This window comes from Tinamus guttatus, unplaced genomic scaffold (assembly GCF_059628265.1).
Source record: "Tinamus guttatus ecotype Peru unplaced genomic scaffold, ASM5962826v1 Tinamus_guttatus_pri_ptg000077l, whole genome shotgun sequence".
NCBI classification, from domain to species: domain Eukaryota; kingdom Metazoa; phylum Chordata; class Aves; order Tinamiformes; family Tinamidae; genus Tinamus; species Tinamus guttatus.
In genome coordinates this window covers 717931-790019 of record NW_028288611.1, presented here as the reverse complement: position 1 = coordinate 790019, position 72089 = coordinate 717931, and the positions used below count along the sequence as shown (strand labels likewise).

The following is a 72089-nucleotide window of genomic DNA, read 5'->3' as shown; positions in this document are numbered from 1 at the left end:
CTATGTATTGCATTATAGAGACCAGGAGCTATGACAAAAACTCAGTTTTTCACATTAGACATTTTCTAGCAGAAGACGATATTGACATTACACTCTCAGTAAAAATGGAATTCTCTGTGCCCACATCTCTATAGTGGGGAGATGTGATGTATTCAAGAAACCCACACAGAATTCATATCGTACACACACAGCAAAAGTTTCAGTGATTAATTTAGATTTAAAAAAAAAAAACACAATGTACAATAGTAATGTAGTAGTATATTATTAGCTCAAATGGTAGACATGAGTCATATATATATAAAACACTTTTTTTTTTTTTTCTGGAGCATGACAAACAACCCCCCTCCAAGCTACAACAAAAAGATTTACATATTTTCTCCTGAATATTGGCCTTCTTCCTGCTTTAATTGTGACTCTCAGAAAGTCAGCCCAAAGAATACAAGCAATTGTGAAGTTTTTTAATAGTAAATTGATTATTTTTTTTAACACCAGAAACTGACAAGATCTTCATTGCAACAATGCTGTGCTGTGGCAGGGGGCTCAACAGAAAATTTTGTTGGAGCCTTGTGAGTGTAGGGGTATGGAGATCTATACTGGCTTTCCCAACAGGGCTGAAAGGACAGGCCTTGCCTTGCCTTGCTCCCTGCAGTGGAGAAGACACTCCCAGGATGTGGTCATTTTTACAGTATTAAACTGTTCTTTCTGGCATGCTTATCATGGACTCACAGTGCCAGCAATGCTATCTTTTTAACCTTTTATGAAATGCATAAAGGCATGAAATGTATTTAACTGCCTAGGACCTAAAAAGGAGAGGAAGAGTTTCCTCTTCATTGGACCATCACACTGTTGCAACAAAAAAAACCTCTGCATTTCAGACAGAAAAGGTAAGTTGGGTTTGCGTATATATATGTTTCATTGTGCATTTATTTTTCATTGTTTTTCAGTGTCCAGTGTCAATATAATCAAAGTCTACTATCTTACAACTCAGTCAAGCAAACACTTCATTTTATGACATAATTTTTGATTAAACATCAAAAAAAAAAACAGTAGTGTTGGTAATATGCTCTGATTGATCCCTACTTTTTATGTCAGAACAGAATGGAACTTCTTGCGTCCACTTGAGCAATTCACGCAATTGCCTCTGCCCTTCCCTTCTGCAAACTAGATTATGTGTTAATCATCTGGCATCTCCCTTTGTACAAAGTTACCTCATCATTGCATTGCAATGAGAAGGACTTGACCCTGAAAGATGTAAGGCAATTTTTCTAAATAAAATGGCTACATGCTACACACCAACCTGTTCAGTATGCCCATTTTCTCAGTTTTTGAGAACTAGCAAATTCAAAGAATAGTTTTTTTTTTTCACAGAACTTTGGAATTTCAACTTAAAATTAATATTAAGTGTGGCACCTGGACAAAAATGAACTTTGCTTAAAATCTGATGAAAATTGATGAAATCAACTTTGCTTACATTTTTTGTTTCTTTTAGAAGAAATTATTGTTGAGAAAGCTAGAATATTGATCCATTAGAAAAACAATTTTATGATTTGAGTTGTTAATATAAATTTCATCCAATTCGACAGACTCAGCTTTGATATTCTTTTTAGTTCCAAGAATATCAAAAGAATATTTTAACACATTGCCTTTCCTCAGCAATTTGGCCTTAGCAAATCAGCATTTGTTTCAACAGTTGCAATCCTGATAGACATCGGCCAGTGCCACATTGCAGTCTGCAGTCTTGATGAATAACTTCCCTTTCTCCTTCATCTATCTTGTTTGTCACCAAATAATCATCAAATTAGCAAGCTGTGTTGCAAATGGAAGGTAAATACTAGTAGTACAATCACCACCATGGGCACTGTCATTCTGATAAGAAAACAGCTCCCATTTGTTATTCGTTGACTACATTCAGCTGACTTTTTTCCTCCTTACTTTAATGTTTATAAGTAAGACAAAGTTTGCAGAGGTGATAACATTTTCAGACTAACCGATGACAGATTTTTTTTTTTTTAAGTACCAAAACAAGAGAAGCTTTCTGGGAACAGTGATCCTTCCTCAGGACTTAAAAGTTTAACAAAATTCCTCTCTTTTGAAAAATTAGCTTCCTATCTTTGTGTTTAATTTGATCTAGGTCCACGGAAAACTCTCATGTATTGAAATAGATGTGCTAAAACCCGAAGAATTTTTTACATCACAAAGCAGTTAAAAGCTAGTGTCCTAATCAATTTTATGTTTGATTACAACTTGTTTGTTGATGATTTAGAATTTGCTTCTGTGAAAACAAATAAAACACAACAGAAAATGTTGTTTTTCCAATGCTTATCTGAAAATCATCAGTTCATCCATTCAATATTCCAGGCTCTTTACAACCCCCAAATGAGATTTGTAAGTCACTGCTAACTTTTAAAAATTTCTGCTTCTGTGAAAATTCTTTGGCTGTGATGCTTCATGATTACACTCTAAAATACAGTCCTTTTTTCACACTCGCACTCTAAAATACTGCCCTTTCAGGCAGAAGCACAGTTCCTCCCTCTACAAAGCACCATCATCTCTCATGACAAGAAACCCACTTTCTTGGATGTCGATTCCTATCCCTGTTCCGAGTAAATTTCTTGGCTTTGCATTGGACCAGATTTATGGATCAAAGGAAGCTGGCAGAATAGATACCTTCCAGTAAGCCTTCTGTTTTTGTCTTCATGCTGAAATCATAGGAAGTGACTCATCCTTTATGTACAGCCCACAAACAAAATATGTTTTACAGATGCAATTGTCTAACATTGCCTGAAGACAAAGCCATAGGGAAGACTTGCCGTAAGAAAGAAAATGCCAGGGGCTAAAACTGGGTCTGCACAACTTGGCAGTGCTGGTCTTGTGGCTGTCTAATAGACTAATTAGTCTCAATAATATTGAAGACGACTATAGTCTGCAGTGAGATTATTACTGCTCTGAAGGTGAGCAATATGCAAAGCTTTGTTTGGAATATATGCATTTCTTCTTATTATGTTACCAAAACAATAATTTAACATTTACAGCAATGGCTACTAGAATGATGTGGGAAGTGACAAACCTGTGGCATGAAGATTTAAGAGTTTGGTTTAGTTTAGTGCTTAAAGGTTGAAAAGGAATCTGAATAGGTTTTTTAATTTGGAAGGCAACTACCAGAAAGGGAGTGCTGGTTGAAAAAGTATAAAGTGTAAGCATACAGCCTATCGTCCAATCAGTTTGAAAATTGGATAGAAAAATAATCTGTATTTCACAAATGAGCCATTCTGGACTTGCTTTCAAAACACAACAAGGGCTGCAAGGAATTGACTTTTTCCTGCTAGCAAAGTTTGTAAGTGGGATTAAATGGCAGGATAGAAGGGATCATGTTGAAAATTAAAACTTGGGATTTGTATATTTGTTAAATTCTTGTGTCTGTAGCAGAAACTTGAAAGAAGATTGGATTTCCATATGTGCTTTTTGCACTGTATTTTAAATACTTTAATCCTGCCAGCTGTTTACCCGCAGGGGCCAGGGACATTTACATTTTCCCTCAGTGCATAATTTGGCTTTGGGGGAATCGGAGTAGGCTGGGTTACTTTCTTTTGAAGCATCAGACAATGGTCACAGAAAGGAGTAAGATACTGGGCAGAATCCACAATTATTTTTTGATATTGAAAAACCTCTTCTGGCTCCGTTCATTTGTTTATGAAGAAACTCATTGATTGTCAGGTTTGGATTCAGATAGATTCCTCTCCCCAGAGTCAGTGTGGTGTCAGGGTCCTTTTTGTTTTCTGCCTTTCTGTGTGGCATCAGGCAGTGATTATTTCCTAAGATTCTCTAGGCATTTTCTCTTAATAAATGCCCAACTATTGCTAAGGCCATGGTTAGGACATTGGTGACATCTTCAATTATATTTCCCAATTACTGTAGGATATTAGTTTTTGTTTTCATATTGAATGTTTGGGGTTAGTTATAGAGTGACAGGAACTTTTATATAGGATTTTCGAGGTTTGATGAGTAAGTAAGTGCATGCCTTCATACTCAGGACTATCACAGCAGATATTTTTGTAGTCAGTTGTGGAACACCTACTCGTTGCTCAAATGATTCCAGATCCATGCAAAGATCTACATTCCTTAGTCTTTTAAGATACCAAATAATTGTTGACTCTAATATTTTTAATTGACTTTGGGAAAGTATGCAATGAGTAATGTGTCTGAATTCCAAATACATTATTGAATCTCAGAGCAAGCACTCAAGTCCAGGTAAGAAGTCATTTGACTGGAAGTATTAGTCATGTAGAGGTCTACTCTAATAGAGTGGAAATACAGCAAAATTTCCTGTGGGAAGCAGACTGAAGTCCCATGGGCTCTGTGACTGACGATACTTAGAATATAAAGGAACATTAAATGAAGGAAGGAGATTGTTTTATATTTCCTTCACCTGAACATACTGAGAATATGCAGGTTACAGAAGAGACTCAAGGACTCAAGGAGTGCATGTTTTTAAAGAAGGCGGCACTCCTGCATTTACATGAAATCTCCTAGGCTCTGTTTAGCTGTTTCATCAGCTAGAAGACTAAGTTTTATCTTCTGAAGATGCAGGAATATAATAATCACTTCAGCTAAGTATCCATTTCAACTCTATCACGTAGGCGAGTTTGCAGTGACAGAACTGCTGAAGATGTGATGTTACAGTCATAGCTTTCTAGACAGATGGCACAAAGAGCATCACATCACTGCAGCTCACTCATTGCTATTTTTGGTGTGGTTCAGGAAGCAGTGTAAAAAATTGGACAGACTACAGTAGGGTCTTTGCTCAGTTTTGTAAGATGTCACTCGCCACGTCACATCTTCAGTTTTGACACTTGGCGACTATAGGCCACTTATTTATTGCTTCCAGATGTAAGAAGTCAACCACCAGTTCTACAAGTAGATTTATGATGAGTGAGCTATATTTGGAGGAAGAACCATAATTCCTACTAAGCGAGTTCGGTCTATGTGTTCATTTGCACCTTGATGGAGCTGCAGTATACACAGTAATAGGGACTTCTGCTCTTCCTACAACAGAAGAATTTATGGAAAGAGATAAAAGTGCTTTTCTCATTTATTATGAGCTCCCTGACAACCATACTGACTGTCAGGCCAAAAAGAGATTTCTTATTCAGGAAAGGCTCAGTATTCCAAAACCACCACCAATCAATCTGGTGGAGGCAACATGCTATCCACTCCCTAAACAGAATTGTAGAGATGCCTTAAAAACAAACAAACAAAAAACTGAAACAACCTATTTCCCCCCAAACATATATATAATAGATATTTATTTTCTATGGAGTAATGCAAAATAATGTTACTTACGACTCAGCTGAGGATACAATAGGATGGGATGTAGAGAGAGAACCTAGCACTAGTTACTAGTATGCAGACAACAAACCAGTTGGGTACCCCCCAGGCAAACATTTGAATGTAATCTTATTTAATTAAGCAGCATTTCAACCTTAATTTAGCTAGATGGTAAGCATCTCTTCCTATCCCTCGATAGGCACCAACAGCAAATACATAAACACCCACTCAAAGGAGACAAAATTGTTGCTTCCTCTACAGTAGCTGTTTTATAAAATATATTTTGCAACAAAACTGTATCTGTTATGCATATGCACAGTCAGAACACTTAATCCAGAGCTGCTGGATGGTCTTCATTTGAGCACCAGGTACTGCCACCGCTTTTCTTTACACATGTGCAAAAGGATAGCTCAAAGGCCTTTAATTTCCTTCATTTATTAATCTGTTAAAAGCTCTGTAATAGCAGGGCACTGAATACACATATACATTTAAAAACAGTTAGTTTGTGGAAATAAGTCAAAGCAGAGAAAACATATCATGTGTTATTCTACTCTTGAATGTGACTTCAGTGGCACGAGGTAATTGCTTAGTGTCTGCCTGAAGATTAAAGTACCACTTTATCAAAATAAGCATACATCCTAGACTTGTCCCGCAGGGAGCAGTGTTTCATTTATGCATAAGCAGGTGGCATAGTGCATACTCCAAAGACGGGAGTATTTCCAAAAAAAGCTGCAGAACCTTTTATGAAGTGTGTCTTTTATCTGATTGGCGAGAACAATCTCATTTAGCTATGATTAATGGTTAATGATGTGGAGTATTTGAGTTAGTGATACTCTCCACAGACTCTTCCAGCAGCGGGGGATCAGGTAAAGCCATGGTCTCCACTCGGCAGAGAGCTTCCACCAGGAAAACAGACTGAACCACCACAGAAACATGCAGCGGTCCAGGTTTCTGGCTGTGGGGAATGCCTGAGCCTCTCCATGTTACCAGGGAGTGGCGAAAACACAGCCTGTCTTAGGTGTGAGCAGGTGGACGACCTGCTCAGCCTGGTGGCGGAGCTAAAGGAGGAGGTAGAAAGGCTGAGGGCCATCAGGGAATGTGAAAGAGAAATAGACTGGTGGAGCTCCATTCTGCAGTCTTCCCAGGAAAGCCACCCTGAGAACCCCCCAATTCAGTCTGTAAATCCAGTACCCTCTTGCCATAGGGCAGAGGGGACAGAATTAACAGTGTTGAGGGACGATCAACAATGGAAATGGGTCCCTACTCAAGGTGGCAGGAGAACCCTTCCACAGCCCACCTCACCTCCACCTGTGACCACATCCAACAGGTACGAGGCCCTGGAACTTGGGGATCAGATAGAGGAGGCCTTGAACCAAGGCTCATCTAGGGAGCTGTATACAGAGAGGCAGTCTGGTCCACGCTGCAAGGCTGCTCCCCCTAAGGAGAAAAGGAGCACCCGGAAGAAGCGGTGGGTGATCGTCGTGGGTGCCTCCATGCTACAGGGCACGGAGGCACCGATACGTAGACCGGACCCCTCATCCAGAAAGGTCTGCTGCTTGCCAGGGGCCTGAATAAAGGATGTTACAGAAAGGCTCCCAAGACTTGTCCAGGAGTCTGACTATTACCCTCTGGTACTGTTTTATGTGGGCACAAATGATGCCATGGGGAAAATGAGGGATATCAAGCGAGATTTCAGAGCCCTAGGGATGGCCGTCAAAGGTATGGGAGCCCAGGTAGTGTTCTCCTCTATCCTGTCAACGAGGGGAATAGATTCAAGGAGGAGAAGGTGGATATGGCAGATTAACAACTGGCTGCGCCGCTGGGCTTGACAACAGGGTTTTGACTTCTATGACCATGGGACTCTGATGACCACCAGCTAGTGGGGAATGATGGGATCCATCTCAGCAAGAGGGGCACATGTCTCTTGGTCAAAAGGCTGGCCAACCTGGTTAGGAGGACTTTAAACTAGGCAAGAAGGGGGAAGGGGAGTGGCACACAGACATGGCGAACAGTACCGCGCAGCCTAGGTCAGATGGCTTCCAACGGGAGTATGCTAGTGGGGAAGTGAGGATAGGAAATGATCACAGAGGGTCCTCTTTCATCCCTCCTGGGAAACCTGCAGGCTCGGGTACTTCCCTGAAATGCCTGTACACCACTGTGCGAAGCATGAGGAATAAGCAGGATGAACTGGAGATCTGTGTGCGGTCCCAGGGTCATGATCTCATTGGAATCACAGAGACATGGTGGGATAGCTCACACGACTGGAGCGCTGCCATGGAAGGCTATGTGCTCCTTAGGAAGGACAGGCTGGGAAGGCGAGGTGGTGGAGTTGCTCTTTATGTGAGAGAGCAACTGGAATGCATGGAGCTCAACCTGGGAGTAGATGATGAGCGAGTTGAGAGCCTGTGGGTAAGGATTAGAGGGCAGGCTAATGTGGGAGACACTGTGGTGGGTGTCTGCTACAGGCCACCTGACCAGGACGAGGAGGTTGATGAGGCCTTCTATAGTCAGCTGGATGTTGCCTCTCAGTCACAGGCCCTGGTTCTCATGGGGGACTTCAGCTACCCTGACATCAACTGGAAGGACAACACAGCCAGGCACAAACAGTCCTGGAGGTTCCTGCAGAGCATCGACAATAACTTTTTGACCCAGGTTGTGGAGGAGCCAACAAGGAGAGGTGGCCTACTGGACCTCGTGCTAACAAATAGAGAGGGACTTGTAGGAGATGTGAAGGTGGCGGGTAGCCTTGGCTGCAGTGACCATGAATTGGTGGAGTTCAGGATCCCACGAGGAGGTGGCAGGGCTGTAAGTAGCCTTGCAACCATGGACTTCAGGAGGGCCAACTTTAGCCTCTTCAGAGACCTCCTCAGAAGAATCCCATGGGCTAGAGCCCTAGAAGGAAGGGGGGCCCAAGAGAGCTGGTCAGTTTTCAAGCAGCACTTCCTCCATGCCCAGCAACAGTGCATCCCTGTGTGTAAGAAGTCAGGCAGAGGGGGCAGGAGACCTGCGTGGATGAGCAGGGAGCTTGTGGCAATGCTCAAGCAGAAGGCGACGGTATATAGAATGTGGAAAAAAGGACAGGCCCCCTGGGAGAAATACAGGAACGTAGTCAGGGAATGCAGAGATGCGACAAGGAAAGCAAAGGCATGTTTGGAACGCAATCTGGCAAGGGACGTTAAAAATAACAAGAAAAACTTCTTCAAATACATTAACAGCAAAAGGAAGATCAGGGAAAACGTGGGTCCGCTGGTGAATGGGATGGGCACCCTGGTTACACAGAAAAAGCAGAGTTGCTGAATGCCTTCTTTGCTTCGGTGTTTAACAAGGGCAGCCCTTTAGAGCCCCAGGCCCTAGGGACAAGAGAAGAAGCCTGGAGAGAGGAAGACTCACCCTGGGTAGAGGAAGATTGGGTCAGAGAGCACCTAAGGAACCTCGATACCCACAAATCCATGGGCCCTGATGGGATGCACCCCAGAGTGCTGCGTGAGCTGGCGGATGTGATAGCTAAGCCGCTCTCCATCATCTTTGAAAGATCCTGTAGAATGGGGGAGGTGCCGGAGGACTGGAAGAAGGCCAATGTCACGCCAGTCTTCAAAAAAGGCAAGAAGGAGGACCCAGGCAACTACAGGCCAGTGAGCCTCACCTCCGTCCCCGGAAAAGTGATGGAACGGCTCATACTGGCTGTTGTCTCCAAGCACATGGAGGACAAGAAGGTGCTCAAGAGTAGTCAGCATGGATTCACCAAGGGGAAATCTTGCTTGACTAATCTGATAGCCTTCTATGATGGAATGACCAGCTGGATAGATGAGGGGCGAGCGGTGGATGTCATCTATCTCGACTTCACCAAGGCTTTTGACACCGTCCCTCACAACATCCTCCTGGGCAAGCTCCGGAAGTATGGGATAGACGAGTGGACAGTGAGGTGGATTAGGAATGGGCTGGATGGCAGACCTCAGAGGGTGGTGATCAGCGGTGCCGAGTCCAGTTGGAGGCCTGTAGCTAGCAGTGTCCCCCAGGGGTCAGTCCTTGGTCCAGTCCTGTTCAATTTATTCATCAATGACCTGGATGAAGGCACAGAGTGCTCCCTCAGCAAGTTTGCTGATGATACCAAACTGGGAGGAGTAGCCGATACCCCAGAGGGCTGCGCTGCCATCCAGAGGGACCTGGACAGACTGGACAACTGGGCGGTGAAAAACCTCATGCAATTCAACAAGGTCAAGTGCAAGGTTCTGCAGCTGGGGAGGAATAACCTCCAGACACCAGTACAGGTTGGGGACTGACCTTCTGGAGAGCAGCTCTGCAGAGAGGGACCTGGGTGTCATGGTGGGCGACAAGTTGACCATGAGGCAGCAGTGTGCCCTGGTGGCAAAGAAGGCCAATGGGATCCTGGGGTGCATTAAGAAGAGCGTCTCCAGCAGGTTGAGGGAGGTGATCCTGCCCCTCTACTCAGCCCTGGCGAGGCCGCATCTGGAGTATTGTGTCCAGTTCTGGGCCCCACAGTACAAGAGGGATGTGGAACTGCTGGAGAGAGTCCAGCGCAGGGCTACAAGGATGATCAGAGGCCTGGAACATCTGTCCTATGAGGAGAGGCTGAGGGAGCTGGGCCTGTTCAGCCTGGAGAAGAGAAGGCTGAGAGGGGATCTAATCAGTGTATATAGGTACCTCAAGGGAGGGAGTGCAGAGGATGGTGCTGGCCTCTTTTCAGTGGTGGCCATCGACAGAACTAGAGGTAATGGCCACAAACTGAAGCACCAAAAGTTCCACATGAACTTAAGGAAAAAAATTTTAACAGTGAGGGTGACAGAGCACTGAAACAGGCTGCCCAGAGATGTTGTGGAGTCTCCTTCTCTGGAGATCTTCAAAACCCACTTGGACGCAGTCCTGTGCCACGTGCTTTAGGTGACCCTGCATGTGCAGGGGGGTTGGACTAGATGACCTCTAGAGGTCCCTTCCAACCTTAAGCATTCTGTGATTCTATGATTCTATGATACGGGTAAGTTTTGGGAGAAAACGTACAGCCCTGCTTGCAGAATGCCTTGCTATTTTCTGAACAGAGCCAGTCAGCTGAATCAGGTGGAGAATGCTTTGAGAAGATGAAGGTCAACAAAAAGTTTTCTAATATCTGTTGTGTATGAAGCCTTTAAAAGAAGTATTTAGGTATGCAATTGACATGGAAGGCAGTAGATATTTTAAGGAGAAAATTCTGCATGTGGTTTAAGGTAAAGTGAATTTCTATTGTTTCTCAAGAAGCAGGAATAGAATATTCATAAAAGATCCTATTTCACACAAAGATAATCTAAGAAGCAAAATTTATGAGTCAAAGGCCCCCATTCACCTTCCTTATAATATTAGAAAGGGTGGACTCAAAAGTGCAGTGGATGCACAGCAATTTTTGAGACTCTAACACAGGCTTTTTCACAAAGTGCTCTAGGAAATGCTGATATTTGATCAGACTCCCCAGGTCTCAGGGAAACAGGAGGAGAGCTGATTTGGATGAACATAAAACTGCAAATCTTACCAGCATCACTGCAGGTGAAGTTTGGTGAGAACAGCTTAACACCCTGCACCAGGATCCTTCCCTAGACATGACAGAATGCTTTAGTCTCTGAACCAGGATGCTAGGCCTTTTTTTTTTTTTTTTTTTTTGCATATAGCAAAGGTAAAATCTGGCTTTGAGAGACATGGATGTGCCTGATGACACATGACAAGTGTTCCTAGATCCAGGCTTATAACTGCCCAAGAATATCTTCAAAATTGATCTAAATTTTACTGATCCCTGTTGCTGCTCTGAAATCCAGAGTTTGTAAATTCTATCCTGCAGGATGGCATTAGAAAATATATTTCTTTTTCATTCTGAGCCAAAATGTGGCAGAGATTTAAGAGGCAGCATATCCTGCCTGTGATCTGCCAAAAAAAAAGAGTCTCTAAATTAACTAGAAGTGGATGGGGAAATATTATCCCTGAGGATCTTGCCTGGAAATTAAACCTAGAGCTTTTGAAGTTCCTTGCAAAGAAAAATAAAGAGCAACAGAAAAATAAACTAAAGCAAATAACAGTCACACCAGTTACCTAAGAGATATAAGATCCAGACCAAAGTTCTGGCTCCAAATCAGACATTAGGGTCTGGGTCATTCCCATATTAGGAGAGTACCACGACCTGGTCTAGAGTTATTGCCACTTCCAGTCTTGTCTTTGAAGCAGTCCTATTCTTCGCACTATCTGGGCAAGCAAAACTGTAAGAAATCCCATAGCCTAATGTGAGGGAATTCACCTGGGATATAGGAGAAGCAGGTGCAATTCCTGCATTCCCAGAAAAGTTTCTCTCATATGCCCTTTATCAATGTACTCTAATTTCCAGCTGTTGCCTAGTTTCATGCACTCTAAGTGGTTTTGATTTGAAGTTATGTCTGGCTGCAAAACATTTCAAAACTAGGCAGCCAGGGCAGGAACTCAGATCTTTCTTTACAAATATTTCAGGTAGTCAGTCATCTCTCTCTCCTGCAATGGGACTGCTGTGTTGGAGTCCCTATGTCCTTCGTGGTCTTCTCCTGGATGTCTGCAGGAAGATAAAGGCTTAAGTGCAAACACGGGCTCTGCGATTTCTGTCTCCTGTACTTCCTAATCAGTCTGAATGCTGAAGGTAGGCACTGATGGCAAGTGAGGAAACTATTTTTGAGAGAAGTGAGTACATCAAGAGAAGTGAGTATCCCTAACACTGTCCCCTCCTTTACTGCATTCAGTGGTAGCATCTAGTTCAGAAAGCATAGGGAATCTTAAGACACAAGAAGGACTTGGATACTTATTGAACCATTCCGTTGGTCTTAAAGCAAAAGACAAAAATAAAAATAATCAAGAAAAAAAACAACCACCTCCAAACTACCCCTCTTCTCCCCATTCAAAGCAAACAGCAGTAAGAAAAGGTTTCTTCGGTAATCCTGGTAGTGGAGAGAGTTGCTTCAGCCATCTTTTTTTTAAGGGAGATGTAAAAAACCTGGAAGAAACTTGAGATAATATGACAAAGTAAAAATATATCTGTAATTCAAACTTAAGTGGTGCAAAGCAAGAAGAGACAGATCTAGAGATAGCGACTTGACAGTTTCAACATCCCTTGGTTAGAAAATATTTCAGTGTTCAGAAGATGATTATCTCTCAGACAGAAGAGTGGTATTGATGATTAAACTTCACATGTTTACCAGGAAGATGGGAGCAGCTTTGATAATTAACACTGTTTATAGCCCTATGTAAAGCGTGTACAAGTGGTTACAGTGGGTCCATGTACACAGGGCCCGTTTCTGACAGGCAGCAAGTGTGGGCAGCTGCCTGGCTCTGCGGGGCTGCCGGCTCGGAGGATTCCTGTGCATTCTCACAGCCTCCAGCCATTAGTGGTTTAGGGACTTCAAGGTGGAGATGGCTTCTATGTATTTAACAACCCTTAACGATTTTTTCCCAATTATTTGTTTAGTCTCTCTTTTGAGACATATAAATATTTAGCATTCACATCACACCTATGTCAGTAGACAAAAAGGTACTTCTAAAGCGCAGCGCGACTTGTTTCAGATGTCAACACTAGCTAAATGAATCACAGTCCATCAGCTAGGAAAGGAATCCAAGTCTACATGTGGGATATGCACATGGTAGAAAAGCAGGATTCACATCACCTAATTTTAAAGCAGATGCTGTAAGATTCAGACATGGGCCAGGACAAAGTTGTTTTTAAAATTTAGATTACACACAGGGAGGCAGGTTTCGCTCTTTCATAGCCCAGTCACTAAAAGTAATTTTGTTTATATCATAGGTCTTGCATAGCAGCCTGGTATAAAACTAGTGAAAAATGTGGGACCTAGTTATTGTGCATTTTTACTAATGTGGTTCCGTATTCCCTCTGGGACCGAATGTACCTTTCTTTCCCCAGTATTTGGTTTAATACAGATCTACTAAAGATCTAAGGATCATGAAAGCTTAAGGTAAAGCAAATGATTTTATCTCTAGTTGCAAAGTATTTAGTAATTTATTTTTCAGTATTTCAGTGAAATTTGATAAAAATTGGATTTTATATCTTTTCTTATTATTAGGTGTGTTATATATTTAAAAGCTGTACTTCAGGTTGCTGACTGGTGAAATAACTTCATATTAGAACACCAATAAAATGGAAATCTGTCACATCAGAGTGGGGAAAAAAGCACCATCAAAAGGCTAAAAATTGCATGACTCATACAATATATTAATGAATCAGTCTGCAGTTTAAAAGGTACAAAATAAATTTCATTTTTTGAGCAGTTCCCTATAATTTTGATAAAATGTCTACGTGGCAACAATGTATCACATCATCTGTTAACCAAAATGGTGAAACACCCAAGAATTGACTAGAAAAAGTGATGTAATAAGCAAAGAATTTCTTAAGGACTACTTGTAATGAACATTAAATTCAGGGTTTAAATTTCCACTATTGCTCAGTTTGATGTTTAAGTTCCCATATCTGATAAAAGCCAAAAGGCAACAATGACCAGCTTGAACTCAGTCATAGAAATTATCTCAACAGAATGAACACAGCTTTGCATGTATATTGCTGTTAGAGACAATTGAATCAGACTAAAGGACAACCGCTTTTCTTGCTATACATGCTAAGAGTTTTCTCCTGTTATTTGCATAACACAGGGAAATAGAACCACCTTCCAGTATTTATAGGCTTAATTCCTGAATAAACAATACCCTCCCAAGTTTTCTTCACTTCTCTTGACTTACTAAATATCTTGTTAAGACTAACTGTAGTTACTGTATCGGGTTTTGCAAAGACATTGTTTCACTATGATGTTTTAGGTGGGTAAATTCTGTATAACAGGAAATATCTATTTCATTTAAATATTAATGTAATCTTAGACACTAAGACCTTATATCCCTCCAAAGAAAATACATAATCATAAAATGTTGTCAAACAGAATAGTGTGGCCTGTACGACCACTATACTACAGAACAGCCCCCTCCGTGTCAGGCACTCCAAGAGGAGCACCTGAATCACCTTGCCCCTATATTCACCAATTCCCCTGAAGAACATGAACAGGTATTGAAAGCAAATTCCTTCTAAAAAAAAAGTCATTATGATTCATAATTTATATGTTATATCTGTTCACAGCAATGTCTGTAGGCTTTTTTTTTTTGAAACTGGCATCACATTTGCCACCTTCTATGATTCAGGTACAGAAGCAGTTTTAAGTAAAATATTTGAACTACAGATTATAAATTCATATTTAAATCCCTTTAGGACTCTTGCAAGACTACTGTCTTGCTTTTGTATTTATTCACAATAATTTGTTCAAAAAGGACTGGTAACATTTCTTGTGCAGGACTGTTTCAGGACATGGACCTCTCTAGGATCTTCATGGTGAATGTGAAGAACCCACACTTTAATAGAAATCCAAGTTTTAACACAATACCAAACTAATTAACATCAAATTATTTTACCTGTTGTGCTAGGTAAGGACATTTACTGCAAAAATCCTCTGATGCTGGTGATGTTGTTATACTCCAGCATTAATCAAGCCCTTAAAAAAAAGGGGGGGGGGAGAGAAGGTCAACTACTCTATAAATCTTTCTTTCCTTCTCAGACAAGGATTTTTCAAGGAGAACTCCATTACCAGGCATACCATAATTTATTTTACAACTGCCTAAAGACATTCTTATTATTAGCTTATTTCAGGCTTATTTGCACTATTTTTTCCTTTTGGAATAGCAAAATATGCTGGCATGCCCAGTAACCAAACATAATGTCAGGTAACTGTATCTCTGGCAAAACCAAACTACCTAATTTCCTAGCATGAATTTACAAGCAAAAGCTAAAATTAGTCTGAATTCGCTTTTCCCTTTCCACCTACCACATGACAAAACTTCACAGATAAGGGTAATTACATTTTCCATTTCATAATATCACTTTAACTAGTCTGATTTGTTTTAAATTATCCATCAAACTGCACAGTTAAGCACTACAGTGCTAAAAAATGGAACCAGTGCACTCAGGTTCCTGACAGTGTTTAAGATCCATTACAACATCATGATTTTAAGAAGCTCAGGGCCTCTGTTATAATATGAAATTGTTCACTGAAATTAGGAATACCACCTTCAGAATAACTTTTTATCCGGCAAATAAATTTAAAACCTCATTTTTTCACACCCAAACTATCCAAAACATATTGAAGTATATGCAGGTATGCACCTACATTTTGTAGTGAGTCCAATACTGCAAAGGGTTTCTTAGATATTTTTACATGCATTCAGCAGTAGGAGGAGGAACACTTATTTCCAACATCTTAATTTGGCTTCAGTAAGAGAAATTTAATAAATTGTCCAGATCAAGACAGGTCAGAGTAATCAGCTAAACCAGCTAAACTTTTTTTTTTTTTTTTTTTTCTCCTGAGGTGGATCATCAGTGAATTGACATAAATGAATGTATATTTAAAACGGAACACAATCATGCAAGAATATATGCAGGAAACTTGGGGAAAAGATGACAGAAAGCTGGAAATAGGTAGGTTTTTTGTTTGTTTGTTTGTTTTTTAGACAGAATGCACAATACTGGAGTGGCCAGCATCCTAAAATCTGTGCACCAGGATTTTCATATGGACAAATGCTGTTAAAAAAAGTTATATAAGTATCACCTACCTTGGAGAGCAGATACAAGAAAAAGTAGTTATATAGATGAACGGCCTATGATGCCCCAGTTTCTTCAGAGATCATTGCTGACTTGTATCTATAAAAATTTTGGAGGCTGAAGTATCTCAGACAGCATCAGTAAGACTTCAATTGCGAATACCTGGAAGGCACCAAGTGGGAAGATTGGGCAGTTTGGAATCCCACGTTTATGTTCACAAAATAATACACACGCTACTGCTGATAAGGCCACATGTTAGTCCAACAAGCTACAGTGGCTCCAAAGCCCATTCTACACCAGGCTATGGACGCAAACTTATGACCTGCAACTGTAAAAGACTTCCACCCAGATTTGAAGTGAATAGAATCATAGAATAGAATCATAGAATCATAGAATGCTTAAGGTTGGAAGGGACCTCTAGAGGTCATCTAATCCAACCCCCCTGCACACGCAGGGTCACCTAGAGCACATGGCACAGGACTGCGTCCAAGCGGGTTTGGAAGATCTCCAGAGAAGGAGACTCCACAACCTCTCTGGGCAGCCTGTTCCAGCGCTCTGTCACCCTCACTGTCAAGAAATTTTTCCTTAAGTTCCTGTGGAACTTTTGGTGCTTCAGTTTGTGGCCATTACCTCTAGTTCTGTCTGTGGTCACCACTGAAAAGAGACCAGCACCATCCTCCTCACTGCCTCCCTTGAGGTACTTATAGACACTGATCAGGTCCCCTCTCAGCCTTCTCTTCTCCAGGCTGAACAGGCCCAGCTCCCTCAGCCTCTCCTCATAGGGCAGATGTTCCAGGCCCCTGATCATCCTTGTGGCCCTACGCTGGACTCTCTCCAGCAGTTCCACATCCCTCTTATACTGTGGAGTCCAGAACTGGACACAATACTCCAGATGCGGCCTCACCAGGGCTGAAGGGCAGGATCACCTCCCTCGACCTACTGGAGACGCTCTTCTTAATGCACCCCAGGATCCCATTGGCCTTCTTGGCCACCAGGGCACACTGCTGCCTCATGGTCAACTTGTCGTCCACCATGACGCCCAGGTCCTTCTCTGCAGAGCTGCTCTCCAGAAGGTCAGTCCCCAGTCTGTACTGGTGTCTGGGGTTATTCCTTCCCAGGTGCAGAACCTTGCACTTGGCCTTGTTGAATTGCATGCGGTTTCTCAGCACCCAGTTGTCCAGTCTGTCCAGGTCCCTCTGGATGGCAGCGCAGCCCTCTGGGGTATCGGCTACTCCTCCCAGTTTGGTATCATCAGCAAACTTGCTGAGGGAGCACTCTGTGCCTTCATCCAGGTCATTGATGAATAAATTGAACAGGACTGGACCAAGGACTGACCCCTGGGGGACAATAACCTAGATCTCACTGTGACATGTAGCTTGTTAAGATACCAATGAAAGAGAATAAGCCCTTTCTAGAAACAGTATTATTAAGAACAGATTATTACATTTTATTAATAAGAACACAAGACTAGCTGAAAAAGAGATGCAGTAAATTCTGGACTTTTAGGATTGCAGTCTGGTGTGCTTTGGTGTTCCTGGAGGCTCCACTGCACAATGCAGAACTCCAAATTCAACAGAAAGATGAACTGAAATAACAGTTCTCGACTGTGGTGGGAAAGTAATGACATCGACCAACTGGTTGACTACACTAAAACTGGGTCAAAAACAATGATTTAAACAAATGTTAGCCAGCACGTGGGACAGCTGGTTAAAACTGAAACAAGAACATAGTTAAATTTGGGCAACATTAGTTTTAAGCCTTCTTTTTCCTAGAATATCGTGGATAGCATACATAGCTTTATTAGATACATGTGTTCGACCTGTTTCTTCTGTGAAAGTTATGATAAAATGCTCAGTTGCAGATGAGGAAAGGTGTACTTGGGGAAGTACATACACACAAAAACACACCCTTTGTAATTCAATTTAGTGATTATGAGTTGATGTGCCAAAATGTTAAGTAAAAGTTGAAGGCAAAAGCATTAAATCAAAAGCAATATCTATGCAAGACAAAGCATTCCAAACATAATACTGTATATCATAATAACTAATGATTTAAATGTCATATAACACGAAATTAAGTTTTGGTTATATATTCAGTTTTAAGGTTGAAATACCATCACCACCTCTCTTTTTATGTAATAGGAAACCTCAATGCAGATAAATATGTAACTAACAAGAAGAAACTAGAAATATAATTAATATGGTATAATATTTACTGATAGGCCTGATGCTATGGCAGGCAACTGATGCTCTTCTGATGTAATTTGTAAATATTTAACTAGTTTAGCTTCATTTTTGAAAAGCATCAAAAAGAAACAATTATAATCTCAGTCTTTTGGACCAAACTTCCTGTATGTTTAATGAAAAAAAAACAATGGTTTCTATTCAAGCCATGAACACCTCTGGAATAATTACAATTTTAATTTGCACAGAAAGGATCTTAAAAACCATACATTTCTCAAGAACAGTCTACATAATACTCTTAACTTTAACTTCTGTATACAATAATTTACTATTTGACTGATGACTTTTTTTCCTGTGTCTAGCAAGGTATTAGCTTCTACTGATATTGTTTGTATGTACAGGGCTGATAAGTTTAAACAAGATGTTGAAAATAATGCTCTGATGAAAGACAAATGACAATCTTTAAAGTTGCAGCTGATTTCAAACATTCCTTTTGATAGATTCCTAGTATAGCAATTTTCTAGAAGTATGAACACACCAAATCTCCTCTATATATAGGGAAGTTTGCAACAACTTCAATCGGAGACATCAAAAACATTTTAAATAGACATAACAAGATGCATCTGTAGTTTAAAGGTCAAATTTATTAGGAGATTAAGAGATGTATTATACATGGCCTATAAATACAGCACAGCTGACATTAACAGTCAGACAGATAGCCAATGCCAAACTATTTTGTAGACACCGTTGTTCTTTTGTTCTAAGAAAAGTTTGCACCATAAGACTTGGATTTAGGTTTTGGAATTCTCCTCTCTTCAACATCATAGCTCCAGCCTGGGGGGCGAGGGGAAGGAAGGGAGAACAAGACAAGAAACAAAGAGAATTCTAAACATGCACAGCATATAATACAGGGCAAATGCAACTTAAACCTTTTAACTTTAATCTTTTTTTCCTCCAGATAGGCACCCACTAGTTTATTCCTTTGTAGTTGGCAGCAGAGACTACAGAAATGCCATAAATGTGACATACGCCTGTTCTCATAATTGTCATGCTTCATATTTCATACTGCATACTTCAATTTTCATTGCTCCTGACAGATATATTAGTGAAAAAAACTTGACAGTCATCGGTGAACCTCAACAGGGAACGTTGGCTGTTTCTGTGTGCAACCCTGCGAGTTCATGGCTATATAACTCTGAAACATCACATAGACTGGATGTACAGGAGACCAATCTGAAAAGTATGGGAAAGAAAGGAGACTTTGGAAAGCAAAAAAAAAAAAAAAGAAGAAGCAGTGAGAGGACCAAAGAAAGGAAGAGCAAATTAAAAAAACCTTCAGCATTGAAAAGGAGCAAGATACTTACTTTTTTTTTTTTTTTTTTTTTAAGAACATAGAAAATTAGGAGTGAGAGAGAAGGCAATGAAAACGAGAAGACAAGTAAATTGTATGATAGTTAAGCAAGAGAAATGCTAAAAAAAAAAAAAGTCAGAAAAAAGAGGGGGTGGAGACATTAGTGTTTATGGAAATCAATATGGAGATGGGTTGCAGCTTCCAGGTGCCTGGAAATTTGCCAGGGCAGCACTCAGTATTCCAAAGTTCGGTCTCTCTAGCTGCAATATTTTACTCAAAGTTAAGGTACTGGAGTGGAAGCTAGAAGTGTATAAGAATGCGGTTTTAACTGATACTAATAAGGAGAACACATTTCCTCCTTAGTTTTAAAACAAAAACTTGATAAAACCTGAAATGTTTGACATACACCTGAATCTTTACATTTTTAAAGCATATACATATGTTTGTACACACAATGGCTGAATTCAGTAAGCTTTCTGTTATTCACAGGAAGCACTCGAGACACGTTTACGTATCAAAATGGGAGTAGTAAAATATACTAGTTGTCATGCTGCTGCACCTCAATTCTGTGTTCACAAACTCCGCAGAAACATTTTCTTCTTTTTTGTAAGTAATTTGAACCAATGTTAATTTCCAGGTTTACTTTTCTGCATAAGAAACATGGGATGGCAATTTAAAGAAAAACATGTTCTTTCCATCTGCGAGAGCGTCGATTTTCTCCTACTGTTCTGATTAAAATACAAGCTTGAATAAACAGTCAGAACAAGATCCAGAGACAGACATTGGTATCAGCAACATTCAGCACTCTAACACCTAACTTTGAGTCCCTTGACTCCCAGAATAGCATCTACAGCCCTGAGTTATCTCTTCATCTTTTTATACACTAGGTAGAGAGAAGGGAAGGGACTCCGAAGAGATTCGCAACTGCCAGCATGGTGACTTGGGCTGCCAGAGCTATCCAAAAGCCACCTAACTTACACCTAACTTTGGATTGCACGAGGCAGCCGTGTGTGATAAGGTGTCACTCTCTGGAACAGTTTGGTTGTTCATGACGGAGAGCAGGGGTCACTTTTACAGAAATACCACAATGCGGGAGGAGGTTAGTGCTGCTCGGAACTCGGGTGTACAAACTATGGGGGTATAAAGCAGATTTCACCACTTCTGGGAGAACATCCTAATCACCTCATTAAAGGCTACTGTGGAGTAAAAAAAAACCCTACATCCTTGTCATTAAAGTTGTGGTGGTTTTAAACAACTGCATCAGTGATTTCAGAAAGCAGGAAAAAAAAAAAAAAAAAAAAAAACTAGGTTTCAGACTAAACTTTTCATTTATTGCAGTTACAAGTATTACCTTCTTGCTTTGGCTTCACACCATTCTCCTGTTACTGTATTCAGTACTACTATAGGAGATACCTCAGCGGGGACAGGAAGATAGAGAACTTGCCTGAGGTTCCTGAAGGGCTTGGGTGAGAGAGATTTGCTGAGTCTGAAATCATTCCAAAATAGCTGCAGTACCCCAAATTTGCAGAAGCTAAACTTGAGGTTCTTCTTAAGGAACTTTGTTAATGAAAACTTGGATGGCTCATATGCAAAGGACAGAGAAGTGAATACTGTGTTCCTAGACTTAGGTCTGTTACACTAGTACCTCAGTTTAGAAGCCAAGTTCCACTGTAAATGTACATTTAAGCTTCTCATTTCTTTCTAAAAGCAGAATGAAATATTGTAAAATGTATGCATCCAGCTATATCTGATACTGAAGCCACTAATACAAGAGCAGTATGCAGAAAATACTATGCACATTTCATACATAGTTAGGTCTAACTCACACCACAACCTAATGAAGACTAAAGCCCATGCTGAGCTGGTAGACACTTAATTTTAGCTTTTCTAATTGTCATCCACAGGTGTTGTGATAGTCCTTCCTTAACCAGTATTGAGGTGCTCATGCCAAGGCTTAGCGGGGAAAGAAAATAAATAAATAAATAAATCAAACTACCAGGCCCCTGGGGCCCTCCATCTGGAATGCTCTCAAAGATAAAGTGTTCACACTACCTTTTCTTCCAGACCTGAGCAGGTCTCCGTTCTCATTAAAAACACAGATAGTATTGCAGAAGTATTACAGAAATAATGCTAGGAGGTAGCAGCACTTTTCCAGGAGGTAGAAGGTCTAGATTCAATGCCTTCCTCACCCTCAGAAATACAACCTCCTCCCTCCCTTCCCCCAAATTTTACACTTCCTCAAGCAGAGCACTAATGGTCTAATATTTTGTGAAGCAGAGCAGAAATTCTTTATCAAGATTGTCTATAGAAAACTGAACCCCTCACACTTAATACGTACCATTTTTTTCAGCAAAGACAATGGCATCTTCTTTAGCAGAGAAAGTAAGAACCATGTTGGATAAAGGATCAGCTCTGCAAGAAATCAGACGACAAATTTTAAGCAAATTTGAAACATGAAATTCTTAACCATATCCATATCTCAAGTGCTACTCAAATGCGGTATTAAACAATTTATTTTAGTATAATTATTGAAAAGCATCATTCTCAAATTTCTGCCATGCAAAATCCTTTTTTTTTTTTTTTAATTATTGCAAGGATTAACACTTACTTTGTGCAGACAATCTTTTGCTCTTTGAGTCTGTTGAATCAATTCCCTCCCAGCTCCCTCCAGAAACCAATGCCTTACATTTTTTATTCAACACATAAGTCTAATTGTTACCTGCGGAGGCAACGTAAGTGCTCTGCAATAATCTTTTTAAATATGAAAGCTATGTACAGTGCGAGGAACCTTTTTTGAGACTGAAATGTTAAAGGTAATTCAAGCCAGAAGAGAGTATTATATCAAGGAAAGCAGAATAGGAATTAATCGGGAATTGAAAAGTACATGAACAAATTCAGAACCCCAACCTAGCTGAAGTCATATGACCTCCATAATTTATTCAAGCACAGCAATCAAATATCAGGCCTCAACTTAAAACAAAGTCAAGGAACTCAAGCTGCTACCTAACTGATTATATAGAGGTTATTTTTAGATCATCAGCTATTTCTCAAAACACAAGCAAAAAGCTATTTGAAATATAAAATCTCAGTAAAAATCAAAATACCTAATTTGATGTTATAAAAACTCGATTTGTTGCTATAAAAACAACAAAACTTATGAAAACAAGAATGGTTCTATAAATTCACCTACAAAATTATTACGGAAATTAAATAAGAAATCTGCTGTAGCTGCAAAAGTGTTTCCATAATACTTCCCTGAGACAACACTGGGAGCCTGGGAGACGACTGACAAGACAAGCTCAAACTGCAGCAACTGAAGGGGCTGCCGTGCAACTGTTCTCTTGCTTTGAAGCCATAAGGATAGATGAAGAGAAAAAAGCAATCAAAGATACATTGAACTCTTTACAATGAAGGACAAAGCCTGTGATGGGAAGTGGGGAGGAGGGGACGAGGGGGAATTGAGCTTCCAGCAAAGACAACAGTGTAATTTTATCTGATGCACACATGGAACAAATGGAGTTCTCTATCCAATATATTCCCCACTAAAATAAGAACAGGATAAAGGCAGAATTTACACTTGCACAAGCCACTAAGATAAGCTTTCTTAAAGAAATCTAAAAATTTAGCTTACAAGGGTGGTAAGAATCAGTAACTATGAATTAGTCTGTGATCAGTGGAGAATTAAGCAACCAAAATCCTGCAGTACTGTGACAGTTTTTGCTTACTGCTCCCTTCTTCCATGTTGGGGTGGGAAAATGATGCTACTTAATAGGAATACTACCAGGAAGCAGAGGTGTGTCCATCCGAGATGTAGCAAATGATTTGTGCCTGTACTGTAGGAGTTTGGTGAAAAACTTTCCAGGACACAAGTGGTTTGGAAATGAGGACTGAACAGAAATGATTTGTTTTATTTTCATGTAGGATCATCTTTCGTCCAATTTAATACAGCTTCTTGATTTCTTTCCATAAATGAGCTATTCATATGTTTCCATTTCTGATAATCCGCGAGCAAACTGTGGAGCTCAGAATGAGAGAGCATGATGTCCTGAGAGCCTTTAGCAATGATAGTGCTGCAGAATTTCCTATCTTCTAAGATCTCTATCAATTATTACAGAGATTCTACATTTTGTTCTCATATGAGATTCTACAGAATGCAAGCCATATGTTTCCCATGTTTCTTTGTTTACAACTTTGTATTAAAAGAAATATTCAATAACTATCCATGGGCAATCCTGCAATGACAGCTTCAGAAAATGTCATGGGGTCATTTCATTTGGCTCTCCAAACAGGTAATTCCCAAGAGAAAAAAAATCCAAGAAGTGGTGATAAAAATACAGTGGAAAAAGCAAATGAGACTGTAACATGATAGAAAGATAGCAAAGACATACGGGTAAGGATTTTAAGTAAATTGGAACACAGAGGAAAAGAGCTAATTAATTAATCCCACTACACTATTCAAAAGTAAATGGAAATACTTCTACCAGCAGAAGAATCTTTGCAGAAGTTAGATCTGAAAAGAAGACATTTTTTCTTAGATATTTCTGGATGTTGAACAGTAATTTTAAAATACCCGAATGTCCACTAATAGTCCTTGGGAGAGTTCCTTAAAAAACAAACAAACATAAACCAGTTTACAAAACCCTTGACCCAGTGGTGTCAGCTCACAATACGGCACTCACTTCTGGCCTATTTTGGAGCTTGTTTACATGGGAAATATCCCTTCCCCTATACCCAAATAAAACTGTATTCAGAGTGAGTCATTCAAAATAGCTTTTCCATTTTAAATTCACAGAATAAGCTTACTCCACAATAATTTAACAGATGAACTAGCACAGCTCATTTTTCTAGGTGGTTTATTTGGAATAAATGGATACAATTGTTAAGAGAGGTTGAAAGCCATTATTTTGACTGAGACCACACAAAACCCCACCCAGAAAATAGTTTGTTTGGGGAAGATAAAGTCAGCTGAAAAGCAAAGGGAGTATTAAAAGAAAAGTTAAATTCAACCTGGACTAAAGAAGGTGTTATTGACACCTGCTACAATATCATAATCTGGTCAGAGGTATAAATAGACCATACTTGAATGGCTAGACACTTTGGGATGGAGGGAAAGGGATCTTGTAGGACAACAGTTTATCACCCAACCATATAGCAATTGTAAAACAACCGTGCTAAATGTAGTGGTTGCTTTCAGTAGTGGAATCACCAAATCTTAAGTAATTGAAATTTTGTCTTCTGAAACAGTAGTTTAAATATGCTTAAGATGAAAAGGTTAGAAACCTGTGGACCTGGTTAAGAGGTAGCCAATAATACATAGTTTTCAAGTTGTAAAACAGGCATTTTAATGTAATTAATATTTTAATACAATTGTTATCTTAATTGTCAGTCAATTTTTTTCTCTAATGTACCGATAACTGAAATAACTGTAAAATAATTGTAATACAAATACAACAGAGATGTTATAGGTCATGAGTATCCTCAGTTCATTTTAGTGGGAAACCAACCTAACAGGAAGACTTGATTTCAGAGTTGAATAGTATTTCAGTAATTCAATAATATTTACTTATTTTAAAAATTATTAATACCATGTCTGAATTTAGAATATTAAATCTAAAAATACTTTCTCAGAGCATATTATATATACTTACATCTCTAAACCATAACCTAATTAGCTAGGGCTAGTATTTTTCTAGATTTTCTGGATTTGGACATGTTTAAGATTTTTTTACATTTATTAATTATAAAGAGAATTAATTATTGAAGCACCAAGACAAACAGTGTAATGATTTCAAAGATTTTAAAAAATAGTTATGGTTCTTTATTTTAGCTTCATAAAGTTTCATTCAGAATTTTCAGAAGCTAGATAATCACTATTTTATGTTTAACCTAATGAAAAACATGCAACTGGTCATTAAAAAGGATTTACTGCTTCAAATAACTAATGACCTTCTTTCCCTGCTGCTGACATACAATATCACCACAAATGGAATAGTTGCATTTTTTTTTCATTCTGTTAACGCTTGTTTTCAGATTATTCCAGATGATTTTTTGAGCTAAAATCTGTTTTTAATCATAATAGGTCATTAATCATGTGAGCAACTTGCAGCTACCAACTGTAGGTACATTAAAAGACAAGCAGATTGACAGGTAGAAAGGTTTTAAAGTTAAGTTCACACAACTGTAAGAAACAAATACAGGAGGAAAATATATCCAAATTCAGTAACTACTCACGTAGATGCCCAACCCATTAAAGGGTTCTCCCAGTGCTCCCTGTTATCAAATTCCATCTTCCACTTCTTTGTGTTGTTAACTCCTGCCTGCATTGCATTACGTGCTGGGACAAAAATGTGAACTTTTCTGGTTTTGATGTGCTCATCTGGAACACCAGTTAAAGTAGTGATATCCTAGGAAAGATACAATTAATTTTGTTAAAAATGATTCACATAAAAGGCTTGTCAAATAACAGTGTTTATTGTTTTTACTCTGTTTTGTCATTTTTTCTTTAATTACAATAACAAAAATTCACAAGATAACCATTATGAGAGCAGTTTTATAAAACTGAAGCTGACACAGGTTGGAGTTTCCATCACCCTGCTTCCTTGGACTGAATTAGATTTTGTATAGACCGGTTATCTGAACGTGCACCCCATCCTGCACAACTCCTAGTGCCAGGGAAGGGACAGGACGTCTCTCCAACCCTCAGACCACAGCCATGAAGTCACCACTGCTCCAACTCCAGACCAGCAAAGCAGACGTGGAAATGTAACATATACTCTTCCTCACCCCACCTCCTTTGAGGAAAAAATAGAGCTCAGACTGACAAAAATGGTTGTTTTATGTTAATATTGAGAGCCTAAGCCTCATATAAATGGTACTGCTCCCTAAAACCACATCTAGCTCACTGTGTGCTTCAGTGAAGGACTTTTGCTTGTGGTTGGCATGAAGGAAGAGGCAGGCAGTTGGTTACCTTTTCCACAATGAAACTGGTCAAGATGGTAGAACAGGTACTAGAATTCAGCTCTCTTACTTCTCTAACCAATAGGTTATTACATAAAATTGATCTCTCTTCTTTAAATGGCAAGGTTAAGAGTGTCACACTATAGATCTATTTTTCAGAGTCACTTCTCAGCACTACTCACTAATGCTCGGGATCAAGAAAAGAAAAAAAAAAATCAGATATTTCAGATCTCTTCAGATAACTTACAAGTTCCCCATCTCAGAGATCTCAGAGTGCAGAACTACACACACACACACACATATATATATATTTAAGCACTCAGATTCAACATATGCAGATTAGGAGCTATCTGATACAGCACTGCTAATCCTGCCAAGACCAGGGGCTCTAATGTTAAGCACAGAAACATCCAGGCCTACAATTTCTCAAGCCCCTTTTTCAGTTTGAGCCCACATTTGAGCCCACCAGAGAGGTTGTGGAGTCTCCTTCTCTGGAGATCTTCAAAACCCGCTTGGACACAGTCCTGTGCCACGTGCTCTAGGTGACCCTGCGTGTGCAGGGAGGTTGGACTAGATGACCTCTAGAGGTCCCTTCCAACCTTAAGCATTCTATGATTCTATGATTTCTTAAAAAGTCACAGTAGTGATATGACACTTTTGATAGGGAAGGTTTTTTTCAAGCTTTCACACCATTTGATACCAATAACATTATTGGGTAATTTTGTGAAGCAGAAGATTTGGGAGATTCCAACTTGCAAAGAAAACAGTTTATAAAATCTTATAAATTTGGTAGGACGATGGCCTCCTACTAAGGCTTCAGTTGTGCGTTCTCAACAAATAAACTGAACAGAAGATAAAACTGAAGTATCATAAAAACAATCAAAAAATATTAGCTGATTTTAACAAGGAGTAAGATGGAGAAAAACCTCACTAGAATTGATATGAAAAATTATTCTCACAAGCATTGATATAATTAAAGTGAACTTTATCTTTAAAAACTAAACAGCAATTACATAAAATTAACCTGTCAGTTCATCCTAGTACAGTAAAGAGAGTGAACTCAAACATCAAATACTTCCTCTAAGGATACTAAACTGCTCCTGACACGCACTTAAAAGAGCAGTGGTAGCTCCTGGGTCTTTCCCCTTCCCAGGAAAAACCATAACCTGGTAGAAGTCCAAAACGTGTAGCAGAACGTCAGGCACATGGAGCTCATCTCGCTAGCGGGGGCGGGACTTGAATGAAAAGGCAAACAAGTTTAAATAAAACACTGTGGGTTTACGTATCGGTAGATACTAACATCACAGCATTTTGTTTTGTGGCCAACTTAAGAGCTCTTGATGCTGTCACTAGATCATCCCCTGACATGAGAAGTGTCTCATTTTTCATTTCACTTCAGAAAAAAAACTTTGAGAGATCAATCACTTAAAACTGCACCAAGGAGCAAGTTTAAAGTATTTGTCTTGCATTTACAACACACACATACACAGAAAATTTTGAATTTCTAAAAGTTGCACTCAGACTACCTACAAGAAACTGTCAAAACATCTTTAGAATTTAATTATAAATGTTTCATTAGGACCATATATATTTTTCTTAGCATAAGTCTGGGCAGGACATGAAAAAGAAACATTACCAATTACCAAAACATAGCAACACATACACAAAAACCATCTTGACAGACTGGCATTTATAACTGCTTCAGTTTAAAGCACAGTTTTAGAAAGAAATAGCTTAAAGTTTTCTTATTTGAACTCACTAACTACTATGTTTAACAGGGTTTTTTTTTTCCACGTATGGTAAAGGACACATTTCTGGGCACTCGACTGGCTCCGAATCAAAGTTATTTTACTAATAATATGAGATTCATCCCATAAAAATCTTTCAAGGTGAAAACTCAAACCTGCCTACTTTTAGGACTTAAAATAACTACTCAGGGCTGCTAGCTCTTCATCCTTTGACTCATTACAGCTAAAGTTTCCATGCCTTCTTGGAATCTAGCTATTGTTTATTGATATCTTCCCCAGTTTAAAGCTGGCAATTGAACAGACAGTTGTTAGGACAATGAGCTTCTGGATTCTGGAGCCCAAGTTGTCCTGACACAAAATCACTGTTTTTGCTTGCAGTAGACATGTACGGTACTGTAGCATAGCTGAGCTGTTGCCAAAGATATGGAATAAAAAGGCTTGGCATCTATCACATACTTGACACCTAAAGAGCACAGAAGCTCTAAAATTCCTATTCCCTGTAGGCGCACTGTTAGTCTAGACAAACTGATTTCTCACACTTTTAAAATGCATTACAACACTCTATTGTGATCATTTCATCCACACAGTTCCAGCTAGTGACAGAAGAACCTATCCTTTAAGCGACACTTCAATGGGCTAAAGCTCCTGCTCCAAGATTCCATTAAAACAACATAATACTTGAAAAGAGCTGTGCTGCACTGGGTTGAACTCTCTACTGTGTCTTCAGTGCTTTGTTCTGAGTTCATTGAAGCTACCTGTGAACCAGCTTTCCAAAACAAAGATGTTTTTGACAGCAACTTTCACATTGCCATCTTTAATGCTCCTTACTGAGTTTTGCTCTATTAGCATATTAAAATATTAGTGAAGTTCTCAGCATCAAAAATTCTAAGTAATTAGCTGTATCACACACTGTATTAAAAGACTTGGTTTGAACTGCATAGATTTACTTTGCTAAAAATTAAGAACACCTCACTTTTAATGCAGATTGTCGTCTAAAACTGCATTCTGACATTGTTTTTTAATACATATATAGTTTTTTTTTTAATAGTAATTTCTGAGCTTTTAAAATAACAATTTAAGAGGCATTTTAGTTCCTGGAATAAGTTGAGAGACAAAAATGACACTCTTACTTTTTTTAAACAGCAGAAACCACATCACATTGCTTAAAAATCAAGAGGAGTTTGTCTTTATTATAACTTACGCTATTTAAGAACACTTGCCACGGTAGAAAGCCTGGTAAATATATTCTTGAAAGAGCAATAGAAGCTGCTAAAAGTGCTGTATAGCAGAAAGAAACACTGGCTCACAGATACAGCATTAACGAAAGCAACATTCAGTGTAACGGTGACTTCAGAAGGAAACGAAAATTTCATTAGGTACACCACTAGCAGCACAAATTCCAAAGGAAACACCAAGATGAATTCTGTAATGCCAGGGAGAGCAACCAAGGCATTTAAAATATCTTTGTAAACAAGGAGTTTTCAACAGATGAGTCAGGTGTGCCTAAAGATGTCACGCTTCTATTATGACATTTCTTTCCATGCATAGACAAACACTGTCCATAAATGCTATTGACTATCTACTGTTTAAACCCCTCCTCCATTTTTTTTAATAAAGGAAACAGGGAACAAGCAATGGGAAGTTAATGTCAAAACACAGAAAAACCTCCCAGCAAGCTTTCAGCAACCACCCAGGATTTAGAGCCTTGCTAGGCGCTCTCTTTTCAATACCAGAATTTCACACATTTCAATGACCATTATGACTTCAAAGAATCAAATTTTCATCATTGTCCGTCATCTACCGGTTGATTTGTGTATAAGGGAGTTCTTCTGCATGCACTCAAGACAAAGGGCTCCTTACTTTCGTGGCTATATATCAAGTTTAAAAGTTCTGTTTGAGACAGTTGTGTCTGTGGTAAATTAGGGCAACACTGAAGGAGTGCAGCTGCTCTGCAGAAACCTCCTTTTTGGCATCATTTCACTTAAATAAAAACTGAATAATTAGCTTCTGCCTTTATTAAACCACAAAAATGCCATTGGCCTTAGTAATTACTTCCGGTTGCCCCACCTACTTAACCTCAGTAGTTTACGCTTGTTAGAAAGGAAGAAAAGTAGAAGCTTTCAGTACTTTATAGGAGTTTACAGCAGTTTGCTTCCCTCCCTGCTCCCAGCATGTTTTAGCTGACAAAGTGTATAATTTTTTTGCTATAAATTCATGTTGCAATACATTTTGTAGAGAAATGCTGTGCTGAGAATCTGCATTGTGCTGGGAATCTGCACTGTGCTGAGAATCTGCACCACCTGCGCCCTGCTGATAATGTACTGGGGAGTGTTAGTGAATTGTCCTTGGCCGGCTGGGAATGGGGAGCTATGTGGGAAAGAGTAGTTAGCTGTCTCTGGTAAACAACCTTGCAGAGCTGGGAAAGAGCCTATGCGGCCGGGACATAGCAACCTCCCTAGCAACCAATCGTAGCTAACCTGGATATCCCTCAGATGCTTGTAGGTATAAATATATGTGCACTTCCGCTAATAAACGGAGCAAGATCTAAACTCATATTGGGATCGTGTCTTGTAATCCGGCTCGGCTCCCGTAACGGCCTGTGCAGTTGTCCTGCACCTGGTTCCAACAACATTTTCTTTAAGAGCTGTTATATCAAAGCACAGAACAGGACATTGAACATCTTGCCTAAAACCCACAAAATAGCTGCTGCAAAAGCAGCTTTTTATTTAATGTGCTCAACTGCTCAGACTGTAAGTGAGGATGAGAACATTTACATTTCTATACTTCACTATGGTATTTTTGAAACAAATGCAAGAGAACAAAATCTACTATGCAAAGTATAAATGGAAAAATGGAGCAGAATGAGCTAAACATGGTCAGACAACATTTATCTAACAGCTACAGACATAACAAGGCAGGGGGAAAGAAAGCATATTTGCCCTTAGGAAATTTCATATCACATAGGATACAGTTTTCATTTAGGCTTCACAATGTCTTTGCATTATCACAGTAATCTGTGAACAACATGTGTTACCCATAATGTGTTCTCCCATCTAACCAGGCTGCACAGAGATTTTATTAAAAGTTGAGAAAAGCAATGGAAGAACGTATTTAAAAAAAAACAGAAAACCAAACACTGTAAACATGAAACAGGATACAATAATGATTAAAAGAAAGGTTCCACTTAAAGAAAACCTCTTTACACGGGTGGCTTTGCTGAAAACCCCAGAGAAACTGCAAAGAATTTACACGGGTGGCTTTGCTGAAAACCCCAGAGAAACTGCAAAGAATATGTGAAAGAATGGGTCTATGATAAAAGCAGAAACTGTCACAGGGGCTGCAATTAACCAAAGTACTTGATAACACTTCCCAGTCTCCTGATGGCCGCTATGCCAAAGTAGGTGTCAGCATCCTATAAACCTCTTGACAAAGCCAACGTTTGCTAGTGCTGTCAGCTTCAGCAAACTCCTTACTAGTTTGGATTTCACAGCTTAGGGGGTCCTACCTTAACAGCCACCATGGCAAAAAGGTCTCTGTAGGCACAAAACCTCCTGGAGAATCTCCCTGTCATTCCATTGCACTTGGCTTTCCCAATATTTTGCGTGCCCAGTATTATGTTGGGCTGGTTGAGAGAACCACTGCAAAAATTATAGCATAAATGTCCTCCACACCCCTTAGCCAGCAGCGCTTGGGTCTGTACCCAGAGAACCCTGTGAAGGAGTGATGGGGCGCAGATTCAAAAAGCTGCTGAGTAGTGCTTTTGTTAAATTGCAATACTAAAAATACCAACAAAATCTAAGATTTTGCTCCTATCAGTGCCCTGACCAACCCCAAAGCAGGGAACCCTTTTTGTGACAAATCATAACACATGACAAACATATCAAAAAGCACCTATTACTCAGCTTGTATTCTTGATGGACAAGTCTTCATTTATCTGCACCTAGGCAAAGAAACAGGAAAACGACCGAAATAGTTTGACTCCTCTTAGAATAATAGAGTTATGGCAACACTTTACTGCCTTAAGCAGCAGTCACTGCAGGCACTATTTCTTTGCTTTATGCCCATTTGAATTCCCCCAAGATCTCCTTTTAAAGTCCAAATGCTATTCAGGTAGGTTCCTGAACATCAAAACTGTTTGCTTCGTCATCTAGAGCCTTGGGATGGGAGAGGATCTAATTATTTTAAACATGTGGTAGCTTCTCATCGTTTCGTGGGAGAGCTCACTTACCACTTCATGCTGAAAAGACCCAAGGGAGCCAGCACGACTTCGAGAGCCTGACAGGGAACTGGGACACTGTTCTTGCACATAAGAAACACTACTGCTACTGTGAAGTAGGAGCACCTGAACGTTTACTGAGCTTTACTAACCTTACACTGATCTGGACAGTAAATACGTTACAATCTGAACTATCAGGTTCAAATTTGGATGTAAAGCAAAGTCTTTAGTAAGATTTCCTATGACGAAGTCCTAAGAAAGATTGTCACTGCAGTATATGAAACATCTACTGCATATGCAGTTTAATTAGCCAACAGCCTTCTGAGTGGGTAGCTAGAGCACAGAACACTAACATTTCTTCATAATATCATTATAGTGCATTCAGGTGTTCCTTTCTCTTCATCTCTCATTATATATTTATTCCTATTTATTGTGGAACGCTATTTAACTCTGAGGGTTAGAATTTAACAAAATAGGCTTCTATTTATAAAAATAGGATATTCATCAAGAATGGGGGAACAAAAGTAAAAAGCAGTATTTTAAAGTTTAACCTGACCATATTGTCACAGTAGTGCTTATTCTACTATTAAGCACAATGCTGAGAATTCCTTAGTTCATGTAAAGCAATGCCTGCTGTCAATGTGGTGTCTGCTCTCTATTCTTTACATGTCTTTCATAAAGAAAGTGATTCTTGTGACTGTAACAGACCTTGGTTAAAATGTAGCAAATAGTTAGAAACATAGGGAGAAAAAACAGAAAGTTTCAATCAAGAAATGCAAATTTATGTGAGACTCCTGTTGGTGAATGCTTTTAAGAAGCAAAGTTGCATTTAGGAAGCTGCAAGGAAACCAAACTTGTTAAAAGCTGTCTTTAATGCAAGATGTAATGCTTCTGGGTAATATGCACGGGCTTTAAAAGTTGAAAGGAAGTGCTAAATAGTGTACACAATTTCCATACACAGCAGGTAGCAAAGCACGAAAAGAACTGACACAGTTACCCCCTTTAAAGAGATGCACAATAGGGTACTGTTATGCAGTGTTAGCATACTGAAGCTCTAGGCATCAGGGATGCTGCAGCTATTAACAGCTTAAATGTTCACTGTTTTTTGTTAATTAGTGCATAGGGCTTTCAATAAGTTTTAGAAAGTTATTTTCTAGCAGTAACACTTTCGTTGTTCCCTGGTGGGGATGGGAAGGATTGATGTGGCTTCGACTGTTCAATCATAACTGATAAAACATGTAGCTGAATACTACTGAAAAAAAATGTTTCTTTAGATTTATCTATAAAATCAGTTAAAATGGAAGCTTTCTACAATGTTCTACAATGTTTCTACATTGTTTCTACAATGTCTTTCCCTAAAATCTGAATCATCCATAAAATACATTACTGTTATTTTATTCATTGTTTTTACCTTGTTCTAACTACGAGTCTGTCTTTGCAATTTGTGCTTTACATATGTTTAGCCTTTAAAGTTATTTCTAGGCTGGAAATCAAGTCCTCACACTTTCTAATACAATAGAGAAAATTCTGTAACCAAGATTAAAAAAAAAAAGTATGTAAATTCAGTAGTTTAACTTGTTACGTCTTTCAATTTTCTTTTACTGGAGGGGGAAGGGGAGAGTCAAAAGAAAACACAATGTAGCAATTATGTTGACTAAACATCAATAAAATAGTAAGAGTCTGTTTTAGAAACAGACATTGCAGAAGAAGAATATGCAACTACTGACTTATCAAAAAGCCAGAATTAGTTGATTCACGTATACTTTCTAATGGAGCAAATAATGTGTCCACCTAAGAAAAAAAATAATAAAGAAACAATAATAAAAGTAAAAAAGTATAGAGAATGAATTATTAATTCACACAAGAGTTATTTCTTTAAAAAGGTTCTTCTTGGCTAATTTGCTACTTAGTGAAATCTCTAAAATATATAAGTTACGATGAATATAGGAGCATGTATGTAAAATGAGACGTCTGTAAATAAAAGCTATCCACTTCTTCAGATGTTTATAATCTGATTAGTAATAAAAGTCCTAAAAAGCTTTTGCAGCATTAAGTATAACATTTCCAAACCAAGCAAAGATTTTCTCTTGCACAAAAAGTAAACCAGTGAGCTTTATGGAGTGAATGCAACTGAGTACCCCAGAGATGTGAAGGAGAACAATTCTGCAGCACAGGTTTCACAATACAAGAACTAAGCCGCATATTAAAACTCTATGGATTTGAACATGAGATCTTCTCTCAATGGTCCATGTTCTCACTTAACACAGGTTATACTTCGCGACTTGAAAGCAGCCCTGAAAGTAGTTCAAAAGTACCTGAAAGGTTTTCAAGAGTTGGCATCTATTTTCATTTCATCATTGACCTACTAAGTAGAGACGGGTAGCAGTGAAGCAGCACCAAGCTCTTGCAGTGTGACTGAGACACTCAGGGTTTCCCAGAGCCTTACTAGGCTGCAGCTTTCCTTCCAGAGAAGGAAAGGAGTTTCCTTTCTTACTTAATAAAATGAATCAGCTGGAAGTTCATGACTGGAGGCAATTTCTGAGTCTGTACACAGAACTTTCCCACCAAACAAACAGTTAGGCTAGGTCCTGTTTCTTACCTATACAGCTTGGATTTACTACACAAAGGCAGAAGAACAAAGATTGTGCAGAAGAGGAGAAAGACAGAAAGAAAGAAAGACAGAAAGAAAGAAAGACAGAAAGAAAGAAAGACAGAAAGAAAGAAAGACAGAAAGAAAGAAAGACAGAAAGAAAGAAAGAAAGACAGAAAGAAAGAAAGAAAGACAGAAAGAAAGAAAGAAAGACAGAAAGAAAGACAGAAAGAAAGAAAGACAGAAAGAAAGACAGAAAGAAAGAAAGAAAGACAGAAAGAAAGAAAGAAAGAAAGAAAGAAAGAAAGAAAGAAAGAAAGAAAGAGAAAGAAAGAAAGAAAGAAAGAAAGAAAGAAAGAAAGAGAAAGAAAGAAAGAAAGAGAAAGAAAGAAAGAAAGAAAGAAAGAAAGAAAGAAAGAAAGAAAGAAAGAAAGAAAGAAAGAAAGAAAGAAAGAAAGAAAGAAAGAAAGAAAGAAAGAAAGAAAGAAAGAAAAAAGGATGTAAGAGGAATTGCTTATTCACTATTTCTGACAGGACAATTATTATTTACGGTATCTAAAAAAGCTTTTCTTATCAGGGCAAGCCAACACGTATTCTAGAAAAGAATCACATAATTGTATTGATTCATCATAGAATCATAGAACGCTTAAGGTTGGAAGGGACCTCTAGAGGTCATCTAGTCCAACTCCCCTGCACACGCAGGGTCACCTAGAGCACGTGGCACAGGACTGCATCCAAGCGGGTTTTGAAGATCTCCAGAGAAGGAGACTCCACAACCTCTCTGGGCAGCCTATTCCAGTGCTCTGTCACCCTCACTGTTAAAAAAAATTTCCTTAACCTCCTGTGGAACTTTTGGTGCTTCAGTTTGCGGCCATTACTTCTGTCAGTGGCCACCACTGAAAAGAGACCAGCACCATCCTCCTCACTGCCTCCCTTGAGGTACTTATATACACTGATTAGATCCCCCTCTCAGCCTTCTCTTCTCCAGGCTGAACAGGCCCAGCTCCCTCAGCCTCTCCTCATAGGGCAGATGTTCCAGGCCCCTGATCATCCTTGTGGCCCTGCGCTAGACTCTCTCCAGCAGTTCCACATCCCTCTTGCACTGTGGAGCCCAGAACTGGACACAATACTCCAGATGCAGCCTCACCAGGGCTGAGTAGAGGGGCAGGACCCCCTCCCTCGACCTGCTGGAGACGCTCTTCTTAATGCACCCCAGGATCCCATTGGCCTTCTTGGCCACCAGGGCACACTGCTGCCTCATGGTCACCTTGTCGTCCACCATGACACCCAGGTCTTTCTCTGCAGAGCTGCTCTCCAGAAGGTCAGTCCCCAGCCTGTACTGGTATCTGGAGGTTATTCCTCCCCAGCTGCAGAACCTTGCACTTGGCCTTGTTGAATTGCATGAGGTTTTTCACCACCCAGTTGTCCAGTCTGTCCAGGTCCCTCTGGATGGCAGCGCAGCCCTCTGGGGTATCAGCTACTCCTCCCAGTTTCATATCATCAGCAAACTTGCTGAGGGAGCACTCTGTGCCTTCATCCAGGTCATTGATGAATAAATTGAACAGGACTGAACCAAGGACTGACCCCTGGGGGACCCCGCTAGCTACAGGCCTCCAACTAGACTCTGCACCGCTGATCACCACTCTCTGGGCCCTGCCATCCATCCAGTTCCTAATCCACCTCGCTGTCCACTCATCTATCCCACACTTCCGGAGCTTGCCCAGGAGGATGTTGTGAGGGACGGTGTCAAAAGCCTTGGTGAAGTCGAGATAGACGACATCCACCGCTCTCCCCTCATCTATCCAGCTGGTCATTCCATCATAGAAGGCTATCAGGTTAGTCAAGCAAGATTTCCCCTTGGTGAATCCATGCTGACTACTCTTGAGCACCTTCTTGTCCTCCATGTGCCTGGAGACAATGGCCAGTATGAGCCGTTCCATCACTTTTCATCAGGACATGAGAATGCAACTTGGTCCTTAGAAAGCAATACTATAAAAAAAATAGCTTGAAAAATGAAGCTACTCCTGCTGATCACACGACTGTATCGATGGCCTGTTTTTATTCTTCCTGGTAGAAGAGAAACTCTGCTTGCATATTTAGACTTACAAAATCAAACAAGTATTTGCATGTTGAATAACCGTTTGGAAACCAGACAAACTAAACACAGTACAATGTCATTCTTTTAAGTTGCTCTGAATAGCCATCATAATAAGCTCTTCAAAACCCGTATTCTTTGCTAGAAAATGAAATACTCTGTAATGAAACAAAAACTCTCCTGCATACCCTTCAAAGTGATATTCTTTGACCCAGTGCTCCAGACTAAAGTCTTGAAATTTTTGCCCAAGAATGCTGCACGACGGAAGTCCAGACAAAACAGACGCTCGAGATGTGAGAAGGTTGTGTAACCCCAATCTCAGACACTCCTCCTTCCAATACCCACAAGAGATAGCACTACCATGCACCAGGAGGAAAGGCTCTCACAGGAAGAAATCCAATTCCTTCACCCCATCTTGAAAACAAATAAATCTACGTGGGGATGAGACTGAAAGTGCAGCTCATGGATACAACTACGCAGTGGTTTACGCTACGTTCTGAGCCTCTTAAGATGTGCAGAATTTTCTGAAATGAATAAGAAAAACATTTAAGGAGACAATTTAGTCAAAAAAAAAACAGTATTTACTTAGAAGATGGCTAAAGACATAACAAAAGGGTAATGGCAACTTCTTTACTTAGACTGTCAGAGTTACTGAAAGCTTCTTTATCTGGGGAGGAACTTGTTACCTGCAGACATTCTTACAAAAAGTTATCAGTCTCAAGCCAACCAAATTTTCTATACTACTGCAAACTTCATCAAACCGTAACTGCTTACAAAAGCAAGCTGTAGCAAAGCAGTATAGGCTGAATTGAGGTGGGTATTCCAATTAAAGGGGGATTTAATCTCCAAACAGCAAAATGCAGTGAAATAGCATTACTGAAAAGAATAATCTGCAGGTTCACACACACACACACACACACACACACAGTTGAGTGTATACTTTAGTTAATACCAAATGCAACTACCAGTGAAAACGATAATGAAGAAACTGTCTAATTTCATTTCAATATATTCATTTCAATGTATATGCATTTTTACTTGTAAACAGTTAATTTTCTATTTTTTACATTTTAGATTTATTGAAAAGATACATTTGGACTACAAGTAATTTTAGTCTGGTAATTAGTGTGACTTTTTTCTTGAACCCCTTCTATATTGAAAACTAATGCCATTCTAACATCAACCATTGCAGCTGCAGATGAAGGAATGGAAAATGAACATTAAGTATTTCATAAGAAGTGAAACAACAGAGAAGAATACACAGTCTTAAATATTTTGCAAGCCACCAGCAAACTTTTCATTTATGCTGCACTCAAGAGTACAACATGCAGCTGGCCACCTGCTTACTCGACACAATTAGGATGAAAGAAAGAACTTCCCCAAGCCACAAACCTCGTATATGAGGCCACTGTGAGTAAAGATTGAAGGTTTTTCTTCAACCATATCTGCAAAGAAAATGATGGGGGCGGGGGGGGGGGGGACTTTTATCAATTGCATTTCAGGAGGTTTGAATGTTTATTTTCATTTATTCTTTATTTTTCCAAAGTAGATTGTAAGCTGATGATCTATTTAGTTTTTTGTGTTTTTTTTTTTTAAAAAAAAAAAGCCTCCCATCTGATTTCCACTCTGATATCTAGCACCCTTTTGCATATGACAACTTCACATCAGAGTCATAAGGCACACTGTTCCGGATGGGCTCGGGATTTGGCAATAATCACACAGAATGAGGTGACTACATCAAGCATTTATTCAGGTGAAAGCACATAAAAGAAGCAAAGTATGGATAACTACTGACGAGGTGATATCTGCCGATCTGAACCCCAACATCATCTCAAGCTGGCAGATCAGAGAGAGTTGCTGACCGGCTCCTGCGGAGACAGCGCAGGCCTCAGTTAGGAGTTTCTCCTCTCCCCGCACTGTCCTCTCTATGCCCGGTGCATCTTGGCATGTAGGGTCAGCACGACCCAGGAGACAGGCTGGGGGGGCGGACAAACTCCACCTTCAGTTGCGCAACTCCTCCCCCCTGGGTGCGCAGGCGCGCATGCCAGTCGGGGGTCCCAGCCCTCAATTCGAGGGTCCTGCCTTCCTCCTCTTCTTCCTCATTTCCGGGTGTTTGGCCTCCAAAGCTAGTTTGGAGGACGTCTGCGGTTAAGTTGGCTACAAGCTCAGCCGAGTGGCCGGCTTCAACAGGTTTCCAGGGGGAGCTGCCTGTGAACAGGCCTGAGCAGCTGCATCCCTGCTCATTATCGTTCAGCCCAGGCAAGCAAACATCTTTTTCTCAAGGTCTGGCCTCTCACAGGAGATTTTTATGACTCTACAGATCACAGAAATTTCCATCTCCAATACACACACAAAAACTTGTAAGCTACATTCCTCATCGGAAGAAAAACGTTGCCCCTAAACCATATCCTTTATGGTAACCAGTTGAACAAATACTGCAGCTAGATTGGATCAAATGAAGAAAAGATTATTCTAAATACTTTTATCCCATTAAGTTGTGTGTGGAACAGCTTGAATAGGAAGGAATAACCCACAAGAGGTTAATAGCATTTTGAAAAAACAAAACACAGCATATCCACGATATCCTTATTATCTAACACAGTGGTAATGCTTGGAGAATTTTTGACTGAGTAGTAGCTTCATGGAAAGGAAATCCAGTAAGCCTGTCCTCAATAGAGGCACACTTCGTCAAGCGTTTCTCTGAAATGCTGAACAACAGCTCCTATGCACAGTCTTCAAATGCAACGTCACGCTGCCTTGCACGTAACTGCATGACGCATTAATGTTTTGTTTTTCAGCATAAAGTGTATATTATAGTTTTGGTTCTTGGGAAAGGCTGCAAGGAATGATCACACTTTGAAAGGCATGTAAAAGCTTGATTTGCTATGTCCTTTGTTTCAGTGCACTCCAAAGACTACCAGCTTGATATCTGAAGAAGTTTCATCATTCCAAGCTGTTTTTCACTTGTTTGCATATTTCTGTTTTGAGCTACAGTATTATCACTGTTTATTATAAAGTCTGTGCTTCTTTAATCAAACTGGAATTATACAATTTTGCTACTTTCCAAGCCTAGACAAAATTGAGATTTGGATGAAGGTGAACTAGCTATGACTCGGTCCTGAAAACAGTGTGATGTTTGCTAATAATGCAGTTTTCTAGAAGGGAACTGAATGTTTCATCTGGCTACTGAAAGTATAGGAATGCTTTTTTGCTGAAGAGATTCATGTTCTGAGAATCCTATTAATACACTGCTACTCCTGTTTTTTCCAGTAGTAAACACTTACCACAGACATTAACTACCATCTATGGACAGGCAAGATGAAGCTGCTAAAACTCTTGATACAGATTTCTCAATATTCGATAATCCCAATTTCTCAATAGTCATCAATCGGTTTTGGCCTAGGCTGCACTTAATGCTACTCTTGAACTCTGTCTGAAAAGTATGAATTGCTTGCCTTCAAAAATCAGAACCTCTTTCAAAAAAGAAGTTTAGATTTATGTGCTAAATTCTATGTATACTTCAGCATACTAGAGTTATGTTTAATGACAGATACATAGGAGCTTGTCTAGAGCAAGAAGGCAACTAGCCCACTACTGAGTTTCAGCACTGAGACTTGGGCACTAGGACTCAAAAACAGTTTAATTGACATTACGCACAAGAGAGAACAATTTCTGAAAAGCAGCTGAAATGTCAAAGCATTACTGCAGCTAGCCTGCCATTCTTGTAATACCTTCTCCTATTCAAATACTCTTGCAATATTCGTATCATTTAACCACCATAAAAAGTCCTCTAATAGCAAAAATTTGGGCGTAATCTGGCACAAAACCTTCCCAACAGCAGACTGCAATTTTCAAGAAACTATCTAGCCTGTAGAAACTCAGGGCAGGACACTGCAAATCAACATTACTTGCACAGACTGGAAAGCCTGCTTAAAGCACACATGCTGAACACTACTTTTTGCTAAAATGGGCAGAACAGATATGCTGTATTTATAACAGTTGAAACAAGTCATAGTAATTTAAAATAGCTCCAATTCCCATTTTAGGCAAAACATCCAAAACCTTTTATAATGTTGATGGAAACAACGTTATTCCATCCTTGCAAACAGTTAAATCATTTGGAACATTACCTGAGGGAGATTGGCTGCCGACAGCCTTTGTCCTCTATAGCACAAATTTCCTAATGCAGTCTTGAGAGACTACTTTTCACCCAGCTATTTGCCCAGACTCTTAGAATATGACCTAATTGGTGACCAGAGATTCAAGATATGATGCAAGAACTATATTTTTGTTTAGCTTTGGTCATTTTCTATGGTTTTTTTTTTTGGATTTAACTGTTGTTTATTTTTATTAAAATTCACAGAAAATGACCAATAGTTGGGACAAAACATCATTTCTTGGGTGTGTTCTATACAAGCAAGCTGAACATTCTAACTCCTTCTACATGTAAGAGTTCCACTTTTTTTTCTAATATAGAAAACAGTAATTTAGATCACAATTAACGTGATCTAAATTTTACCCCATTCTATTTTGTTTGTGTTTCCTAATATAAGGAATATTCTAGACTTCATAGGGTCAAAAAGTAAGTTGTATCATATATGTAAACATATAGGATTACAAGGCCTATAACAGTAGCTAGATGAACTCCATGACAAAATGTAATTAAAAATCTTTAATAACCACAGTGTTAATCTATTAAACTTGTAAATATCAACTCACAAAAGAGTTCAGTTTCAAAATAAAAGTACAAAAAGAACAGAACAAACAATCCCATTTTTAGACTGCCAGTAAAGTCATGTCAGGCTTAAAAAATAATAATAAAGAAATATAAAATAGACAAACAACAAATCTACCAAAATATTATTTTTTAATTAAAACATGGAGTTCTGGAATACACTTTAATTATAACTTGTATAGAAATAATAGTTATATTGTGTTTAGCAACATTATTTAAAAAAAAAGAAATTCAAGTAATATTTTTTAATGTGTTAGAATTAATCCTTATTAGAAAGAAATACATTCCAGCAACTTAAAATAGGATAATACAATAATCTACTTTTCCATAAGGCTTAACAGGTGTCTACAGAACTTGTGATAATTCTGAAAAATGTCAAAAATCACTTCAAAACTTTTCTTGAAGATTTTCCTTGATAATAGGATATGTGTTTTGCCCAATAAATAAAACATCAATTATTTTTTATATGTATATTTATTCAAATCTGTATGTGAAACTTAAAAGATGAGAATAATCATTTAGCATCTTGCTTCAAACCCTACAAGAATCTAAGAGAAAAAGAGGAAAGAGCACAACACTGCAGGAAAATACTATTCAATTTGACATTTATCTCAATACTCAAAAGAAATGAGCAGAAAATGATCACTTAATTTGTATTTATCAAAAGTTAACAAGTGAACAGTAGAATTAAATGAAATGATTCAATGTATGCTAGTATCAGATCTCAAAAAAAAAGTGTCTATGAACTCTCTGATTTCACCAGAATACACAATGTCATCAAAAATAACCATTTCATTCACTACTCATTTATACCAACACCGAGAGAAGAGTTATAGTTCAAATTAGTATCTTTTTAACTCAACTATAAATTTAAATTCTCATTGTTAGAGTAATATAAATCCATAATTTAGAATAATATGCATTTAAATACAGAAGACAGAGGATTTATTTTGTGAGTCTTTTTTCACACTGTAGCCTCTACATATCCACATATCCATTGCCTGAGGTCACCACAGGGAAGTGTGATGCTGTAAAGTAAGGCATTATAAAATGCTATTTAGATTTTTTTTTTTTAATATTAAAGAACAATAGTACAACAACCAAATGCTATTCATAATATGTTTAGGGAAATGCAGGTCAATTGACTTGGTGAATTTTATTTACATAGTGAATCATGACTTTTTGTTCATTAAATAAAATTTCCTGAAATCCGAGATTTGCAATTAGATTTGCAGGATACTGTATTTTAACATACATGATTATTAAAAATTTCCCCTGCTTTTTAAACCTAGAATTGTCATGACATTTTAAATTCAGAAAAAAAATATACTAAAGCATCATACTAAGTTTACAGTGGAAATGACTGTACTAACGTAGAAGAAATTAATTATTGATATATGAGTGTTATAAAACATAAAATATAGAAGCCTTAAGGAGTTTTCAAACCAAGTACAATTTCTTCAGTTCCCTGTTAAACTTCAGGTGTCTCAACCTGCAGTTACCATTACAAATGTTCAACTTTATATATATATATATATATATATATATATACACATACACACACACATACACACACACACACACACACCCAGCATTTCCTTTGGTTCCCACGTTATCAGAGCTTCGGAGATACAAAAAAGAAGTGTACACAGTAAGAAGGAGCTGCTACATATGATGGGAATTTGTTTTTTCCTGGAGATTCAAAAGTGACCTGAACACCAACGAAAAGCCTCCTTCTGCTGTGACGCATTCCCTCTAGAAGTCTTACAAAAATTATGCTATTGAATAATGTAAATATAAGTGTCAGGTTGCATCTAGAGTAACAGACCACACATTATGGAAGAACTTACAAGAAAAGATTGGCAAATTTTTGATCTGCTACTGATTAGCAGAAGAATGTTATGCATTTGTTCCTAGTTTTAATCTAACCTTCATGCATATTCAAAAGCTGGAGTGTATGTACATAGTAACAATAAGCTTGCAAGCTTCTTTACACACTTTCTTTAGTAATATGGGTCTTAATGAAGAGAATTTCAGGAAGTTGGCAACTTCTGTATCATTCTACTACACAGAAAATACCTAGATCTCAAAAGAGCAAATTTGTTATAAATCAGAGTTCATATTGGTCCTTGACCACAATATAATAATAAACAAGGTACTCATCATTTTGCATTGTGTAATACTTGGAATGCCATATTTCCTTCACATACTTATGTTTTACTAATGTTCCCCTTGTAAAATGCATGAAGGATTTTTGCTTTGTAATTCATATTTATACCATCTTTCCTAGAAGAGCACGTAATACCATACTGAATGCCTATTGTGCAGAAACAACCCTGCAGGCTGTACCATGGCAGTACGCAGGAGAAAACCCTTACCAATTTTTCATCAACTGTGATGAGTTGCGTGTCTCGAGTTCGGTTCTGTGCCAGCCGCCATATGGAAGTGCTCAGTGACCTGCAGAGCAAGACTTGAAGATAAAAAATGATTAATGCAATGAGAAAATAGAGGCAGACAAATCTTACATAAACAAATTACTTTAACAATATCTGTCTTGGAAAAAAAAATGAAGAGGGAGAGATGAGGGCACAAAAATCCTTTTTCTCTCCAATTAGTTCTGTCTGCTGAGTTTTTGGCAGACTCCTACTTAGCAGTTCACAACAGGCTGCACTTTATGTCAGCCTACAGGCTCTCTGTCACAGAGACTGCCAGTGGCAAGGACTGTATTGCTCTATATGAATGTACAGTAGCTGGTTTGTCACAAACAGACAGAAAAATATGAGGCTGCTGCAAGCACTCTGAAACTCTGATCCTCAAAATGATGCTATCAGAAGAAAAAAATCCTAAGTCTGTTTGTAATGACAGACAATTACCAAATTACAAAGGGAAAAAAACCCTAAATTGATAATTCACAGTTTTTTGTCTTTGAATGGGAAAATCTCAATTACTTTGCTTCATTTCTCTATTGGTATGGATCAGCTTATTTAGCTTCCAAGAAATACGATTCATCTTTTATCACAATTACTAAACCTGTAAGTTACAGATGGAAACAAGGAACCTGATCCCACATCACTGGATTGAAGAAAAAAAAAAAAAAACGCCATTAATTTTCAATAAGCCACTGATGTCAGGACTGGACCTTTTGAGCACAAATCGTCTTTGACAAAATAACTCAACAAGTGAAACAAGCCAAACACCACAACTCTCTAGTGTGCTTCATGTTTAATTAAGGTCATTTTAAACAAATGAGGCACAAAAGCACAAGAATATACAAATCAAATAGTAAAAAGGACTAAACCAGTTTCAGTTGTTCTTCAGAAGATACACCTAACTTGGGAAGTCAGGCTTCCATGTACAGATGCAAATTAACTTTAAGATTTGTATACAGGGTCCTTAAAACTGTCCTGCTAGTAATTTAACCCTATTAGTAACAGCTATCTAAATTCTGAAGAAACCAGTCATGTTATAAAAGCGCCTTCAAAACCCCACAGTTCCTAATGACCTATAAGTGTTAAATCATCAGTAATTTTAAAGGTGTATCAGGACCAGATAACATGCACACAGTCATTAAAAATCTATAAAATTAAAACTGTGCATTTTCAGTAGCATTCTTTTAGGCCATGAAAAGATAGAAAATGCTATGAGGAGACAACCCATGCAGCACATTCATCTACTCATGTCTTCTAATGTTCAGGTCCTGCTCCAATCTTTGTTGATTCTGGTGAGAATGCATTTGAAAATATGAGCTTTGAAATAAAATTACTCATAATACTAACTAATAACAAAATAGCTGTACTGCATTTAATATGTTAACTCAGTGAACACTAACTTTTCAGAAAAAACTGTGAAGCAATTTGAAATTAGCGATTATAAAGCAAATCACATGAATCTTTTAAAACTAAAGTGGAATACAGGTCAGTAATATGTCAAATGCAGATTTCCACAAATTTATACTCCTAACACCAGTCACATTCGGCCACATTACATTTGATCTGCCATTAGCAGCAACAACAAAAAAACTCTGCATTGTGAAAAAAGAACTCAAAAAGCACAAAGTTTATAAAATTACCCAATTTTGTGGCACAGACACATCTAATTCCTATTTGAACTGACAGGATTTGTCTGTAAGGATCCTTAGAAGAAAAAGATCAAATTTTCAGAGAAGCCAGGGAGCAAAAGAATTTCACAAACATACGCATATCGAGTACTCTGTGAGCACAAAAATCTCAACTATCATGGCAATTACATGTCAGTCCTAGACTACTGCTAGCGCAAAGCTGTCATTTTACATTTGTCCATAAAAGCAAACACTTAGTAAAAATATGATGGACTGATATCGCAATATACTCTAAAGGAATGGCTTCTAGCTGGTCCTTCTTCAAAAGCACACCCAAGAAGAAGTTACCCTAAAAGTGTCTTATAGGGCACCACAACACTTGAGTTCCAAAGACAAGTAACTTAAGCCATACAATTTTCAACCTTAATCAAGAAAAAATGTTTTATAAGGAAATGAGTTCCAACTCCATCCCCATGTCCTTCCCAGTATTTTAGCATCCGAGCAGTATTCTGCAGTTATTCTAGACATTCACAAAATGTTCTGCTCACTTTACTACTTTATCTGTGGTCAAAGCATCATATTGGGTTATGCAATCAAGTTGTTCCTGTCTGGGTAGAAAGCAATCTAAGATTTGAATCAAGAAGCTCTCTGAACTTTCCTCTGTAGCAAAGGCTGCTGAATATGTAAAGGGGTGAATGTTAGAATGAATCTGAGTAATTATGCCGATCAAAATCGTACTTTTTTCTTGTAATATAAAAAGAGCAAAATTTAGCATATTTGAGTTGAGAGGAGGGTAATTTGGAAAGCTATTAATCGGTTTTGAAAAGTAAACTGCCACAGCCTTCTAAAATGATTTCCACTCAGCATTACTCAGTTTTACTCGTGTGACTGTTCAGTTGAAAATTCTGTCTTTGCAGAAAACAAAGTCAAGAAGATCTCATGCTACTATAGTTAACATTTTGTTACAGTTAGAACACCAAATCACAGTAAAGGTTGGCAGAACCACTCTCTGACCAATTTTTTGCACAGGGCAACTCTGTCAACAGGGGTAAACTGCATGACAGAAATTATGGATTTCTGTTTATTAACTTACATCAGTGTCTGTTCCTCTTCATCATTTTTCAATTTTGTTTTCTTGTAGTATACAATTTTGAAAAGGACTCTCACTGGAATTTGCCATCTTGTATGGATTCCTCAATGGCTTCTCCCCATTCCTAACATTACTATGAGCTAGAAAGAAAGTTATTAAGAAAAATATATTCTATTTGAAAATTGTTGGAAAACAGACATTTAGAATAGACTAGGAATCTGAAATGTACATCCCATTGTGGAAGAATTGTTTGAAAGCAGGAACTGAGAGGAAAACTAGGGCCTAACAGAAGTTTTGGCATTACAGAAACTTGCTTGGGGTGATACACAGTTGCCACTTCCAGGATGGCTGGTACGCACGGACTCTGCTCCTCCATGGTTCCCTGGGCAGCACAATCTGCCCTCCTTGCAGCTGCAAAGGGGAGTAACGGAGGCTGGAGCAGAGTGAAGACACCGCGGCCAAACTCTGTTGCACTTCCTGTGCTGGGCCGCTGATAAACTGCACAGTGGCTGTCTAATGGGAGATATACGATAACATGTCTGGTGCTGAGCCAGCAAGGGTGGCAAATCACTCCTTTTGGATGAACTTTGCTTGAACTTTGCTCATTATAATGTGAAAACCACAACTCCATCCCAAAAGTTACCCGCCTCCGAGGTACGACCACCCCTCACTGAGCATGCGCTCTAGATTTTCCATTGACTGTACCTTTAAATGAAAGCGAGAAACTTTTTCACCAATCAATAACAATATTAAGTATGACTCTAGTCACTCAAGCTCCACCTGAATGTAAAGAAAAGTATAAAAGGTGAACGCAGGAGGAAAAGGTGGGGGGAAGAAACCATTGTAATTCCTGGGTCAGTTGACAGGCTGAGCCCCCTTCCCTCCCCTCAGGTCGGGGCACGCCGCCTGAGGAGACTGGAGACTGAGAGCCCTCTCCCATCTTCTGGGGTGAGGGATGATTGCACATTTGTACATCAGAGCTAGCTAAAAACCCCATGCTCTAGTAGAGAATTTCCTGTACTGACATCCGAAATCTGCTTTGTAAATGTTGCATTTGAATAAATCATACTGTTTGTGAACTCGGCTACTTGTTTGGGGGGAGGCGATTGGACCTACAGTTGACGGACTGTTCGTGAATCTGATACTGATTTGATACCTCCTTCCCCCCACCACCACCACTATGGCTTTCAACTGCAACATTTCACACCCATACTCCCTGACCCTTGGTGGCTCTTGATTGCATCAGATGTACTTGCAGAAGTATTGAATATTCTTTTTTTACAGTTCCATCCTCACAGCTCCCCTCCTTTCCTCTACTACCAGCCTCTAGAAAAGCAATCTATTTTCCTCCTTTATCTGGAAGCATTATGCCCCTTTATGAAGCATTACAGCTTCACTTTTTACCATTTTACCTTTTCCTGAATGCTTGTCCATTTTTTTTTTTCCTGACCAAACACCCTGGACTGAGGTCTTGAGAGCAAAAATTTACATTTCTTACCCTGTTCTTACCTCCAATTTGAAATCATTGCACTACAAAAATACTTTAAATAATGATAAATAGATGAGGAATATAATTCTGAAGTGCCGAAACTATACAGAATTTTTTAGACTTAACAGTTAAAAGTAATGTCCTTAAATCTTCTAGGTTCGTTGATCTACCATTTAAAATACAGATCAAATCACCTTCCCAATTACCATCTAATATGCAAAAAACAATGGGACTCCAAGCTGACCAAAGCTTTCTCATGGCTTTGCGATGTTTTTTTTTCATACAAACAAGTTTTTAAATGCAAACCACAGGTTTTATTAGAATCATCAGCCTTTTAAAACAAACAAAAAATGAATTGTATTAAAGTAAAATAAGTTTTATAAAAAAAAAATCACCCCTGCCCATTACAGTCTTGCAAGCAGGTCCTTTCCCAAAAGCTTAGTTTGAGGCTAATCAACTCTGTGGCTTCTTGGGCTGTAGCAAAACCTTGCACAAACCTCCATCTAAATTATTTCTCTTTCTGCAATCAAGGAGGTCAGGCTATGTGGCTGACTAAGACACCAGCCTTAAAACAGCAGAAACTCAGGTAGTTAAGTTTTCCTCCTGCTGAAGCCTGTCTTTCTGTGCCTCTTCCTTTAGATATACCTAGCATTACACTCCCTTCTCCCCCAATATACTCCTGTTAAAGGATCACAACTTTCCTTTGTTTGCTCTTTGTACATTAGAAATAAGGAGGTATCGTGTTCCTGCAAACATGGCTACCAGCACAATCGTCTAGCAGCTCCTCCTGCTACAAATGGAGACCACCACTCAAAGCGATCAATATGTTGTTTGGTTTGTAATCATAAAAGAGGTACTTTCCCCTCCGCTCCCTTCCAACATTGCATTGAACACTGCAAATGCTTTAAATTTGATCTATAGATTCCAGTATAATCATTTTATATTGTCACTATCTAATGATCTCACTTATCACTTAATTATAATCATTCGAACAGTTCACTCAAAATGTAATTTTGTATAATACAATTTCATCTTTAACATCAACCTAATTATGGTTCAGCTTTGTTATGAACTTTGCTTTAATATCTACTCTGCATCTAGATATTTTTATTACATCTTTGGACTTCAGTCTTAGAAATTTAAAAAGGGTTAAGTCACTTCTTCCATAGTATACATTGCTCAAGAAAGACATGGTAAGAACTGAACTTTACATCCAGACTGGGTTATGGCAACAATTTGTTGTTTTAGAGTCTCACAGTAAACTTATATTTCTTTTCTAATGAATAGCAAGACACGAATGGAAACTCACCAAAGTGTACACTATGTGTTCTTCTTGTAAAATATTTATAATTAAAATATCAATACATTAGTTCAGTAAGGATGAATGAATGGTGACTGTTGCACTACCCAGTGTGAATTTGTGAAGCTTGTGAAGCTTTTGTGTATTTTGGAAAAAATAAATCCTTAGATCAGACGTGTCTTCCTCTGGAAAAGAAATACTCCCTTTTCCACAGTTGTTGTTCTTAGCATAGTCACAAAGAGCTTCTGCATCTCTGCTAAAGAAAGGGAGAGGTCCATTAAGAAGCCATTTGAAATTCTCAATTCCCAGCTACACCACCTAGACTATTTTCAGTTCTCCTGACAATCTTATCCCCATGCTAAGGGAATAGCAGAGTTCCCCATTTCCAGGGACCTTCTTGTGTGTCTCCTCTTTTTACAGTAACTGTAGATGCCTCAGCTCTGGGGACCCCATTAAGCAGTTCTACTGAACAGGAGAAATCAGTCAAAACCAGATAGCAAGTCTTTTGTGATATCGGGATGCAGACTTCAGCATGCAATTCAATTATTAAATTTGAAAAGTATTAACAACAATTTTTACAAATATATTAGAAAATTAAGACATTAAAGACATAAATATTTATCTTGACAGTTTTGGATGTCTGTATTCGATTTTGAAAACCTCAAACACAGTTCTTAAATTTATGCTAAATAAGCTATGATTACTCCTATTTGCTTTTGTTTATCTATCCATGTGAACAGAAAAAGTAACTGAAGCCATTCCAAAAGAAACAACTGAAAGAACCTGTGGAAATCTTCCTGAAACCAAATGGAAGGGGAAAAGCAGCCATGTTTGGAAGGCATGAATTTGCTTCCATGAAGAACAACCTTGCTACTGGCACATTGCACAGTGCTCAGACGCAAGAGCTTGTATTTACGTGATCTAATCTAGTAGTTAAGATTGAACTCTGAAGAGAGAGAGGAAAAAAAAAAAAAAACTACTAAACCTCTATATGCAACGCATCCAACTGTTTGATCTATTAGCACCCCCTTTTGGTCAACTGTTGGAGATATGTTAAAGAAAATCAGTTATCACCGCACCAGTAATCAGATCGCAACAGAGAGGCGCAAAAGGGTCTTAAAGAAAACCTTGTGGAACACAAAGGAAACCTCATGGAACATAAGTCTACATGAAGCTTTAGGTATATTGATCCTGAACGACCATAGCACCAATACGTGTACACATACATATATGCAGAATTCAGTACTGAACTCTCTGGTATATAGTACATATCCTCTGGTATAATAATTCCTGGAAAAACATTTTTTTCTTTTAATATTATGGCTTTTAACAGGAATACTTCATAGTATATGGCCACCATAAACACTGCAATTCCAAAAAAAAAAAAAAAGGAAGAACATGGAAAAAAATGTCAGCTCAGAACTTCTTTAACATCCAACCTAGACAAATGCTGCAATTAGGTTGACTAAAAACAAATTAATATAATGTTCTTTCAGCTAAAATAAAAACATTAATGATTGTCTGCTCTGTCATATTAGATATGGCAAAGATCATGGTATTCAGCTCCAATATAATGCATTTTTTAATACAGAAAGCTTCTAAAGTTGAGGTTTTTGGAAATGATCTTAAAGTGGCATAATACTTCCTTGGTAGTAGATTTACTATTGTAAAACTGTAATTAAAATGACCATGACTTATCAGAATCACGGACATATTGCTTTTACCAGATTATAATTCCAATTCCTACATCATCCCAACATAAACAAAACATGCAAGTTTATAATGCCAAAAAGCGTTTGTGGAGACCATGCAGCACCACGTATTTCTATTTTGTGGTATGAACTGCCTGAATAACTTTGGGGTTTGGAGGAGAGGCAAGTTCTCCATTTATAAATAGCTACATTCTCAGACAACACTGACACATCATAATTTTTCCTTTGCCTGAAAAATGATGCTAAATGATAAAACACATTAAATAATTATTCTGAATGGATGAAAGGAATACTGACCCATTTAATCTATACCATTGAAATTTCCATATTCAGTGAGAGGAAAAAAAAAGATTAAAATTGAAATAGAAACATTATATAAACACTGCTTCTGCCTGCCAAAACACTCATACATTTATTTATATATATATATATATTTTTTTTTTTCAGGTGTGGATTTGGAGAGAGGGGCAGAGACTTCCTGTGCTTTTCTGTTAGCATGGCTGCATCAAGAAATTGAGCACTAGTCATCTAAATGTACTGAACAAACAAGAAAACTTTTAGCATTTGACTTGTGGGGTGTAACTTACCATCAGTTTTCAAAGCCAAATGTTACGTTCATCTGTCTTTGGAATTCAACACATATAATATTTTAAGTACTATATATTTTTTTAAGTAGCAAACAGTCAAATTTTACTTCTTTTGGGTTGTACTTTAATTACCTAGAGAAATGCTGGTGGCATGTCTGCAGAAGGCCAGCTGAACGGTAGTACCACGCAAGCAGTCTCAAGTGCTCACCCTGCACAACCACGCTGGGACTGGAGCAGGAGAGCCCCTGCCATGCTAAGAAGGGCCCTAGTTAAGCCCTGAAGACAAAAGCCAGCTCTATGCTGAGACACAGCTCGGTTTGTGCCGCCTACCACCCGTCGCCCTCATGAAAGTCGCTTGCCAGGGCCAGAAGCAGCCTAACTCCTTGCGCCAGGCCTTCACTTCTAACTCAAAGAGGGCCCGTTTAAACTGCACTCTAGCAGCGAATTCAGCTGACACCACCTGAAACACTCTGCTTTATAGGAGAACTAATTAGATGGGCGCCTGCCCACTCCAAGCCAATGGAAACAGCCCGAGTTGAGGAACTCCCTGGGCAAGACCCCACAGAGCTAGTGCAGGTTCATTCCAGCCTCTGGGCAAAGGAGCGTTCCACCTCCAGAACCAGCTCTGCGCAAAGGTTTTGTTGTAGGGGCAATAGGACTCATTACGTAAGGACATTTGGTGTATTAATGTCTTCAGCAGCAGCGGAATCTATAGTCTATGATCTCAGATCACAGCCCTAGGATGCCAGATTCCCTGTGGACCAAAGGGAAGCTCTTGGAGGCAAGACAGCTGGAAGGCAAATAATACAAAAGAGAAGCTGACAAGGCTGCATCAACTATCAAGTGAGTTTCACATTATCTAGCTAGAAACCCTAATAAAACAAAAAGCAATTTTAAATCATGTACCTTTTAAAGAAATACTCATCTTTAAGAGAAGGCCAAAGGGATAATTAGCTCATACAATACAGATTTACTTTTGGCTTGAAACAAGTGGCTGACTGCAATTTAAATGACCTATTATCAGTGTTTCTAACTGCAGTCTTACAAAAATCACAATACCAAACCTTTAAAAGCTATTCTACATGCAAGTGCAAGCAACAATTATACATAAGCAGCTCATGAAAAAAAAATCTTCTTTGAAGTATAATATATGTTATATATACATATTGTTTCCATTATAAACATGCTGTTTCCATTTTCAGCTATTTTATCCCTGTAAAATCACATAACATTACTGGAGAAGTCACCTTTAGAAACAAAAATGACTTTATCAGCTACCATGTTCTCTTGCACTCTTATTTATGCATTGCCCCTCTCCTCTTCCCTAGCACTCTTCTTTCCCCTTTATAGTCTTCCTCCACACTCCTACTGTCTGAGCAGCTGTAAGTTCTCTGAAAGGAGACTACTAAGTTTGCAGTTGCTCACTCCTTTCTAAAGTGGAACAAACCCTACAGGCAAAACTACTGTTTAAGACACAAAACTTCTTCCTGAATTTCATTTCAGACAACATTCATATTATTTCCTCTTTCTCTTGTTAAGCACAATCAATAATGACATACAACAGAATGGAACTGCTGCAAAGTTTCCCTTCAGATAACTTATGCAGAACATACAAATACTCTCTGATTATATGACAGACTAGTCAAAACTATGGCATGAAGATAAACTCTATTTTTTTTCTTAATTTGAAAAGATGGTGGTTCTACTGAAAGTAGCAAGCCTCTTGCCTATGGTTGGATCTTTGAATAGCTAAAACATCTCTAATTTTGTAATCAAAGGTATTTCCGAACATTAGTAAGTTGTCTCAACTGTTTTTTATACAGAGGAAGCAAATTAGCAACTCCACTAAAACCCCAAATAATTCAAGCTATTGAAATAAGTCGAAATGAGGAAAAAATAATTTATTCTGTGCAATAAAATTTTGGTTTTGGATATTAATACAAATGACATGACAAACATGATGGGACATTATTTAGACTGATAGCAAATGACAATAAAGAAAAGTACATGTATGTTGAATATAATCTACTAAAATCAAGGTCTTCAATTATTTTACATAGAATACATCAAACCTGATTTTGAAAACAACTAACTGAAGCTGTTCATAAAATCTTCCATGTTAACATACAAGAATAAGCAGCAGCAAGAAGTGTTTGCCCACACACATTCTGGAGCTCCCCACAGTCTGGCTAGTTTAGTCCAAAGTTAATTTACTTCCTCAACATCACACACAGGGCAAGGGGAGACTAAGACAAACATAAATTACTGCAGCTAGAAAGTGGCTTGTTAACAAAACAGTACCTAAATATACTGCAATACTGTCAAGGAGGAACAACTGCATGTTGAAACTCGAAGTACACAGTTCATTTCTTAGAAAAAAATGCCCACCAGCTTTGTAACAAAACATCACTTCCTATTTTATAACTTTGATTGTATTATTATAAGATGATGTTAACTATTCGCTTGCCTTCTGCCAGTCTAACAGCATCTCTTGATAGAAACAATAAACAAAGTGATTTCTAGATCATTCAGTCACATATTTTATAACACACTAAATCCTAACTTCTTTCAAGAAAGCAAAATTTTTAAGAGTATATTGAAATTCACTGAATTATTCTCATGATAATGAAACATACACATGAAAAAAAGAACATAAAGGCTAAGGGATTACACAAAACTACTGAAACCATTAGTATAAATGAGTTTAAAAACTATGAACCAGTTCAAGCTTCCCTGCTAACTACCTAAGCTCCTCAGCATTCCAATACAAATAATTTTACTTTCTTAAAACAGTCAAAAGGAAAATCAATAGCTGCTAGGGAGAGGGATATCTTTCTTTTCCAATTTTTCTCTGAACGCTACAAGTTTAATTTCAGGTTTTATTGTAGAAAAATTAAAAAAAAAAGGTGCAAACAGACCTGGTTCTATTTTAAAGAACCATGAACACACAGTTTGTGATGCAGAAAAATATCTGTACTTAAAGATCTTCATGCTAGATCAGCACAAAGCATACTATAAAAGACTATATGCTACTCCCAAACAGACGTAAGCATCAACCTTGGTTTTGTATCTCCGAAAATCTACCTTATGCATAACATTTTCAAATATTCTTAAAGTTCACAGATCCATAAAAAAACTACATATTTATGGAAGATTAGAAATTACTGCACTAAACAGATGATTTGTTCATAGGGTAAGTTATACAAAGACATCGGCAAATAAATAAATACATAAATAAAATTGAAAATGTGGTCAAAATTTTGAGACTGACTAAATTGATTTCAAAAAGTGCTTCTATCCTTACCATTCATTGCTTAGCATACCAATAGGTGAGATTTCTCCCATTACACGGTGGTATATTAATACATTAGTCTAATAACTCCTACTGATTATTAGATCTGCACTTATTGCGCAAGTGAAAGGCCACAGATGCACGCTATCGAGATACACGGCATTAATTACACTTTGAGATTGCTTGTACAAGCCATATAAATACATTTATTTCAAGCTTAAATGTACAACATATTTGGTATTAGGAAATACTGAAACAAAAGAAGTGTAATTTTCAAATGTAACTAAGGGAAGAGACTATGTCTTTTTGGTTTTGAATATGACTGCCGGTGAACTTCAGTTCTACCTTTAAAAAAAAACCAAACAAACAAACAAACAAAAAAACCAACAACACACCAACACACCACTGTTCTTTACGCTTTCAGATCAGCAGATTTAGAAGATAGTATTATTGCATGCTGGAATAACCTTTAAAAAAAAAAAAAAAAAAAAAAAAAAAAAGGTATGCCACACTAGGTAAGTGGCCAACAGTTGTCAAATCAAAACTATTAGCTGCCACAGGCTAGTGAGGAAACTACCAGTGAGAGAAGTGAGCACATAACTTTATTAATAAAGTTATCTTTGAATGCAACCATACCTTAAATATCTTTGTGCTTTGCTTCATTAAACCTTCCCTAGCTAAAAATGCTGTCTGTCATCCTCCCCATTTCGGTATTTTAGGTTTCTAATTCCAAAAGGGAAGGAAATGGATGCAATTAAAATAAGTCGCTCCAAGTTACATGCTCAACAATGAACAGCAATTTAGGAAGTCTCATCAGGAACATTTTTCTGTCATCACCTCCTGCTCTGCCTATTTACTTGCCTGTAATTACATTGGACAGACAGACATTTACAGAGCAACATGTCTCTCCCTCTCCCCCTTCTCAAACTTTGGCTGTTCCAACCTTTTTTTCCTTCTGGTCCTCTTATTTTCACTCCTCCTCCCTGCCCTCTTCCTCATCTAGAAACTACCTGAGCTTTAAGAAACATTATGAAAATCACAAAGTGCAAGAATGATCTTGATCTTAGCTCATTAGAAAACAGACGTTGTGCATTAAAAAATAAAAATACTAAAATGTATGTTACAGGGTATTTTTTATTTTTTCACTTCTCGAATTCTAGATTCTACAAATTTCATCAGGAATCAATTTTTTTCTCAGCTGAGGCAGAAATCCTTGTTTTGACCAGCAACATTCAAATGCCCCAATGTTTCTTTACACTGAACATCTTCCTTCCAAAGCTGCTTCTTTCCACTCTAAAGCAAACAAGGAACAGTCTTGCATCTTACTGCCCATAAAGCCAAATAGGGAAACCAAAACCAAGGAAATGAAAACACTGTCTTGGTTCACCAGGACACTATGATCTAGTAATAAAGGGGCACATCCATGAACCACACATCAGTCATGACTACACCAGCAAGCTGCTGGCCTCGCTAAGATCTTACAGGTCTGAAATCAGTAGGGATGAATCAGCAATCTGAGATCATGCATAAAGTAGGACTCAAGTTGCCCCACCTCTCCTCCTTGCTCCTTCAGTGCATGCAGAGCTGATGGAGTAAGAGGTTCTTCTTTCATGAGAAAGAAAGACCAGATCATCATTCAAGAGACAAGTGACAATAAAAACATAACCACAGACCACGTTTTCAGTCACAGCGAACCTACAAGATTTGCTAGACCCTCTCTTATCCACACAGTCATTATCTGCACAGCATGGATGGAGTCAAAGAGAATGTTTTAAATGACTTGCACACTGAGATATATGGAATATCTATTTCCCCCAAACTATTGCTTCAGTCTATCTGCAAGTTCAGACAAACTGCTGCCTGGAGCATGTTTTTATGCTTACTCTCATTAACTGTAGGAACTGCAGTGCATTTCATCTCTTCTTCCCCTTGCTATGTCAGTTTGTCTTGCCACATCTTTCACCTTGAAATTGTTCCATAGCTCCATGTCATTCTAGCAATCTTACAACCAGGAAACTCCCTGGAGCTTTACTCTACATTTCAGCTCACAATTGTTCTATTGTGTAGCAGTATAATCTGATTCAACACAGTGCTTTTAAAAGAATTTAAATGTAAAATTCAAGATGAATGTATATTTTAATTTTTCCCCTATAAACAATCAAAATGAAACTATGCACAAACACCATTTACATTGCAAGTGCAACACCATCTTAAAGAATTTTTGCCCCGTCTTATCTTCAAATTTTAATCCAGATTGTGAATTCAGATGCAGTTCTCCACTGGAATTCATTACAATGAAGTTCAATGTTGCAGATTTTTACAGAAACACAGAAGAGTTAGGGATGGAGAAGAACTCTGGAGATCATCTGGTCCAACTTCCCTGCTCCGGCAGTCAGCTAGAGCAGGACTATGTCCTGTCAGGTTTTGACAATGATGGAGACTCCACAACCTCTCTGGATAACTTGCTCAACCACACTCACAGTAAAAAAAGAGTTGTCAACTCTTTGATAACTCCTCAACAATAAAGTTGACAACTCCTGAAGCCTGTCAACTGATGAATAAGATTTAAATGGCATCTCAGGTTTCCTCATTCATCCAAAAACACAGCATAAGTTGAACAACAGGGTTTCTACTACACAAATGTCCAAAATTCTTTAATTTCATAACCTCAGCTGTCCATTTATAATGAACTAGCAAAATATTTGTGATTGCGCTCAAGACTCTTTACAACTGAATTACAAGAAGCAAGCAATGCATTTCAAAGAAACATCATCCATCACTGAAAAGAGACAAGAATAACCCATTATTATGAAGTGTAGGGACTACATGCCCAAATATTAGAACTGCATAAACAAAATACAAAAATATAAATATATTTTGCAGAAGCAGTGTATCCCAACTGTGATATCTCAGAAAACAAAGTATTTTTTCTCCTGACAAGAAGCAAAGGGGGCCTGACAAATGCTTTAGCTTCATGACATGCACAGAAGAGCACAGAACCTCAAGCAGCTGATCCTGGGGAGGAAAAGGGCCAGGACACAGGAGTGGGGACAGGGAGCGGAGCACAGGGACGCTCGCGGTGCTGCTGGAAGGGCTACCACTCTGCTCGGCCTCCTCCCGACGCGCTGCCCGCGGCTGCCGAGCATTACAGGGCTTCCTCGCTCCTGTGGGCGCCTCAAGGACGCCGGGCGCGGTGGGACGACATGCGGGAGGCCCCGTCCCCGCAGCCTGCGCGGCACCCCGGGCGTCCTAGGCCCGAGTCAAGCTCCCCGCACGAGCGACCACCGTGGCGCCCGGGCCGCGCCTGGGGGCCGCCTCCGTTACCTGTCCGCGGAGCCGCAGCCCGCGGCCGCCTCGCTCGCCGCGACCAGGCGCCGCAGAGCCGCTGACATTGAGAGCGCCGCCGCCATGACAGTGCCGCCGCCGCTGCGGAATGGCGGTGTCGCAGGGACAAACCTCCTCCGGGTGGACAGGAAACGCAAAGAGAGCGCAGGGGGCGGGAGGCAGCAGAGGACTAGGACAAAACACATAGTCTTGATATATGCGCGTGGAAGCAGCGGCGGGAGCGGGTTTTAACCTGTTTCTCAGGCTTACCGTGACAAATACGCTCATGGTCTCAGTTCTGTGCCGAGCTGCGGGACTTTGAGGAGTTCCATGTTGGTTTTTAACCAGTCCTGGGGTTATTTGCTACCTTCAAACGGGGAGTGCCGAACAGAGCGCCGGGCTATGGGAGCCCACTCGTGTTTTTAGCACGTTGGGATTGAACAGCAGTGCTAACATGTTCGAAGCCGCGCAGCTGCAAATGAGAAGTAAAGCGCTATTGTGCTCAGTGCCAAAACCCCCAAAGACCTTCAGTTTCTGGGAAAAAGTGCACAGACCGCAGTGTTCCTTACAGCAGGATCTGCCATGCCCTCGGGGACGGGACAGTCACTGCCTTATTAGGGGGGAAAAAAATAAAGTCTGTATTCCTAAAAATGCTCTTTGTTTCTGATATTAAAATCCTTTCACAGTTTGAAAAATGCTAAAGTTTCATCTTAATGATGTCCAAAAGTTTGTTTAAAAGGTTGTGATATTCCTACTAAAGGAGCTACCAGTTTGACTGTTTCAGAGCCAAGCTCAGGCACAAAAACCCTATAGAGGCAAATAAATTCTGCATTTCCCTGCCCCGAACAAAGGATGTTAGAAGAATAATAGTTCCAGTGAAAAGTCAGCCTTTCAACAAGTGTTTTCTGCAGTTATCAAATCAGCAGAACATTAATTTCTGATGCCAGCAAACAAGCAGCAAACTTGTATTATATAATCCTGATAAAATGTCAGACCCAGAGCCAGTATTTCAGAGTGTTTGTATCAAGCAAAGGTTGCAAAACACTTTCTCTTATAAACCCTTCTGTTAGGACTTTCCACTGTCAAAAATATAATATTCTATGCTTTGTTCGCTTCAATTTTTTCTGAATTTCAGGAAAATTAAAGAAATAGATTGTTTTCCCTTTCAAAACATAGTACTACTGCAGAACAGAACTGAAAAATCATTCTGGGCAGCATAATAAAAATACCCACTAAGAACAGTGGTTTGCAAATTTGGTGCCTTAACAGGTTAGGAGTTTTTAAAATTCATTTTCAACTATCGGCAACTATGATCAGAGCCAGATGCTGAAAGCAAGCTTTCCTGTTACAGGAGTAATCTTGTATCTTGATGAATTGCCTGATGTGGGGAGGTGATGCTTTTTATTAAATATAAGTGGAAAGCCCCTCCGAACTTTTGAGCTGAACAGTTTTTCCTGAAGTGTTTTGAGAGAAAGACTTGAAAAGCTTCCATAAAGTTTTTCAGATTTTTTTCTACTGTGTAACTTATCAGACTAATAATGTATACTTTCTTTCACTAAAAAGCATCGACTATGTGAAGATAGACATACTGCCTATATTTCTGCAAGTTTTTTTAGCCTCCTTTTCCAAAGACTTTTTTCCAGGCAGCTTGGATGATGTAAGGTTGTAGGAAGCATTCACACCAATGCAGATCTGCTTCGGCTACCTAAGCTTGTACCTCCTGTGATGCTTCAGCTAGGGGAAATCCTCTGTTTTGTCTCTTAATGTCTGTGCAGAAGCTAGAAGCAGAAGGAGATTTTGGAGATTCTGGAAGGCAAGTGAAGGGTGGCTTAGGGCCTGGCTGTAAAGTGGGATGAGTTGATGAGGTTTCCATCAGTTGCCAGATAACCATAATTCAACTGAAGGCCCTCAGGCTAGATCCAGCTTTCAGGCTTTTTCATATTTCGCATCTTCTTTCCCTGTTGGAGATGGGAAAGGGCAGTTTGGGCAGCATGCAGATGCCTCTTTCACTTCACACGGCTGAACTCCTGGAGCTGCTGCTATTGCCGCTACCTCGGTGCAGGGTGCAGGACGGAGGCAGCAACCGTCTGCTGGAGTTCAGCACCGCCACCTCATTAGCCGAATCCTCAGAAGAGGGTGCCAAAATCCAGAGCTTTGGCTTGGGCAGCTGCAGGGCTGCCTGTCTGGTGCAGGATGGCAGCGCAGAAGCTGCAGTCCGTGCATGTGAGCAGGCCCAGTGCTAATTGCTAGCACAGTGTGGAAGGGTTTTGGCCCTCCCCAATTAGCACTGTCCCGAACAATGTCTGGGAACCAGCACGGGCCTGGGACTGTTCCTAATAAGCAGTGTGGATGAGGCCACAATGGGTTTTGGACTGCTTTTTTGGAGCAGCGGAGGAGAGGGGAAGACATTCAGCTCTACGGATGTGAGCCGTGCCACGTAAGCAGAGCTGCATCAGGGGTACGGAAGGGTCCCTGCACTGTTTATTTACCCCTATAAATGTAACCATAGTGTTTGTTGCTGAAGAAGTATTGTATAATGGTCACAAATGCATGAGAGACTGTTTCAAAAAAAATAACCGTAGCTCTCCAGAGACAGCATGTGTGGCAATTTCAAGTACACAGTTTACCGTGAAATTAATATACACCAACAGTCCCTTGCAGTCTGGTGCCTAAGAAAGGGAGAGAGAGGTTTTTTTTTTCTAGGTTTAAAATTTTTAATAGACTCAGAAACACACCTGTAAAATACTCCTACATAACTTTAAAATGGATACATAATGTTTTATCTAGTTGGCTTAAAATCATGTACATGTATTCACTCACATATTGCACCACCTTTTAAATCATTGTGTCTTAGGTTAAGCTAATCAATTTGTGTGTGTATATACACAGGCTTAGAAAATAAAGTGTTAAAAGCTATATACCAAAAATAATTCAATAAAAGTAGATTTTTGAGGTGACTGCAAAAGATTCATTCTAAGTCCATAGTTTTGTGAACTTTTCATTCATAATTCCGGCTGCAAACTTGTCTTCTGTCACTGATATACTCCGAAACACTGTCCCTCAAGATTGAAACAGTTCATGTGCCAGCACTTATTCTGCTGTACAGTATGCTCACAGCTCCTATTGTCTCACTCTATGAGAAAGCTTATTAGCTTAACTATGCAGAGTTAGAGTCATGTTTTCTCTCCACATATGTGAGTTGCACGCATTGTGAGAATTCAAGAGGAAAATTTAACCTTTTGCTTTTTTTTCTTGTAAGAATAAGATTGTGCAAGCTTTTCTCTATGTCTGAGCAATTCGGTTCTGATACAAATCATTTTTTTGGTCTCGAACTTAACTGCAGTTAGCAATGCTAGCAGAATTCCGCAGATATTCCTTAATGTATCATTATTGTGAATTGTTGCATTTTAGTCTGAATGATCTGTCTCAAAGATCTTTACAGTTTAATGACGCAAAGGACTGATGATGGCTGGTAAAAAGGGGTACAACATACTATCAAACTGATTATACTGGTTATAGCTGCATATTCTCAGTTCCATTTTGCTGTTGGTTGTATTGCTTTTACATATGAAAACTCATTTCAGTGCTTGGTAGCTCTCAGATCCTGACCCCTTTGACACTTGAAAGCATGGAAGTAGCGTAATGTGCAGTGTTATTCACATTAATCAATGTTTATAGGACTGGACCTTAGTTTAAAAACTACTTTTTTTTGTTGTTGGAAAATATATTTTATCTTTTTAAGGGCTCACTTTATAAAGAGTGACTATTTGGCTCCATTTCAGCCAAAATGATTTCTCTTGCTGATGAAATATTAGCTATAGTTCTACTTACATTTACTTTTTCCCAAGTATTTGAAGTGAAATAAAGATGATTTCTCCTAGAAAGTCATTTGTAAAGCTTATTAGGCTGTAAGTATCAGGATAAATTTAATTGAAGATTTTGTCCCAAATGCCAATTTCTGCATTAAAAGTTGAGTGAGCATAAAAACATGATATTTGGGGATTTTAGTGTTTACTTACGTTCTCTATAAGGCAGTCAGGTCAGTAAGGAACATGACAATACTCTTTTTGTCTATTTGATTGTATATGAAATTTAAAGTGCGATTTGAGTTGTCTGGATTTAATTTCCCGCCCCCCTCTTTCATACGGGGGAATGAAACATCTCAGCACATACAGGAGAAAAAAATTAAAACCAGGCAACACCAGCTCCATCGTAACTTTCACATGCAATCCAACAGCCTTGCAGGGAAACTCCCCTTCCTGACTGCACTGCTGCCACTTGCAAACTCCAATTAAAAAAAAAAAAAAAAAAAAAAAAAAAAGATCACTTCTTATACTCACTGCTTTCTGGCTAGACATTGACATGTGAACCAAAATTTTCTCTTTAGCTATTGCCCAGACAGCCACCAAAGAATCCCAGCTGACCCCCTGCCATCAGAGTGAGTGACGGTGGCTGCTGGTGTTGTAGCTCGCTTCCCGCAGGCTGCCACCCTGAGAGATCCCACCATCCACATCGGTGTGAGTGACATTAGCCCACTCGGCTTTGCAAACACTTTTCAGGTCGATCACCACACAGAGATAGAGTCCTTCACACACACCATTGAGGTGAGTGACGTCTTGGCCACTGGGGCTTAAAATACAGATCCTCAGGCTTGCTAAGCTGACGCTGCTGAGAAAACTGCTTTTATCGTTTTACATCAGCAGGGACCTCTTTGTCTTTTCTTGTATTGTTTACTTAGAAGCCAGCCTCCCCCTCCCTGACTCCCACCCCACACAATTATTAACATCTGTAGGATAATTTCTATTTTTTTTTTTTTGGAAACTGGAGGTGAAGCAGACTGTAGTCTTTGAATTTTTATAGCCATCTGCTTTCTCATAATATCTCTCAAAGATTCTGGGTGTGCCTGAGTATTTGTAAGTAAGTGGAAATGTCAGAATAATAAAGAGAGAGCAATTCTTAGAAATTCTGGTCCTTTTAGTAGCCCAGGTCATATACGCCTTGATAGAAAATGCTAATGATAATCATTCTTCCTTCGTAGTTTTTCCTGAGGCCCATGGAGAATTAAGACTTAACAAAATGGCTCTCTCTAGTCTTGACAGAGTATGTCTGGCTCATGCTTGCTATTCCAATTATGCTACCAAAATTAAAAGGATTCTCTCAAGCCAACCATCATAAGGATATATAACTGATGTTTTTGATAAGAGATAGGTGATAGTAAAATTCACATGATGAAATTTAGGTTCTTTGTGAAATAATACATGGGTTTTAAGAAAAAAAATTAAAAAGCCTAAACTGGTTAATGTGAAAGAAAATTGCGAATATAATTACTGAAACACTATGTCAGAGAACTGCATGCAGTGCACTAGAAGTACTGGTTTTGCGAACTCTATTTTCCTTTCATTCAAAATTAAGAAATGTTTCTAAGTGTATAGCTGAAAAGAAGCAATTGCTTTTCAAATAGTCATATTTTAAGGTTTCTATTTCTTTATGAATAAAGCAAACATAGGCAAGCTAAATTAAATGCATTTGAGATTTGGAAAAATAAATTATGTGAAAGATTGCTTAACTGATTGCTAATTTATTTAAAGGATTAGAATAAAACTATATTGCAATTAACATTTTGTTTGTCTCATTTGTGATTTTATTTCCCTTTTCATTTGCTATGCACCATTCGAAGCTCAGTCTCTCACTCATCTGATCCCCGCTTGGAGTCATAAACTAATTCTGCAGTTCGATTTCACAAGAGGTGCTGTTTAGAGTAGTATCATTCTGTTAGGGAGGGCTGAATGTTTTTTAGAAATAGATTAAAATATTCTCTTCTTTTTCAGTCTACCTTTCCTGAATAGCATCAACTATAGATTCCAGATGGTACCAGTTTCATTGAAAGAACAAGCTTTTTAATGGTTTTGAGAGATTAGAAAAGAATTATTAAAGTTATATAATAAAAATTTATTTTGATGAATCAACTAGACTGTCCAATAAGATATATAGGAAAAGAAAATGCTGTAGTGTTATGAGAACTGAAATATAGAACAAAATATGGAAATACAATGCAATACTAGAACAGTCTGTCTCTAGCACGCATCACTGCCAGGTACTACTGAGGAAAATGCAGGGAAAGATGACATTTAGTCTTCCAGGCTGAAGTTCTGATCCTAAGTAATATTCTTAGTGATTAAGATTTTTCCTACTTGTAAATGTTCTTCTTTCAAAGATGCAGTTTTTTTATGAGTTTGACAATATTCTCTCATAGTAAACACCGTAAGCTTGTTCTATGTTGTTTGTTTGTTTTTAATTATTTTCCAAAATTTTGAATTGGCCCCGTCTCATGCAAACAGAACTTAAAGGCTGAGTGAATTCGATCTCGAATTTTTGTGGTTCAGAACCACAAGAGAGATTAAGAATCAGATCCACTGTGCTGCAAAACTTGCAAGAGGTTTTAGGGAGAGATTTTGCTTTTAATCCTGGCTGTCACAATCCATATGCTATTGCCATTTTGCTCTTTTTTTTTATTTTATTTTTTTCTTGACCAGGCTAAAGAAAGCCCTGGTTCCAGCTCTCTATCTTTGTGGTGTTTGTGGGAGTTACCGTGTTGCTCAGGGCTCACTGGAATGCAGACTCCCATACTACCAACATACCCCAACAGACTCCCCTATCATCTCGTGTGTGCTGGGAAAGGGCAATGTTGATTCAGCTCTGTGCAGTTTGGGGATTCCCCTCCCATGGAAATTCCCAGGTCCCCATCTGGTCAAAAGGGAGACCAGAGTATACCTTGTGTGAGGATTGATTCATCTGCCACAAAACTAGCATTGCAAACTCCATCTGCTCAGAAGTTTGACTTGAAATGTCAGGTGTTTCATTAAAAGAAAGATCTTTTAAAATAATGAAAAGGTGGTTTGCCTCCAGACTTTTGGGCCTTTAGGTTCACTCAGTTTGCATATGCATTTTCCTTCAGCATGAAGACTACATTGGATCCTTGCTGTAAAATGAAAATTAAGTTTTCTCTTAATCATGCAGTTTGGAAGGTTAAAATTAATGAGAGTTACCAGCAAGTCTCATTATCTTTGTGCATATAGAAAAAGATAAATTTCCCTATTGCAGCTGGAATTTGAAATCAAGGGACTACAAAAAAGAAGACAGCATCCCTTGGGAAGCAGTTGGGCTATGCTCGCTTGGTCTCCGAGTGCTTTGGCTAAGGAACTGCAAGATCTGGTTTTTGTTTGCCTTGTGCACTGGCCTGATGGATCTGCAAGTGACTACACATGCATTTATGCCCCTTCTGTATTCTGGATTTGGTCAGAGGTGACCAAAATCTTTTGCTAAAATTCAGCCTGCTAAATAGTACTTTACATTTTGAGTACAACCATCACTGCTTTTTATTACACCAGGACGTCCAGAAATGTTAGTTTTGGTGACGCAATTTCTACAAAGATTCTACAAAATTTCTACAAAGAAGGTTATGGTGCCAGGAAAGTAATATGATTTCTGTAGAGAAGCTGTTTGAATTCTTAAGGACTAATGATTCTGTTTCCTTGGAAGCAAATTACCAAAATATTATATATTGGTAGAATATCGTTTAAATAGAATATTTTCAAATTCCCAGTAAAAAGTTTCTGACTCATTTATAGGAAAAGATGTTAAAGAACAGTCTGGTTCTGCTCATTACATTGGTGAAAGTATGCTAGACCCTCCTCAAAATAATATACGATCAGCCTATGTGCTTTATGAATATAATTTTTAATTCGGATGCATGGCAGTGGCAGCTTTAGTTTGCCCACCACACTTTTCCCAAACGTGCTGTTATTTTTATGAGTTTATGCTTCTGATTGATTGCTTATTAAGAATTAATTTGTTCCTTTCTTATTTACTTCTACATAACTTTCTGTGAACTCTTTTTTTTACTGTTTTAATCAGACTGGCATCTGAGATGCACTGTATTTTCCTCATCCTAAGATATTACAGCTTGTATAAAACTAATCACAAAAATGCAGTACAGAAAAAGGTCATCTGCTTATCTATGCTTTTCAGCATAATTTTGTCATTAATAGCATACACAACCAATTATGGGATTATCATTCTAGTTGCTGTGCAATTTCTATTGAATCTTTTCTTGATGATTTTAGAAAGTGCTATAAATGAGTTATTATTTCACTCACTTTATTTAAGGTAATATTACATAATCTAATAATAACTTTGGGACATACAAAACCCACAGGATTTCTACTTGGAAGAAATACTTATATTCTTAATTTTGGAGACTATAGCTTGATTGCCAAATCAGACTTCATAGTCTTTAAATCAATCACTAAGTTGCAGGCCTATTGCAACATATGGGAAGAAGAGGATTGTTATACCTTATGCCACTGAAGGCTAAGCATATTAATAGCTCTTTTCCACTATCAGCCATTAAGCTACAGGACACTGTCATACTGAAGAATTGATTGCTTACCTCCAACAGGAAGCAGTTTCAAAGAAAAACTGATAATAATTCTCTGTCAAAATAATAAGAATTATTATTTTGAGATAAATTGAATAAATAAAAGCAATTCCCTAAAACATAATAATAAAAGTCATTCATGTGATCTCATTTTACTTCATTCATGCAGTCACTTTCTGCTTCATTTTCTCTGGCATTTGCTTGACTAAACTGCTCTTGCTTTGGTTTTGTATCAGATTTAGTTTTCACCAAAGGCAGTTGCATTGCAACACAGAAAAATCCACAGAAATAAATTTATATTTCATCTGCAACAGAAACTGCTAGATGCAAATAGGTCTTTTCCACCCAGTTCAGTATTCCTGCTGAGCTTAATTTTAGCAAGTATAAACAAAGAAAGAGTGAAGTTATTTACACTTGTGCCTTTTGACTGAGACATTAACATGTCAAGATTAAATCAAGGAGGATCTAATTGATCCATGTGTTGTCAAAGCAAGGCTCTTTCATACAAAAAAACTGTATGAACATTACTTCTTTTCTGCCTACTTCTCAGTGAAATAGTTAAGCATTTGCTAGATTTTTTTTTTTTTAGAAATTACCTCAGCTTGGCCCTCTTCTAAATAGATCTGTATATTTATTATTCTTTTCCTTACTTCTGTTCCAACATTTGTCCTGACCTTAGAGCCTTACATTAGCAACACTAGCAATTATCTTTCTTTGAATCATTAAAAAAAATCAACTTGGAGAGATTATCTTGTTCCATGAAGAAGGCAAAAACAGGTTGAAATGCAAGGGACTTCATCAGAGACTTGTAATCCCTATTGTGTCTGTGTTCTTATCAATTCATAGACTATTGTAATAAAAACCCTTCTTTGAAACTACTGTTCTCACATATTTTACAAATTATAACCTTGAAGTGTAGTGGAAAAATGGACAAAAACTAATATTGTAATTTAAGTTACAAAAGTTGCCCTTTTCATAAACAACAGGCTAAATATTGTGATGTGTCTCATATTTCCTCCTTTTCTTGTGAGGTTTTTGAGACCTTTCCTTTTTCTCATTCTCTGTTTTACTCATAAGAAGGGGAAGGATAGTAATATTACAACAGGATAATAAATTCCTTATACATATGTACATATGTCAATGACATAGAAATCGTGACAGATACAATATGTATTCTTGGAGGTCTTTTGTTAGTTCAGCATTTAGGTCACAAAGTGCATTTCCAGGTTGTCATTCTATGATGAGCAAGTCTGCAATATAAATGTTGGTTTCGTTTTTTCGATGGCTATGTAACAGCATTGAACTAATATTTTTCAGAACTTTTTCAATGTTCTTAATCCACAGTAAGCCATAAAAAATATTTTTTAAACTACTTTTCCTGTAAAAGTCCTCTGCCCATGTTTCTGTATGGTTTCATTTTAGTACCCATGAATCCATACTTCTATTATTGCTTGCTCCTTTTACTGGAATTCTTTGGAGGAAAGCGCTATCAAGGTTTTCCTTTTTGCAGAAGGGAATGGTTGGTCTGAAAATGGAGAGCACAAGATGAAATAAAAGGGTACATTTATTCACAACATGGACATGATGGTCAAGGTTTTCTATTGAATCTTTGCGATTCAGAAGGATCACTGACATTCTGAAAGAGAACAAAGGCTCTCAGAAAAATTTAAGAAATTAGCAACTTATTCTGAAAGCCTAAATTTCATCTCAAGCCTCGTTATCCTTTCAAATCTTGATGAATCTTAGAAATGGAGAATAATATATCTATTCTCAAAGACTATCTGTCATAAGAACAGCATAAGAAGCATACAGGAGTTTTGAATACTTTAAGGAGAGCTTTATAGTCTTATGCATAGGTAGGTATTAGATGCACCACTAATGTATATTATCTTAGTAGAAATGTATATTCCCAAAGAAAAGCATTTTTTCAATTTTGAGCATATTTTAGTAATCATGTAATGATTTTAATAAGTTGACTAAGTTTCTCCTTAAGATGAACTAGACTATTATTTCTGCCATTGCTCCTTCTAGAAGGCTGTTCAAAAACTTTATCATTCTTTCTATTATGCCCTCTGACTGACTGTGATTTGTAGGATTACAGATCACAAACCCTACAACTTCATGGATTTTGTTTGCAAAATAGTGCAGGAAAGATCCTTGTTAATTTGTAGAATTAATAGTCATTTTTGAGGCCTCCTCCTTTTTAAACTTACTTTTTATAGAGAGCAGAAATTAGCATTTTTTGAAATCTGGGTGGCATTTTATTTTACCTTAAGAATGTAATCTCCGAAGATGGATGTGACTTCCTTGATAATGGACTTCTTGACTGTATCTTTTCAGGGTATGCAAGCAGTCTACAGATCTTGATAGAAGGAGGTATATTGTCAAAAAAATCAACTAGCACCCAAATTCTCTTCTCAATAAAATAATAAACTTTTTTTTTTTTTTTGATCTTCCATGCATGGACTTAGTAAGTGAGATCAAGGCTTTATTTTCAGATGCTATCAAGAGAATTTTATGACAAATATCTTTAGCTGCAATTATGTCTATTGGAATAATTAATAAATCTTAGGCAGACACACTACTAAAAATAGCTTCAGAAATGCAAAAGTCAGCATTTTGTCAGGCTTTTCTCTTGCCTTTCTCACTGTCTTATCTTTATACCACTAGAGTCTGGATTTCACTTTTATCAAGGCTGGTTGCCCATTTCCAGTGTAGTGAAAATCCAAGCTAAAATCATCAGTGCTGATTGCCATTTAATGCTTTCCAACAGTTCTACCCAACTCAGAAAGTTCTTCTAATGAAAGAATTAGAGAACAGCTCATCTTACTGCAGAAAAAAAATACAACAAACAAAAAACAATGGGGGATCTTCCCCAGAACACCAGACCACACCTAAAGGCAGTACAGATCTAGCTGGGGGAGGAGTAATATTGCATTGTGGCTCACTGGGCAAAGGCTAACCTGGATGCTCAAAATCAGCTGCCTAATAATCCAGTTGTTAGCATTGCAGGGAAGATTCAAAAGCCATGTTTTCCCTGCTTCCATTTTGCTTGTTTCTTTTTCCACTGGTTCAACTAGTACCTGCTCTTTATGAAATCCTAACAGAGACAAGGAAATACCGTTCCTGCTGTGAAGCATGAAGGCAATAGTATTGACTCTGCCTAATTCCTTTTGGAAAACAAGGGTGCTTTCTTTCCACTGGGATGTTATAAGAAGGTAGATGTTAATTACCTGCTGTAAGATCATCTTTCTGAAATTAAAACAAAGCCACATAAGCATGAGTGATTTAACTCTATTACTCACTTGCTAGGACTAGTAATCCATCTGGCTATTTTAATATGATTTATTGTCATGCATTCTTCCTTCTTTTTCTATATTTATTGCTGTATCTTAGTATTGCTTTAACTGTGTAAAGATTGCTGTGATTCTTTTTAAAGCATAGCTTCATTATGTCTTTATGTTTAGTGGATCAGATAAATTCTTCTTATACAATGGATCAGTGATACACAGAAAAGGAAATATGAATGAACTATCCACATCCTCTAGATAACATTCCAGATTGAATGCCAAACCTGAGGTGTTCCTAGTGGTATCAGGAACCCATAAGGTCTGTCCAAAATCTGTTCTTCATTCCTTCTTATTTCTTGCTTCAGTCCTCATAGCTGTATTATGCATATGCCAGTTCTTAAGCATGTAAGAAATTATTCTAAATACTTATTTACTAACAGTATTTCCACTCTAAGTAACATGTTGATTCCCATGCTATTGGGACTGTGCAGTTCACTACTCAGAATTTCAAGGCAGAATTCCTAATAAGCTAAGTGTAAGACAGGATGATTTGCATAGCTCAGCTGAACTTCACAGTTTGCATTTCTGAACAGGAGAAAATGCCAACATTCCATAAGGCAACTGCTTATTTCAAATCTGGCATTTCTCCTATGCAGATTGTGAAGTTTACTTGAGCTATTCAAGTTGATCAAATTTTCCCCAAGTATATTAATAACAAGCACCTTTTCTGTTATTAGTATATTAATTATACACTAGTTGCTTATTAATGTATTAATGGAGTTAGTTGAATAATTGAGAATTACCTGCTGTCTTTCTTTCCTGGTTCTCCAAGAAAAATCTCTGTAGTTCTGTGTTAAGGGAGTAGGAAACACAGCAGGTTGATATATGTGTGCATTTGTCTGAGACAGAGAGCAGATGGATGTATGTGCAAATAAGGGTACAGTTATTTGGTCTGAATATGTAGATAATATATGGAGGCTTTTTTTCATGTATCTTTGAATAAATTAAATATTTTGCTTTTCATTAGAAAATATGAGGGTTTCAAAATGACATCCATAGTCAATTGTTCCTCTTCTCTGGATAAGATATGTCAAAATATTATGCGTTTTTTCTTTAACATCATCAGAACAAAGAGTGGAACATAGGCTCTGAGCTTCATACATGCTGTTGACTATTTTACAAGACTATAATAAAAGCTTATTTGATATGTTCTTATATGATTTGCTACTGTAGTGAAAAACATTAGAACTTTATAAGCAGCTACGGCTACTAGTTCCTGTGAAAAAGTAAATCTTAAATGTCAACATAGTTTCTTTGGTTCCTGCAGAAAATAATAGTATATTCAAGTCTGATCTATACGTAATAAGTTTTCCTGGCATTATTTTTCTAGCAGTGTGATTTTTTTCATCATCGTAACTGTGCCTAATAATAGAGCCCTAATGCAGATGTAGCTATGCTGGCACTCTTGCTGAAGATGTTGACTTGCTTCACTGACCAGAAGCAAGATACACCTTTTAAAACACATTTAAGCTAGAAATGTTATTTCTAGATAAGGGAAAGGATTACCCTTTGTGGGACTAATAAAAAGAGACATTCTTAAGTACAAGGAAGGCTTCTGTTTCATAGACCCAGAACAGTTCTGAATAAATAAACTACTCGCTCTCTAGCA

The 72089-nt window shown here is 38.4% G+C and overlaps 1 protein-coding gene across 1 annotated transcript; it reads right to left on the bottom strand.

Moving 5' to 3' along the window:
- Positions 1 to 18904: 18904 nt before the first annotated feature.
- LOC104570341 (NADH dehydrogenase [ubiquinone] iron-sulfur protein 4, mitochondrial) lies at positions 18905 to 58899 on the bottom strand. The gene is made up of 5 exons (XM_088519942.1): positions 58694 to 58899; positions 44221 to 44299; positions 25733 to 25905; positions 21840 to 21913; positions 18905 to 18984 (listed from the first exon to the last, which is right to left on the bottom strand). The coding sequence occupies exons 1-5, from the start codon at positions 58897 to 58899 to the stop codon at positions 18911 to 18913; spliced, it is 606 nt and encodes a 201-aa protein (XP_088376068.1). The 3' UTR covers positions 18905 to 18910.
- Positions 58900 to 72089: the final 13190 nt, after the last annotated feature.

Coding starts and splice junctions, on each gene's coding strand:
- LOC104570341 (XM_088519942.1), bottom strand. CDS start 58,899: ATGTGTTTTGTCCTAGTCCTCTGCTGCCTCCCGCCCCCTGCGCTCTCT. Junction 44,300..58,693: donor GGCTGCGGCTCCGCGGACAG/GTAACGGAGGCG, acceptor CTTGCTCTGCAG/GTCACTGAGCACTTCCATAT. Junction 18,985..21,839: donor TGTCTTTGCTGAAAAAAATG/GTACGTATTAAG, acceptor CTCGCCCCCCAG/GCTGGAGCTATGATGTTGAA.